At 40.9% G+C, this 72089-nt stretch overlaps 1 long non-coding RNA gene across 1 annotated transcript; it reads right to left on the reverse strand.

Annotated features, from left to right (window-relative positions):
- Positions 1–21622: 21622 nt before the first annotated feature.
- LOC122907897 lies at positions 21623–41161 on the reverse strand. The gene is made up of 4 exons (XR_006384778.1): positions 41003–41161; positions 34962–35127; positions 31220–31271; positions 21623–21850 (listed from the first exon to the last, which is right to left on the reverse strand). It is a non-coding gene; the product is annotated as an uncharacterized LOC122907897 (long non-coding RNA).
- Positions 41162–72089: the final 30928 nt, after the last annotated feature.

Genomic DNA, 72089 nt, shown 5'->3' on the forward strand with positions numbered 1-72089 from the left:
TCAAATACAAAACATTTTACTTATCAATTATTTTTAAGATTTGACTTATTTGAGAGAGAGAGAGAACACAAGCAGGGGAGGGCAGAGGGAGATGCGGACTCTCTGCTGAGCAGGGAACCCAACGTGGAGCTCAGTCCAGGATGTCCTGATCATCAGCTGAGCTGAAGGCAGGTGCTTAACTGACTGAACCACCCAGGTACCCCTAACTTATCACTGTTGCCTCATGGCACTCTCCTACAAAGAAACGTCTTTCCTTCTGCTTCACTTTCGGTACTGTTCATGACTCTAAACCCATAGCCTGGAACAGTAGAAAGGTTGTCCCAAGACTGGTTTTTGGGGTCCCATCTGAACTTCACCTTGTAGACACCTCAGTATTTCTTTACACCTGGGCACGTGTGTATCTGCAGATTTGCTGTAGCACCAAATAATCCTTAAGTCTTAAGGTCTTAAAACAATCCTGTTTTTCTTGGTTAGGGTCCCTCAGGGACTTTGGGGAAAGTTCTATTGGGTTCTGCTAGGTTTTACTGGACTCATTCAGCTCATTGCCCCATATCTTTTTACTCTGAGACCTTGGGTGAAGGAGGACAGTCCAGGAGCAGGGTGAGGGAGAGGGTACTTGCCCTGTCTCTAAAAAGTCCTTCTAAGATGTGACAAATATCCACTCCCATCCCAGTGGCTAAAGCTAGAGGCATAGCAAACCCCATAGAAAAGCGAACTTCAATAAGACCTTCAATAACTTCAATAAGACCTTCAATAAGACCATGTAGCAAGGAGAGGGAGAAGGAAAGAGATGGAAACAACGAATACAACCATATAACCCACCACACTATGGAATCCCTCCAAAAGTGAGGTAATCTTTCTTGGCTTTCAGAAAGTTGCAGTATTTTTGAGGGAGGAGACACAGTACTGGAGAGAACCACCATGTTGTGAATATAGACTGGCTGACAGGTTACACAGGGAAGTAGGAGTTTTTTCTGTAAAGTTATGGGGGCTTTTCCCCTCTGTCAGGTAAGATTACAGGAGAAAAGTAGTACCGTTTCTTTTCATGCAACATATGTCAGATGACAACATCTGTAAGACTTGCTTAACATTGTTGACAAAAGGACATATTTTACTCTTGTAGTGATTATTTTCATTGTGCTGAAATACAGACAGTTCAACACTTTATTGTGGTAGAATACAGATCGTTTACCAATATGCATAAAGTTGACCATTTGAACCATATTCATGGTTCAAATGGTTCAAACTCCTTCACAATACTTTGCAAAAAAAACAAAAACAAAAACAAAAAAAAACCTTCACAATACTTTGCAACTATTACCTCTTCTAGTTTTAGATTTTTCTCATCAATCCAAATGGAAACCTCATCTCCACTGAGCATTCACCCTGCATCCTCTTACCCCAGCTCCTGAAAACTACCCCTCTGCTTCCTGTCTCTGTGGGTTTGCCTCTTCTGGGCATTTCATACAAATGGAATCCTATAATGTATGGCCTCTTGCCTCTGGCTTCTCTCACTTAGCAGAATGTGTCAAAATCCATCCATGTTGTAGCCTGTATCAAGACTACATTCTTTTTAGGGCTGAATAATATTCCATCACATGGATGGACCACCCGTTTATCTGTTTATCTGTTGGTGACGTTTGAGTTATTTCCAGTCGTCGGCTATGGTAAATAGTGCTGCTGAACATTTGTCTGCATATATTTGTTGGAGAACCTGATTTCAAATTTGGGGGTGTCTATACTTAGAAATGGATATAATTTTTTAATCGGAACTGAGGTAAATTAAATGGATCTGGTAGGGCAATATTTTAGATGATGACAAAGTTTTTTTAAACCACATTTTTCTTGTTACCCATATTCCACCCCCCTGCCCCCACACACCAATCTGTTCTTTGCTTTAGGAGGAATACATATATAGCCTAGAATAAAGAGTTACAGAATAGATTTCTTTTTTATTTGAGCCAAACATTTCAAATGCTAGAGTCAGGCACTTAAGATAAAATATCTTTGACATTCAGAAGATACATGTTTCAAATATCAGCACTGAAAACATGATGAAATGGGGCATGGGGTGTATCTGTAAACAAGAGATTGAAAAGAACATATATGAGAAGCCCATCGAGTCTCACCACCAGCCCCCATCCTCTCCCTACCGCCTTCCATCCCGATCCCACTAAGAATGAGACAGGCATCATCAGTTGGTGAGAAAAGGAGTCAGAATTATGGAATGAGCGAGGAGGTCAGTAATGGATGCAAAGCAAAGAAAATGAGGCATTTTTCCCTAACCCCTCCTCCTCCCCCATCCTGGGGGAGGAATGATAAAAATGTGAAAACTTCAGTTAAATTTTGTGAAAATCTCTGAAGATAAAGGACCTATACCTTGGCTCTCTGGAAACCACAGTGTTGTAGAGCCGGATTCCACATGGAGCTGGTGCAATGGACACCAACGGGTTAAAACCTTGTTTAAGGGGGTGGGCCCGAGCACATCCTCTAAGGCACCCTGCCCCAGGGTCAGGGTCACACCCTGAAGTGGCCCTGTCAGGGTTGGAAGAATTCACTACAAAGCTAGTGACTGGAGGCCAAAGTGGAACCTCAGACATCAGATACCATTGGGAAGAAATGCCGACTCACGACCTTAGGAGAATTTCATCATAGAAGTCAGGAATAATGCCTGGGGTTTGAGTGTTCCTTACAGAGTACAAACCAGAGTTTCAAGCACTTAAAGTGTATTAAATAATTTAATATGGTTATCAACACTATGGAAGAGATCCTCTTATTACAATGCTGCTATAGATATAGAAGTTAAGGCATAATTAGGGGACAGAACTTGTCCAAGGTAGCCCAGATAGGAGGAAGACCTGAAATGATGTGTGACAGCTCCCACCTCCCATCCTCATCCCTACAGAAGGAAATGGGTCAGGGGATGTCAGATGAGATGGAGCATCTGAGGCTGGATTTTACCTGGAATTGCAAGATTGAGTATTTTGCCATCTGTGGGTAGTTATTCACAGAATGGCTATCCACCTACCTATCTATTTGTCTGTCTCATTAGTTATCAAGTTCTAGTTTCTTTCACTGCCTAGAGCTGTGCTGGCTTTAGCATAACATTGAAACTGAAAAATGTGCTCGAGGAAATCAACAAATAAAATCAGGGAGTTTGTTTGTTTATTTATTTTTTAATTTACCAAGATGCCTACGTTGATCATTACATTCATGATTTTTAAAACAATTGAAATAGGAACAATATAAATGAACATTCTCTGAACTTTAACATATTTTTGAAATTTATATTGACTCAAAGGTTGAGAAATGTAGTTGAACAACAGTCAGTGTGAGAGCAACAGATTTTACTAGCTCAAAACTTCCAGTTTGGCAGAACACTGAATCAAAGAATGTCATATCTAGAAGGCATCGGTACTGTCCTTAAATAGCTGAAAAACTTCAGATGTGTAATTTTAAGATCGTTCCCATTGTTAAATAATTATAACAAAGGTTTGGCTAGGACACTGGTCATACAAATGTAAGGTCCCTGGTCTATTCTTGGAGAGCTGGCACGTCCTTGAAATTAGTAGAGCCTTCACTTTTTTTTTTTCTTTAAACTTCCTCATAAAAGTAAAGTGTTAAATGGACCAACAGAAAAAAAAAAAAAATTCTTTAGACAACCTGGCACTCCAATAACTTTATTCTAAATCATTAGTCATGTATCCCTCTCTACCTGGCCATTGCAAACTAAGGAATTTTATTAGACCGGGACTATGTATTTCTATTACATTAAACTAGACTAGTTCTTTATAAGGCTAAGTAGGGCATTGTTATGAAAACCTCATGTTGTTCTAGGAATCACAGCTTGGGTTTCTAACTAGAAATCTTAAATTTAGCGTGCATTTACTCTAGCACCTATTTCCATAAGTTCTGTATTCAAGATATTTATATATTGAATAATATCCCAACTTTAAAAGTGGGACAAATTAACCTTTGTACAAAGTAGAATGACTTGCCTATTCTTGCCTTGGCAATTAGTAGTGTATCTAGAAACCACTTTTAATAGCTCAATTACCGGGTTAATATTAGAATCATAAAAAGAACCCACACCAGACATTCTAGTTCATTTTTATTTATAACCTGGGGGGACTGAGCCTGGGGCAGGGGTTTTACTGCATGCATTTCATATACAGCATCCATATCAGTTTTGAAGTACAGAGTTTGAAGGCATATTTGGGGGCGTGGGGGTTTCTGCCCAAATGGGACTGCAGAAGGATAAAGGTGAGGTGGAGAATTCCTTTGTGTACTTCCACTCTATAGAATTGGTCTCTTAAGACATGTTGTTTTCTGTGTTTTCACCTTCACCTTCCCTACATCTTGGTTCTTCCAACAGGATATGCAGGGGGTTCTGTAATATAGAGGACACAGACTTTCCGAGCCTAGCAACACTCTCTAAACAGTGACCATCTCATGAACTTCTTTCTCTGTAATGACAGCAGAGGCAGGCTATACAGAAAAGACTCCAGTAGCCCATTCCAGGAAAAATGCATTCCCTCATAGTTTGGTTTGTTCTGGGAAGAAATGTACTAACTTGATATCTGGGCATAACATATTTTAGAATCAGTGCACCACACTGGCAGCCCATTTCCAAACACTGCAGGCACCTTGATGCTTCCCAAAGCTGCTAAAAACACAAATTGGATTATCCCATAGTTGTCATTTAAACTCACAGTGAAAATAGTCTGATAAATATCCACCTGCCACTGGGCTGCTTAATTGTTCTATTTTGCCAGGAGCCAACATGATAAGGTACAATTTATTCAATATAACATGATGGACAAACAGATATTTAACAGGTCCTGATCAAAATCCATTGCCAAATAATAATATGGCTTTGATATCAGTGGCAGCTGAACACCAACATAAGGATTGCACAGACAGTTGAATTTGAAGAAAAAAACGGTTTGAATTTGAGCTCACAAGAGCTCAATGCTTTAAAATCATCTTACCAAACATTCTGCTAGAAAACTAAGAAGAAAAAAGGTTAGAATGCAATTGACTAGAATTTTTTCATGAGATGGGGAAACTTTGCAGCTTGGTAATTATTTCCATGGATACAGACCATGGGGATTATATGCAGGAGAACAGTCCAGAAGAAATTGAAGAAGGCAGAAATGGACAGAGGGCAAAGTTCCTATGTGTGATATGGTTGCAGTGGAGCCTCCAAGAAGCTGTGGGACTTAGGTAGACCTAAAGAATTGTCCCACAATTTCTCCAAGGAGCTGGAGTCTTACGTCCCTCTGTCAGTTGCTGGCCACGGGCTACCTTCTTGGAAGGAGTGAACCTTGGGAAAGGCCCTCCCTGTGGCCTAAGGGAATTCCCAGAGAAGATGCATCTTCATTCTCTCTGAAGCCAATACCTACAGCATGTGGGAGACAGATATGTGAATCTGAATGGGGTATGTGGGCGGAGTCTCACAGTGGTGCTTCCACTCTACACTTCTACCTTAGAAAGGTGAGAAGTGTAGAGTGAGACTTCACCCCCTTGCCCACAATCCATTAAATCCACTCGGAACACAAATGGTTGCAAGGTAGAGTGTGAAATTTAACACAGGATGGCATGGAGGACCAGGACTCCGTCATAAAGGTGTTCACTACCTGGTAAATGCTGACACTCACTCCCTCTTTTCATAAGCAGATCAAACCTCCATGGTTCATGTAAACTGTCTTCTTGACCTGGGATTCTATATTCTGGTTCATTAGTAAACCGGCAGTGGTGCACCTTTATATATACTAGTACATAATGTGTCTCCTGAAGAACATATCACAAGGTCATGCTTCCTATTCTGAAGTTTGGAGTTCAGGTGACATTCCTCCCAAAACCACTGAAACATTTCCCTTGTGCTCAACTCTGGTGTGACCAGCACCTTTAGTCTATGCTCCGTCGACCATACAATATAGACATCATGTAGAAATCTACGTTCCAGGCTGAACTCTTTAGCTTTTCTCTTGGTTTAAAGAGAAAGGACGTGCATTCCAGATGATCTCTGGAGCAGAAACCTGGGAACACAGACCATTTTAAGCACAGCAGTTGGCTAGATCCTAGCCACGAGAGCGCCGGTACTAAGACTATCTGGCATATGAGGTTTTGAGGTTGAGGTTAGGAGAACAAGTTTGAGAATAATAACACTTGTGACGTCCCTTTGGTTGCAGGCTGCAGTTTGAATTAACTGCATTAGTCATTTTGCATTCTGCTTTCCCACAGGGACATTTTTGCATACTTTGGAATGAAAACAACGTATCTAATCTCATATCAAACTCAGTAAGCTGTTACCATATGTAACATGTATGCCTGAGTACATATCAGTGGCTACAAAACCTGCTAACTTTCCAAGGCACATATAAGTTTCAGATGCGTTAGAGCCCCCCGAGGAGACTGGGCAGCAGTTGTGGCTGGAACTACCTGAGAGTGATGACAAGTGTACATATGAAGTAGGGGAAGGGGAGTGAGTTGCTAGTGGTCATGAACTTCTTGAAGACCAGCCCGTGCTTTATTCATTATTTATTCCTGCCACTGCATACAATGAATGGGGAGTGGCAGGGATGCCCTACTTTGTACTAAATAAACAGAGTATTTCTTCTGAACTTTTGTCGGTTCCCCTTTAAAATGATTCAAGTCCTTGGGAAAACATGATGACTCGAATGGTACCGAGAGCCAGATACTATACAAGGCTATGCACCTGCGAATATGCAATAAATCTTGGTTGACTGGTTGACTAGTGTATACAATACGTCTATGGTTCTCCGAAAGATCAAGCAAAGGACTCAATAATCGTGCAAGGTCTCTTCCAGGCTAATAATTCTGCTTTTGTCTTTCTAGTCACAGATGAAAGATGATACCAACAGCTATAATATTGCCTGTTTCAACATGTGACCTTTAATAAATGAAGCATGGCACATTATGCTCTCTACCTTAAGCACATGTGTAGATGGCCTTTTCATTAGGAACTGAGGCCACGATGCCACTTTGACACCGCGGGTCAGGTGCTTCACCTCACCGGCTTACTAGAACTTTGAACAAAAGTGCAGTCTCCTACCAGATGGCTTCAGGCTAGGTCTGTGTTCCTACTGCTCAGAAATCACAGCCCCTCCCAGGGCTGCATTTTCTTACATTAAACCATAATGAGTGACAACGGGATCATTTAAGAAATGAGAGGTCCTTGGGATTTGGTAGGTTAGGAGGACAGAGTCAAATGCTTCTTTTTCTTATCACTGTGGAATCTGTGCCAGCTCATAGAAGACCAGTAAATTAAAGAAATTCTTGTTTTAATCAGTAATTAATGACCCACAATCTCATCATCCAGAGGCTCTATCTTCCTCTGTTCACATGTTAGCATATGGCCTGGTAATGATTTATGTATATAATATAACATGCAGGTGCTTCCTGGTTGGTATCCTGTGTGTCCAATTTTACATGCTGGTCTTTCACTTTATCATATCCTACACATTTTTGCCAGTGTTTTGGTGTGTTGTGAAAGCTTTTCTCCATCACAACTAGTCTTCTGGAAGACGTGCTTTGCTTGCATTTCTACACTGTCATTCATTCTTCAACTCGTGTCTGAAGTCATTGCTACTCCCGAGGAACTGGCAAGTCCTCTATGCTCAGCAGGACGCATTCAGTCCTTGACTTGAATTTTCTGATTACTCCTATCATCATAGCACATGAGATCCTTCCCTTGAATCCCTGAATAATAGTCTTGTCTTTTCCTCTTTTTGTTTGGTCCTTAATGTTGGTGGGTCTCCAGGATTTCTTCCAGCTAGCTAACCTATTTTCTACATGATGTTACTCATGTCAAGGCCGAGACTTCTTTATCTTCCTCTTATCTCCTTCTCCTGACATAGGGGTTTTCAAATGCCTAGGCTGCAGATTGTTCCCCTGAATCCCAGTCAGACTAATTAATATTTATTGAGTTTTTAATACCTGTCAAACATGGTTGTATTCCTGAGGAACTGGAAGGTGAGTAAAACATTATGCACGTCGGATTTTGTGATCAAAAGATGCAATTTCACCATCCTGCGGACCTATGGCACTTAAAACTGAATTAGACTGCATTATTTCCAAATACAAAACCTTGTCAGCCTCCTGTATTCTTTACCTGGATTAAGGACCTCTTCATGCAACCAGGCACTAAAGACTGAGCCCTCCATAGACCCACTCTCTCCATCCAGAGAGCTCCTAATCTCTCTTAGGTCCATCTTTCTCTTAAAGTTAACTCTCTGTATCTGATTATCTCTCTCCAGGATTGTTGCAATAAAATCCTAAATGTCGGGTGCCTGGGTGGCTCAGTGGGTTAAGCCACTGCCTTCGGCTCGGGTCATGATCCCGGGGTCCTGGGATCGAGTCCCGCATCGGGCTCTCTGCTCAGCGGGGAGCCTGCTTCCTTCTCTCTCTGCCTGCCTCTCCATCTGCTTGTGATTTCTCTCTGTCAAATAAATAAATAAAATCTTTAAAAAAAAAAATCCTAAATGTCCTATCTTTTCCTGCTTTGCTCCCCATAATATTTACTTCAAATTGCTAACTGAGTGAGCCTCACTATAAAAATGGCCACTTACCCATTTTTAAAAACACGAACAAAAATAACAGTGGCAAAATAATGGTAGCTTCCCATCACCCAATAAATGATTCACAACTGCCAACTGAGCTAAGTATGAAATAAAATTAACTGTAAGTGAATGAGTTTTCTAACTATACCTTAGCACTAAGTGGTTTTAATAAATATTTTTATCTTTGAGAATTCAAGTCATATACCTTTATGTGAAAACATCCTATTAAATTATCTTTAATTACAGGTTAACCACCCTAAGGAAGATATTGTTTAAAGAGGCAGGTTTGCATCACAGCTAAGATTTTAGACTGAACTGGAATGACAAGTCTGAATCCCAAGTTTGCCACTACCTAGCTATATAACTTTATTTTATTTTTTTTAAGATTTTATTTATTTAGGAGAGAGTTTTGAGAAAAATAGAGAGAGCATGTACACACCTGTGTGAGGAGTGGGGCACAGGGAGAGGGAGAGAAAAGCAGAGCCCTCTCAGGCTCCACCTCACCAACCTGAGATCAGGACCAGAGCCAACACCGACAGTCAGAGGCTTAAACAAGTGAGTCATCTAGGAGACCCTAATATAAATTTAAACAATTGATTTAACCTCTCTGTCATCAAATTTCCTCATTGGTAAGCTAATGATGGTAGACATAAACTAATGGCCTACAGAATCACATTTTTAGATTAATTAAACAAGTGAGCTCATGAAGACAGCTTAGTTTTGAGTCTCGCACATAGTAGGACACAATATATTGTGATTCCTCTTATCCCTGGTGATCATTATGGAGCTCGTGAGTATGTATCAGGGAGGTTTAAAACTGCAGACAGGATGGAAGAAAATACCAACATCTTCTTAACAGTCATATCTAAAGGTAGGATTCTTCCTGTTAATATTTAATATATGTACGATTGATCTTTGAGAAAGGCTACCTTACCTAACATTGCATCATTAACTAAAACTAAGAAAGGAGGTATGGTGCTTTGTTAGGGGCATTCAGCTCCAAAGGTCTGAGGTCACACCCTTCTTTACCATTTTAGTTTTTCTTTCTTTCTTTCTTTCTTTCTTTCTTTCTTTCTTTCTTTCTTTCTTTCTCTATTTCTTTCTTTCTTTCTCTACATTTTATTCATTTATTTATATATTTATTTCAGAAAGAGAGAGTGAAAAAGGAAGCACATGCCAGGGGAGGGACAGAGGGAGGGAGAGAAGCTCAAGCCGATGCTGAGCTGAGGGCAGAGCCTGCTGCGGGGTTCAATCCCATGACCCTGAGATCATGATCTGAGGTGAAACCAAGTCAAGTGTCCAACACTCAGCCAATGGAGCCACCCAGGCACCCTGTTCTTTATCCTTTTCTACCTCTTGCCTAGTAACTTAGGGTCTCTAGCCTCTGTGTTCTCATCTATAACAGAGAAAGACTGTCTACCTCAAAAAGTCCACACCTAGATTAAAGACAGTGAATTAAAAATCTGTAATGTGAAGTCAGCACTGAATAAATGGTAGTTTCTCTTATCATTTTAGATAGAAAACAGTTTCTCTCATTGAGCTTTGAAATTACAAAAAAAAGACACCAGGCTATACAAATAATGTGGCATCTTTTGGAACGTTTGAGATAATACCTAAACTTAAACGGTTACTCGACTCAGGAAAGAGCAAAAAGACAAGTGGTCACTTAAAGCATACCCTACACTCATTTAACTATGATATTTTCAGGAGCATATGATCTGGAAGCCTGATATTTCCGGACAGAAGGAACTGAATTCTGCTGTTAGGGTTTTCCAATTTGTCATTGTCTTTCAGGGCTGTTAAGTTTGCTTTGTTCACCGTATAGCCTTCGAATAGTGGGATGTCCCAGGCAAAGGTCTGGGTGGTGTAGGGGCACCTGGGTGGCTCAGTTGGTTAAGCATCTGCCTTCAGCTCAGGTGATGATCCTGGGGTCCTGGGATTCAGTCCAGCATCAGGGACTCCATTTCTGTATCTCCCTCTTTTGCTCCTCCTGCTTGTGTACTCTCTCTCTCTCTCTCTCAATCTGTGTCAAATAAATAAATAAAATCTTAAGAAAAAGAAGAAGAAGGATGAGGAGAGGAGGAGAAGAAGAAGAAAAGGAAAAAGAAAACAAAAAACAAAAAACAAACAAAAAACCTCTGGTGGTTCCAAGCCAGACCCCAGCATTTATAGGGGAATAAGGACTATTTTGGACGATATAAAGAATTTGGTTTAATTTAAGGATTTTTCTATCTATTTATTTATTTATTTTACAGAGAGTAAGAGTACAAGCAGAGGGAGCTGTAGAGGGAGAAGCAGGTTTCCCGCTGCACAGGGAGCATGCTGTGGGGTTTGATCCCAGGATTCTGGGATCATGACCTGAGCTGAAGGCTGATGCTTAACCCACTGAGCCACTCAGGTGCCCCAAGAATTTGATTAATCCTGAATTTGGCATGTCAAATTTAAAGGAGGGGTAGGTGAGCATCCTATTAGTGTGTGCAGGTGCTGACCACAGCCCTTTCTCCATTTATTTCTTTTTCTCCCTTCCAAAGAAAAACATTCTGGATGACCATATAGTTCTTGTCAGTAGCCTTCACCTCGCTTTAAGGGTCTGCTTCAAAATAATCATCAGATGGCAACTTCTGATGAAACAAAAATACGTCACTGAAGTCTTCCTTTTCATGACACGGATGCCATCAGGAAGACTTTTGCAAATCCACTGACATCTGAGAAATTTAGTGCAGAATAACTTTAGACTCGGACGTGACCCTGGTCATGAATAAAGGAAACCTTGAGAAAGACTGGGGACGTTTGGTAGCTGAAATTGTCTAAAACCACATGAAGGCATAGGATTTAAGTTTAAATTGCTTTACTACTTGAGAGTGTTAAGATTCTTCCGTGAAATGATTCTTTTTATGATCTTGATTCAAAGTCCAAATACTGAAATATGTAACTGAGCCGTCAGTCAGTGGGAAGTGGAAAACCACACTTGGAAGACTGCGACCCCCCCTGAGACCAGGCGTGAGGTCTTCGGTGGCATCTACCCATAAATCTCCCTTCCCATTGTTCTCTCCCTACCGGCCTGTGGGCTAGTGGCTCTGCACCGCACCTCGCACCTCCCTCGGAAGCTGGGGGTGCAGGTGGGGGTTGGGAGGCATTTCAGCCAATCAAATTCCAGGCCCTGTTGGTTCTCTCCACCTTCCCTAACGCCATCGTGCATTTCCCCCCATCTACTAACCCCTTCTGCAGTATTTACAAATAGCATTATACTTACGATTTTTTTTTTTTTAAGATTTGTTTATTTATTTTAAGGAGGGGCGAAGCAAGAGAATCTCTAGCCAACGCCCCGCTGAGCACGGGGCCCTGTGTGGGTCGGGTCTCAGGACCCAGGTCGAGCCAAGAGTCCAGCCCTTAACTGGCAGTGCCCCTCCCCCCCCCCACCCGCCCAGCGTTACCTTTTCTGACTACGAAGGGGATAAAGCGAAGTAATTCACAGCCTTCTGTGGATTTCTCAAAAACAATTCTGGATAATTCAGACAAAGATGGTTTTGTTTTCACCAGTGCAGACTTGAAAAAATCATGGGTAATGCAGAATTCAGGTAATAGTGACCGCACCGCGTAGAGGGAGCCGATGACCTTGGGTGGTTTGGGGGAGAAGCGGAGGTCGCGGGCTCCCGGTGGAGGGCGCGCTGGGAGCCCGAAGCCCCGTGCGCTCCCCAGGCCTGCTGCACATCTGCGCCAGCGGTTGCCTCTGCCTTCCTCTTCCAGACACTTGCCCTTGACTTAGGGCCTGGGTCCCGCCCTCTGAATATGCTTCTTCCAATGTGGACCGCTCCCGCCGAAGGCCAAGGCCATCTTCATGGACTGTACCCGCAGCAGTGACAGGCACGTTCTGGAATGCAAAGTGGATCTTCCGAGGAAGAGCCCAGGGTCCGCGCCCAGCGTCCGGCCCTACACAAATGAAGTCGGTGAAAGCTGGCGCGCCCCCCGCCCTCGTTATGTCGTGTAAGGTAGCAGGAAGGCCTCCTTTTTTTTTTTTTTTTTTTTTTTTTTTTTTTTTTTTTTTTCCCAATTTATTTATTTTCAGAAAAACAGTATTCATTATTTTTTCACCACACCCAGTGCTCCATGCAAGCTGTGCCCTCTATAATACCCACCACCTGGTACCCCAACCTCCCACCCCCCCGCCACTTCAAACCCCTCAGACTGTTTTTCAGAGTCCATAGTCTCTCATGGTTCACCTCCCCTTCCAATTTACCCAAATTCCCTACTACTCTCTAACGCCCCTTGTCCTCCATGCTATTGGTTATGCTCCACAAATGAGTGAAACCATATGATAATTGACTCTCTCTGCTTGACTGATTTCACTCAGCATAATCTCTTCCAGTCCCGTCCATGTTGCTACAAAAGTTGGATATTCGTCCTTTCTGATGGAGGCATAATACTCCATAGTGTATATGGACCACATCTTCCTTATCCATTCATCCGTTGAAGGGCATCTTGGTTCTTTCCATAGTTTGGCGACTGTGGCCATTGCTGCTATAAACATTGGGGTACAGATGGCCCTTCTTTTCACGACATCTGTATCTTTGGGGTAAATACCCAGGAGTGCAATTGCAGGGTCGTAGGGAAGCTCTATTTTTAATTTCTTGAGGAATCTCCACACTGTTCTCCAAAGAGGCTGCACCAACTTGCATTCCCACCAACAGTGTAAGAGGGTTCCCCTTTCTCCACATCCTCTCCAACACATGTTGTTTCCTGTTTTGTTAATTTTGGCCATTCTAACTGGTGTAAGGTGATATCTCAATGTGGTTTTAATTTGAATCTCCCTGAGGGCTAATGATGATGAGCATTTTTTCATGTGTCTGATAGCCATTTGTATTTCTTGATTGGAGAAGTGTCTGTACACATCAAAAAATGGGCAGGAAGGCCTCCTTTCCGTAGCTTTTACTGCCATTAGAGTCCAAGCTAACGAATGCCACCACTATCTTATTTCCGGTGCAATTACGGCATTTTGATAAAACACACTTGGGGTTCTTTCCCAGAAAAAGGCCGTGTCAGTAATTCAGCCTCATACTAACCAAAAGCAATTCTGGACAGAAAACATTCATTTTAGGAATATAGAAAAGACAGAAAACAAAAAACAAAAAGCTTTTTCCTCTTACATTTGAGACAGTGTGGGTGGGGAGGCATCCAGGGGAACTACAGGGCAAATCTTGGAAGTAATAAAAGAAAGTTTTAATTAGAAAATAAGGTTCATTCAGATAACTTTACTGTGGAGTGTGTGATGATGGCAAATAAGTGGGTTTTACTTTCATGTGCTTCATATTCCTTCCTTTCCTGGAATCGGGATCAACAAAAAAACTTTCCCGTGTATTTTCCAGTGGCTCTTGAAAGAATTATTAGGTACTTTTTATACCACTTAATTTATAACTGTCTTCAAATTGCAAGAATTTACTCATGCATATTTATATTAACACTTATCAGATATAAAAGAGGGAACAAATGCTCCAGAAGCTTTTTATGGAGAAGTATTAAGGGATGTCAGTGCTGGTCTTTGCAATGAATATTTCTGGATGTTTTACCATTTTATTCTGCTATCCCAAAGACAAATTTCAATTACTAAAGTAGGGCCAGGAACATAGCTTCCTTTCATTAGATGGAACATTGCCTTTCTTTTTCTTTTTCTTCCTGTGTAATTTTTGGGAAGAACCAACAGGGAATAATAATTAGTTTGTGTTTGTTTTCAAAATGAGAAAAACATTTTTGTGTTTATATTTCCTGTAAGAAATCCTTACTACTTAATACTGCATTCAATTTGTTCGTTAATGTTATCAATCAGTTTCCAATTAGCAACTCAATTCATGTTCATTCTACTCCTAAAATGAATACTATTGTGATAATTATAATCATGCCCATTTCATAGATGAGAAGACCAAGGCACAGGAAGGCTTACTTTGTCTATGGTCACCCAGCTAATGAGCAGTGGAGCTATGCTGGAACCTATGCCATATAGCAGCAAAGTTCATGTTTTAATCCTTATCCAATGCCGATTTTTGTTTGTTTGTTTGTTTGTTTGGTACTGTCTCATTGTGATATAATAATATGTAACTGCTAAATTCCATATCATTTTCTCCTTTTTAACAATAAAATAAGAGACTAAGAGAGGTTAAATAATATACTACTTGTTATAGAATCAAAGCAGAGCTTGTCTGAATTTGGTAGCTTTTTTCCCCATAACACCATATTAATTACAGCTAGTGCTTGCAGCTTTGGGCAACCACGCATATATCATAATTACTGCATAATTTTTTTGACTATCAGAAAAGCATTACTTACTAGATCTTTATATACACCTCTACACTCCTTTAGTAGTAATAGGTTTTTAGAGGAGTTCCATTCCAAAATATGAATATATATCTATATATATTATAAATGTAATATATATATATATGTATTTATATATAGAATAAGTCATTGGCACACTGGCACATTAAATGAATTTAGTGTTTCTATTATGGGCAAAAAAAGTGTGAACCATGAGAGGAAGATTCTTAAGAGTTAGATTTTTATGTTGAGCCCTGTCACTATCACTTGGTATCAATTGGGGAAAAAAATCTAAAACCAAAAACCAAACCAAAATAAAACAAAGCCCAGAAGGTTCCTTTCAACCATATTGGTTGTCGAGATGGATAACATTCTCACAAAACAAAAACAAAAATAAAACATATATTTATTAATTTTTTAATATGTACAAACACAAGAAATTCATAAGCTTGTTAAATGGGAAAAACAACTTGTCAAATAGTACAATTCCATTGTGGGTGTGCATGTGTGTGTGCGTGTATGTGTGCATGTTCACAGATATGTGTAAAAATAGATCTCCAGAAGACTGACTAATAGCCATTATTTCCATTAATTAAGTTTATATCATATACTTTGGTAATTTTTACAATATTTGACCATTTTATGATGGAGAACACATTATCTTTCTAATAACAAAAGTAACTATATGATAAATAATTACATATACACACTGTGAAGCACAGAAATAACCCTGATCATTTTGTATGGGAGCCAATACAGGCATGTAGTGGCAGGAGAAATTAACATTCAAGATTAACTAAAATTGCTATGTTTTTCCAAATCCATTTCTTTTTCTTTTTTTAAGATTTATTTATTTATTTTAGAGAGACAGAGAAAGATAGGACGTGTGCGAGCAGGCAGGGGACAGAGGGAGAGAGGGAGAGAGGGCAGAGCGGCAGAGGAAGAGGGAGAGGAGAGAATCTCAAGCAGACTGCCTGCTGAGCAGGGAGCCCAATGCAGTGCTCCATCTTATGATGGACCTGAGACCATGACCTGAGCTGAAACTAAGGGTCAGATGCTCAACCCAGTGAACCACCCAAGCACCCCCAAATCCATTTCTTCAGAGCACTACATGGTTTCTTAAGTGTGGATAACTTTGGTTGCTGTTGTTGGGTCAATAACATTCAACAGAACAAAGAAGAAAATCACCACACTAAAGAAGTAGTGAGTAGTATATTACAAAATTAAGATTAGAAGAAAAATAAAATCAAAAGAACTGTATAAAGACTTGCAGGAATTTAATTTTTGTTTGTATAAATACAAAGAAGTCCCATAGTCATTTTATATTACAACATGAAAGGCATTGTGTGACATATAACCTCACCATATTTAGAAATTATAACAGTAAGACTTGAAGATATATTATTCTACCAAGAATTAAAATATTGTAAAAATGAAGTATTTGACTAATTATAATAGCAAGCTTGTATTGATATTTTCCTTTTTAGTTTATGACACAAAGTTAACTTAATATATTGAACATCTACATCTATAATCCAATTGTTTCTCCTTCCTTATGGTTTATGCAAGGAATGTGAGAACACAACAGAATGAGTACTGAGTTCATCACTGAATCAGTCATAGGTCCTTAAAGGCATCAGAGCCCTGAGGAGTGTTGAGGGAAAAGTATAACAGGGATTAGACCCTACACAGTAGTTGGGAGACATGGAACAGTCAGGACCTGGAACGTAGGTAAGATCAGAGCAGAAGTCCTCTGCAGTCATCAGAGAATCCATTTACGCCCCAAACTGGGAACAAGAAGGAAAACTCAAGGGCTACATCCGGGAAGCTAAGGCCTCTGTGTGATCAAGACTCTGGGTCTAGAGCCAAGTATATCATCATGGAGTTGGGAACTGTGTTGCACAACAGGTTCAGTGGACAGGAGGAAGAGCAATACCTAGACCGAGAAGAACAAGAACCCATCAGGTGTCTCTGTGCTCCCCTTCACTATATCTGATTACAGCAATCTCTATGGAGTATCTGCTAATGAATCACACCTTCTAGTCCTGGCTCCTCTTTACCTCCATACCCAATAGTGACTTTAGCATGCTCATGTGATTCTATCCAGACAATGGCCCATTAGCAAGGGTGATGCCAGCAGAGGCTTGATGAGTGTTCACTCCCTGGAAATACATTCTTGGAATCTGGCTGCCAGGTAAGGAGCCCAGGAATCTGTCCTTGAAGGTCAAGAACGACGTGGTAAGAAAGGCCTTGATTCCACAGAGAAAGAGAGGTCCAGTCATCACAGGGTCCCAGTTGAGCTCAGCTCTGAGAAAACTCACCCTGTGGAAACAATAACCACATGTGTGAGTCCAGGCAGGGCTGAGAGAAGACCCACCCAGAAATCCCACAGAATCAAAAGAAAAAGTCCTTTTCCAAGCCACTATGTCATTGTTTGTTGTGAAATAAGAGGCAATTGAATCGATTACCAAACTGAGGTGAATTCTTCTATAGCTGTTAAAAGATGAAATAAATATTAATTTTATCCCTGTCACAACAAGAAACTTTTAAAAAAGCACAGAACTTAATTTATTCCTAAAAAGGACTCTAACTGAGCCTTAGTTGTGCCATTCAAATTACTGAATGGGTGGCACTTCAATGACTTTTACCACACAATGTGCCAAATCTGCTATTGAGACCCAGCATCACCATAATGTGAATGATTGACAGGTTTTGAGTATTTACTGTGTGTCAGCCTCTGCATAAAGTGTTTTACTTACTGAATTCTTACAACTTCACATTTCAAGGATGATAAATATCCCTTAGTAAAAACAGAAGCAGAAATGGGAAGGAACTCACCCTAAGATACACCTGGATTGACAGAGTAGTGGACCATGGCAGAGTCTGCGATCTTCACCCCCGTACGGGAACACTTCCCGCCAGGCCGTGTCCTTGGGTGTAGTGGACATCTAGGCTATGAATTAGTGCAGAAGCACAAGCACTAGTCCTTTTACTTGCCACTGGCACAGCATGTTGACCTGGGCATGAAAAGGCTTATTCTGACCTCACTGGTATCTCTGAAAGTTACATCAATGGACCAGGGGTTAGTATAGGGAGGCCATCATAGGACTCTGTCATCTCTCCTTGGATGATGAGAGGCTGGCTGGGCAGAGAGCTGGGGTTCTGCTCTAGCTCTATCGACCTTGTGATCATGTGAAAGTGCAGAATGATCTGAAATGCTCCCAGGTCCCATCTATTTGATTTGCATCTAAAAGTTTGTTGTTTTTCTCCTGATGAACTTTGCCATCGATACTATCAGCGTTCTAGGAGTTAAGATGTTCTATCTTGGGTTCAAACGTGACAATAAGGAAATATACATTAAGGTACCTGCCTTTGGTCTTCCAGAAAGCTAAGCCCTTTGTTGGAGAAGCTTCAATACAGGAAAGACGTCTCTGGGACTGAGAACTGTATTCTGAGCCTCCCACGGAGGCCTGACAGCTCCTGGGTTAAACAGGAAAGAAATGGATGGAGATGAAGAAAACATAGAAGCTCATTGCTTCAAATAGATGACCCATTCTCTGGTACCAGCTGGAGCTTCGGGTGAGGGGCTGGGAATGTGGAAGAAAGTCTCAAAGTGGAAAAGAGTTCATAAAAAATCCATGTAAAATGTGTCTTAGACCTCCTCAGAGAGCAACATAGCCTGTTGTAATTAACAAAACTGGAGAAAAAACCCTACATATGATATAAAAGCATCTGTTGATTACAAGCAAACTGAGCATGAACAGGTCAGCAGAGCCGAGCGTGGAGTGTTTCGTGAGGAAGTGGTTAACATGAGGAATTCTTCAGCATGTGTCTTCTTAGGCAAACACTCAAGACCAAATGGTCGACCCACCTCATGAGTCTGTTTGAACGAAAACTCAACATGCAAACAGAAGTTATTTAAATAGAAATAAAGAAGTGTTATTTCTCTATTTCCTTAATGGTTTAGCTGTAGACATCATGTTGTTTCTAATCTGTTGTAACCAGTATACAATTATGTTCTCCACTCCACGAGGCAGTGAGTAGCTGAACAGATGGTAGAAGGTTAGCCTGTAAGAACAGAGGGCTAGATTATTTTCCTCAGGAGACATTTAGTGATTAGAGGAGAGACTATCAGAGAGAGAGAGGAAAAAAAAAAAAATGTCTCTCGTCTGTCTATCTATCTATCATCTCAGGAATATATGGCGTCAGGAAGACCAACAAAAGTCAAAAGCTTAGAAAGATTAGAATTTGAAAAAAGGGAAATATCCAATAGTGCTAAATAAAGGAAAGTTTTAAATGGTTTAAGAAGGGACAATGTTTAAAAGGTTGATTAAAAATACTAAAAAGTGATAAGATATGAAAAGGAGTCTAAGCTATCTGGTTATACAGTGTTTCAGTCCCTTTGGGCTGCTTTAACAAAACATCATAGCCTGAGTGGCTTATGAAAAACAACCATATTCCTCACAGTTCTGAAGGCTGGAAATCCTAGAGCAGGACAGCCTTCCCGGATGAGAGTTCTGCCTTGGTTTTTTCTTCTTGTGCCCTCACAGATGGGAAGGTGAGGGAGCCCTGTGGAGGTCTCTTTCATAAAAGTACTAATCCCACTCATGAAAGCTCTACCCTCATGACCTAATCACCCCAAAAGCTCTGCCTCCTAATCTCATCACTGTGGGGGCAAGGATTCTACCACATGGACTTCGGTAGGATACAAACTTAAAGTCTATAGCACTGAGATATCTGAGTTTGTAGTATGCTAAACTGGAAAGACTTTGCAAACCAATGCAAAAAGGAATATGAGCTAAGGGAATGGTCACAACGAATGTAAAAACACATGTTAAAGGGTTTGACTATTAAAGACATAGCAAAATAGGACAGGCATTTGAAAGGGAGCGTATCAATGGATTTTTAAATGGAAGAGTTAGAAGGAAGAATGCATGGGAAGATTGGCACAGAAAATACAAAGAATACATTACGTATGGGAATCATACACTTCAGGAAGCAAAAAGGGATGGGATTACTTGAAAAATGAGAAGAAACATCTCTTCTTCAGAAGGCTTGCAGAGGTATGTAAAAAGGTGTGGAAATTAGTTACATAAAAGGAAAAGGTGGTGGGAAATTGGTAAACCAAATACCAGCTGTTCTTAAATTTGTAATAAAAAGACAGGAGCAAGAATACAGATCAATCTGTAGTGGCAAGTAACCATGAATGCAAGTAAGAAGAATGTACTTAAAATAACTTTCATGCAAAATGGGGAAGAATGTGGGCAGGCTTAATGCCTGCCATAGGGCAAAAAATAAATTAATATTTGATAAATATTAAAAAAAAACCCTACAAATGAAAATGATTTTCAAACATGACTTTTTTTTTTTTTTTTGTCCAAACCTCCTGTGACTTTGGCTCATTGTTTATGGGAAAATCTTCAATATCTGGCTCAATGTTGCTTGATTACAAGTTGCAAGTTCTTCATCCACAAAGTAGAGAGAAGATCCCACACTTCCCAGGGTTGTTATGGGAGTCAATTAATGCTTATAATACCCCTGGGATACAGCATCTAAAGTCTGCTACTTACATATGAACTCAGAATATGAACTTACATATGAAATTACGTAAGAACTCTGAAATACCTACTCAAAGCCCACTTGCCGATAGTAAATGACAGCAAGGATCTGACAGACGGAGGAATGTAAATCCACTTCTCTATACTCTTACCTTATAAGTGTCTATTTCTTAACCATAAAGTTGAAGGATTTGACAAATAATAATATAACCAAATACTATGAAGATGGGTCTCCAGAGCCAATGAAACTGGCAGGTTGGCTCACCCAGGGCAAGTGAGTGCTGGAATGTTTCACAATGCTGAAAACAGACGTGCCATGGGACTATGAAAACAACTAAAATGCTCCTAAATACTTAAAAGGCAACTTATGTTCATGAAGAAAAATAATGTTCACTTAAAACAACTTCCTCTCCTCCTCCTTCTCCTCCTCCTCCTCCTTCTTCTTCTGATTATTATTATTATTATTATTACACTGTGAATCTAAGGGGATTAATCCATAAAGGTTAAAAAAAAAAGCCTCCATACTTGTCATAATATAGCTACCTCTTTAGGCCATGATAGATCTTGTGTTGTTAAATATACCAAGAGCAAAATTCTCCTTCAACCCTGCATCTAGACAGAAGGCATATAAACTTTGGCTGCTTTGAAAATAAAATTCTTCTAAATAAAACCATGACTTACAGTAATTGATTGTGATTCATTTTGTCAGCGCCATGAGACTGGTGTCAACTCTTGCTGAGGCATCCTTTGTCAATGGGGGAAGCGACTTAAAACACCCGCCATATTCCAAGAAGCGTCAAATGTAGAGAAGGGAATGTTCATAGAGCATCGAAGGCCGTGGGGAAGTAGAAGCAACCCCTCCCTTCATAACGGTGTGACCTCAAGGAAGGGAAAGCCATCCAGGTGATATGACAGCTGAATCTTGCACTTAAATGTATGCTATCTCCATCACTATTTCCAAGAGATGAAATATTGGTGGCTCGGTGGGTTGGGCCGCTGCCTTCGGCTCAGGTCGTGGTCTCAGGGTCCTGGGATCGAGTCCCGCATCGGGCTCTCTGCTCAGCGGGGAGCCTGCTTCCTCCTCTCTCTCTCTCTCTGCCTGCCTCTCTGCCTACTTGTGGTCTCTCTTTGTCAAATAAATAAATAAAAAATCTTTAAAAAAAAAAAAAAAGAAATATTGCTTCCACTATTTTCAGATCTTTGTGCAGTTGAAGTCAGAAATCTAAATGAAAATACAGCTTTTGCCTCTTCCCAACCTTTGAGGTTGGATGATCCGTTTCTTGCAGCTTCAGTCTGTTCCTCTAGACGTGCGATGCCAGCGGGGACGAGCACACTCGGTGGGAGGGCGTGTGAAACACGCGCTGTTGTGACAGTGCTCCATGTCTGTTTAGCTGTGACGGTCTGAAGAAAATGGGGACCGGTGGTCAGTTGCAATTCAAAGCATTTTAGAAATCCAGTAGGTAGAAATAAATAAATACCTAAGTTATGTATCCGATACAAAAGTAGGTGTTCAGTCATGGGCCAGTAAGTTTTCACCAACTTATAAAACCATATTGACATCCAACAGTCTGACACACAGAATAAGAAGCAGATGAACACAGTGACAATAAACATCTTTTCTTGTATCCTTGAGAGACCTAAAGTCCCAGGACAAGCCACACTCTCCAATCTGACAGGTGAGGTCAGCTTACCTGAGTAGAAGCTACTAGAAATACAGTCTGAATGAAAGACTTGAATAGCAGCGCTAATAACTACGGAAACCGAGTGAGGCCAGCGTGAGAGTAAGACTCCCCAGTGCCTGATGCTAGGAGGGGGCTATAGGCTTCATGAGTTTGCCTCCAGAATCTTGCCAGGCTCTTTGAGTGAGGAATGGAGAAAAATCCCCTTTTGGCTCTGACGGTGGAGTGGAAAGTAGCGCTTATAAAATATGCTCAAAGAGTTTTCCCAAACTACTGTCCAAGTGCAGAGAAAGACTTCACCTGAGCCTGGGGGGCGGAGGTGGGGGAGTCACTGATGTCACCGTAGGCCCTCCAGCCTTCTGTCTCACCTGCGGGAGGGGTGGGAAAGCTAAGTACAACACTTCGAAGGTCACATGTCAGGAACACGAGCCCACGAACAGATCGAGTTTCAGTAATGAGTTTATAGAACAATTCCCTGTGCACACTTTACCACCACACAAGGAGTGTATTTGCAGTTAAAAGCAGTGCGAGACACTGATGCTCTAAGACCAGGAGGACGTTAGGGAAGACCAAAGTCAATACAGGAGACAGAAGCAAGGACATCAGAGGCATCCAAAGACTGGTACCCACAGCTCCGGCACAGACCCTGTACATGCCTCACAGTATAACAGTTTAAGAAATCAAGCATGGCAGAGATATGTGATCCTGCGTTTGCTACTGGCGAAACAGAGGGCCATCCTCATCACACCATGTTGTTTGAACTCTGTGAGAGCCGTTTCAAAAAATTCTAAGTCTGTGATACAATCACATTCACCTTGTAGAATATTTCTACAGCAGCTCTTTAGGAAATGAATTGGTAGTTGCTAAGACTGAGGTGCTGGGTGAATGATGAGAAAAGACGAAAGTGTCAACCAGGCCCACGGTGAGCAGGGTCAAGTGGTCAGGCAGAGCACAGCGCTGTAGAAGCACCTAGTAAAGAAGTCTGTGTATGAGGTTACGATAGTCGTGGATGCTGGCATCCATTGTAGGGGTCCTGCTTTGGGCTACCATATGCATGATGGCACTGGTATGTGAAGAAGGAAGTTTAAAAAGAAAAACTGATTTGGAAGAATAGATGAATAGTTTCTGGTCGTTTTCAAGATAATCCCATGGAGATGCCCAGGGGCCACCGGAAACATGCTTCCAGAATTCAGAATTTTCAGTGATAGCGATATGGAACATGGGTGATAATAAGACCATGCAAGATGATGAAATTGCTTAAGAAAACTGTGTAGAATTGTATATTGACATGTAATTGTTGGACATAGGAAGTCAAAAGGAGAATTTAGAAATCTTGTCCTATAGGGGCACCTGGGTGGCTCAGTGGGTTAAAGCCTCTGCCTTCGGTTCAGGTCATGATCTCAGGTCCTGGGATCGAGCCCCACGTCGGGCTCTCTGCTCCACGGGGAGCCTGCTTCCTCCTCTCTCTCTCTCTCTCTCTCTCTGCCTACTTGTGATTTCTCTCTCTTTCTATCAAATAAATAAAATCCTAAAAAAAAAAGAAAGAAAGAAAGAAAGAAATCCTGTCCTTCATAGAAAGCAAATAAGCAAATGTTTTGACAGGGATGCTTGGAAAACAGAATTTTATGTAAGGAAAGTCAAGGGCTGTAAAGACTCAAATGATATCAGGGAAAAATAGATTATCTTAGCAAGTTTGAGAGTATTTCACTACCAACTTTCTATTTTTGCTAAAAATATCATGAAAACTAAAATGCCTTCTTCCATCATTTCACTAATACTCTGTCCTTTTAAAATACTTTATAATTTCACAAGCCAGTGAATGCCAAAAATGCAATGCTTCGTTCTTGGATTTGTTCCCTCTTCGGCGACCATACACATTTTTCCATCCAAATGCTTTGATTCCATATTCAGAAGTGCATCTACAAAGATGGAAAAGATCCTTTTAATTGAGAATCTAGGGTAGAGCCTGTCAAAAATACAAACAAATAAGACTTAGAAGAAGGCCAGTTAGACTTTGCTAGTGTTAGCGTGATGACTGGGGAGAGGTTGCACACGGAGACTGACGGTCAAGGATCAGCTCCCATTCCTCGTGCACTTGTACAGTGTGATTTGACCCCCCACGCCCCGCCCACTTCCCTTGAATCCGGGAGGGGCTGCCGACTGCTTGTAGCCAACACAACAGGACAGAAGTGGCTCTATGTGATGCACAGGGCTGGGTTACACAACACGAGGCAGTTTTCGCCTCGTCCCCTGGACCACTGGTTCTTAGAGCTCCGAACAAGACATCTGGATTCCCTGAGGCCGCGTGCTGCCAGGGAGCCAAACTGCCTGAAGATACGACCTGAGAGAGTTTTGTTCAATCATCCCAGGCTTCAGTCTGTCCAGCAGTAACGAAGGACATGTGAGCGAACGAGCTTCTGGGCACCCCAAATTTCCAGCCGTGCGGTGCTGCAGCTGAGCCCCAGGTGTGAAGCAGGGACAAGCCATCCCTGCTGTCACACTTCCTAACTCCTCACCCCCAGGATCCGTGAGGGGGTCTGTCGCTCTCAGGTACAGATAGCCTCTTTCTACCCCCTCTCGTTTATTGATTAGTTGCCCAATTTGGCCTGAGTCCTTGCGTCTGGGCACTAAAATCCCTTCCTCACTGTACCCTCCGGGACCCCTAGTTCTGATATTCCATGAAACTTACACTTAGCTTATACGTAGCTGTATGCTAATACTCACCACCCGGTGTTTTAAGTTTATTTTTCCTTCTGACGGCCTAGATAACCTACCATCTGACACTTAGTTCAATGCATTTTGCTGGAAGATGAATGAAAGAACTTGGGGCATCTGGGTGGCTCAGTGGGTTGGGCCAATACCTTTGGCTCGGGTCATGATCCCAGAGTCTTGGGATCCCATCCCGCATCACGCTCTCTGCTCAGCGGGGAACCTGCTTCTCCCCCTCTCCCTCTCTCTCTGCCTGCCTCTCTGCCTACTTGTGATCTCTGTCTGTCAAATAAATAAGTAAAATCTTTAAAAAAAAAAATTTAAGAACTTTTCTTATGTTACCTTGGGAAGGCTGCACGCCAAAACCAATGAGCCCTAAGGACAAGTGTGGTTAAAGGAGAACATGGGATTACCACTGTGTTACCAGATTGTGATTCAAGTATTTGCTACAATGTGTGCACGCGCGCTCTCATGGAATGTGAAAACAAAGTACTGGCCATCTAAATATGGAGTATGTGTTTTATTTATACGTATCCTATGATGGAGTTAGTATGCAAATTTAATTTCAGATCATATTTTTTAAATGGAAACAGGGAAGTATAACAAACCAGGACAACCTGATATCCACAGTTCTCTAAAAACTATTCAACACATGTTATAGGAGTGACCCTTTCCATGTGAATCATAAATTGAAAAAAATTAGAGCAAAATTTCTTCATTTAATTGATATAAAAACATCTCTTAGGAGAACTTATTGGGAGATACTAAAAATATAAAGTCTCAGTATTTTAGACCAAAAACATTAGAAATGGCATAACTTTCTTTTCTCTTTTCTTACTTTCCTTTTCTTTGTATTCTTGCTCTGTCATATGCAAATGGCCAGGTGTAATAGAAAGGTAATGTGCTAATTTTTAAGTCATAAAAACGAGATTAGACCTCTGATTCTCCAACAGAGCAGTAATGTGGTACCAGAAACCCAATGTAACCATTTTTACTTTTTTGTTGCCTCATGTGACAAGTATCAAAACGCTGCCTGAAGGGGTTTGTTATGACATGGGAGGGGACACCACAGGTCATGTCATCAGTGCCTGCTGTAGAGGGGACACTCCTGAAATTAAAGAATGAGTACTGGACTGAAGGGTAATGAGATGCATAGATTTTTTTTTTTAAGATTTTATCTATTTATTTGACAGAGATCACAAGTAGGCAGAGAGGCAGGCAGAGAGAGAGGAGGAAGCAGGCTCCACGCCGAGCAGAGAGCCCCATGCGAGGCTCAATCCCAGGACCCTGGGACGGTGACCTGAGTCGAAGGCAGAGGCTTTAACCCACTGAACCACCCAGGCGCCTGAGATGCATAGATCTTGAAACGGACTTCTCCCACCCAAGTGCTACCCAGGCCCAACCCTGCTCAGCTTCTGAGATCAGAGAAGATAGGCCACAGACTTGAAGTGGACTTCGAATGCTACTAGGAAAATGAATCACGAGCTATACCCCACTCACGCCATACATTTGATTAAAATAATGATTAAATAATTATTGTATCTTGTGAAGCTTAAGAATAGAAACTGGTCTGCTCTTCTATACACAATATTATTATACACAATAATACTATTTTACAATAAAAGGACACTTAGGCTCAGAGGCTTAAGTTGAATTTTCCCCCCTAAATAAGTACTCTCTCTCTCTCTCTATATATATATATATATCTATATATATATATATGAAGTAGTATTAACGATCATGCCAATAACTCGAGCTTGAAAGGTAGTATGTATTAGGCATCACGTAAATCACTCTGAGGTCTTCATAAAGGTCTTACATCCCTGACTTTGGCTTCTTCTCTGCACTATGTGTGGCTGATAGTGGATTCATCCTCTGCCCAAAAGTCATTTCTTAATTTCAGCATAATTTGCCATCTGGAGAGGCTAGGAATGAGGAGCTGTTTTATTTCCAAACCCAGCAAACTCTGGCAACGCCACATGTACCGGTTCTTTTTCCAGATTACCTCTCTCCTCCAACATTTATCAAAGGCCATGAGATGAAGCCAAGTGGCTCTCATATTACTGTCCTGCCTGAAAATCTCTTTTCTACATTTAAGCTTCACTAATAATTTTTTTTAAGATTTTATTTATTTATTTGACAGAGAGAGAGATCACAAGTAGGCAGAGCAGCAGGCGGTGGTGGGGGGGAAGGGACGGGGAGGCGGGTGGAAGCAAGCTCCCTGCTGAGCAGAGCACCCAATGCGGTGTTCGATCCCAGGACCCTGAGATCATGACCTGAGCTGAAGGCAGAGGCTTAACCCACTGAGCCACATAGGCACCCCCTTTTTAAAAATTCTTATGTTACTCTAGCCAGTGATATCACAAAACTTTCTGCTACTATATAACAAGGATTTCCTTTTTGCTAGCTTTTAATATTATTTTTCTGATTTTCCTTCAGTGGGGTCCCAAAAGCCTCCTTGAGACCCACCAGGCTTTAGCTCATACTCTGTCCAAGCCTCCCTCATGAACAGTGTCCCTAATACCCTCCTTGCTTCTCTCCACCACTGTGTCCCCGAGCTAATGCCACATGCTTGGCTTCTTACAGCAGCTGCTTCCTTCTTGGTTCCAAAGTATGTTTTAATTCACCTTAAACCAGTGGCTTTGAACATCAACAATCATTTTACTGCTGACTAATCTGCTATGTGGGCCGGACTTGGAGAGGCACCTTGTCTCTGTCTCATGAAGAAACGGCAAGAGCAGCTGGAAGGCAGAGATGGCTTGACCTCAGGGACTGAAACCATCAAAGTTCTCATGCATGCCTGACAATTGACGCTGGCTGTGGGCTGGGACTTCAGTGGGGCTATGTGTTCATCAAAAGAGGCTGCTATAACAAAATACCACAGGTTGTTTAACTCAAACAATACACGCTTATTTCTCACAGTTCTGCATGCTGGGAAGTTCAAGATCAACGTGCCCAGCAGATTTGGCTCTTAGTATGAGTCCTCTTCCTACCTTGCAGATCGCTGCCATCTCACTGAGCCTCTCATGGTAAAGAGGGGAAGCTCTGGTGTCTCTTTTTCTTCCTACAAGGGCACTAATCTTACCATGGGGGTCTCCCTTCAGGACCTCAGCAAAATCTAATTAACATCCAAAGTCCCACCGCCAAATACCATCATATTGAAGATTAGGGCTTCAACATATGGATTTGGGAAGACACAATCATTCAGTCCACAATAGACTGTCAGCCAGAACACTCATGTATAGTGTCTCTCCAAGCTGCTGTTGGGTTTTATCCCAACATGATGACAAGATTCTAAAAATGAACATCTTGAGGAAACAGAGCAGAAGGGCATGACCGAGCTCTGCTCTGAATGCCTATGCATCACATTCACTAAGCTCTCTCCTCTGGGGTACCCTAGATCCCACTCAGGTTCAGAGGGATGAAATTCACTCACTCAAAGACAGCAGAGGTACACCACATGGTAAGAAGGACATGTGGAATGGGGCTACTGTGGCACCCACTTTGGGAAGTACAGTCACCACAGTGGGCGAGGTTCCCTTTATCTACAGTGAAAAATGGTAAACCCCAATACAGCCCAAGAATTTATAAGGAAAAACTCTCCTACAAATATAAAAACACCATCTCCTTAATTGGAGAGCCTTAATTTATTTTGAAAAAGAAGGAAAGAAAGAAAGAAAGAAAGAAAGAAAGAAAGAAAGAAAATGAATCAAGGAAGTGGCAATACGTGTCTTACAAGATTTCAGAATTGTTATGGACTAGAGGCCACTGTGTGCCTACCATTCTCCCCCTTCTGGAACAGTGCTGAAAGTCCTTATTCTGTTTCTGGGTCACAATTAACTACTGGGTGTGTGGTAACTTCTCTCTTTACTTCACAGGTCTTCAGACTGGAAGGATATCCTCGAATAGCAGTACAGAGGAACTATACTCAAGAAGCATCCTCCACACACGGACAGGACCTAGATGGGGCAATGGGACAGTTCTCAGTGGTATCAGGAGGGCATGAGCCTGTGGGTTCCTGGGGGAGGGTTCACATGTATTTTGCACATGAGAAGGAAATGCATAGTTGTGGACAGGTTATGACAGGTTGTATTTTTCAAGAGGTCCTCTACAAGGTATATCACCCTACATGCTTTTCTTAACACGTTCATTAGCATTCCTCCCACCAGGTGGTGGGTTCTCTGTCCCTTCTCCTTGAACCTGGGTGAAATGCTGTGAATAGACCAAAAGGAATACTAGTGACTACCAAGGCTGGGTCATAAGCCAGTCATACTTCTTCCCTTTATCTCTTTGGGATACTCACTTGGGAAGCTGGCAAATGTGCTGTCAGAAAGCCAAGTAGTCACATGATAAGAACATGTGCACGTGAAAGAAAGCCCCAGCTGAAATCCCAGCTGATATCCAGCCCCCGCTGTCAGGCCAAGCGATCCGTATGCTGATTCTAGTCCCAGCTGTCAAATAACTCCAGCCCTTGGGCTGGCCCGGCTGATGCTGAGCTGTCTACACGGAGCTCTGACCACACTGCAGAACTGCAGGCAAACTAATCATTGCTGCTTTCACACTCTTGAGCTCTGGGGTCCTCTCCTGCCGCACTACACAGCTAGAACAGGACACTTCAGCTAATATGAATCCACTGCTGCTTTTAACAAAGGGGCTTCCTTGCATCCTCCTATCAAGACCTGAAAATCTTGAATTCATATTGATATTATTATCCCATATATTTAGATTAAATAAACCATTGTTTCACAATCTCCAGTAGCAGGACTGCCAACTTCAAACCAAAAACAAGTAATTTAAGTCGGGGAAAAAAAAAAAAAAAGGCATGCTGGGGGGAGGGCATGTATGAGCTCATTGGTTCATTCCACCTTATCTCACTCAATACCTCATTTTATCAAGACAGACTCCAAAACACACACACATGCACAACATGATCTTCAAGCAGAGACTGTCAACTCAGATTTGTCCTATGGGCCTTATTACACAATCATATGATGAGTGTCATTTGGAAATGGTTATGCTAGAGGTAAGGCCCTCCTTTGCCAAGTATAATCTTTACTTCCCTACAAAATCTAGCCTAGAAGACTTTGCGAGGTTAGTTTCACATCACATTTCCCCACGGGAATTAATGTCAAAACATATATTTAAAAATAAATGGTAGAAACCCAAAGTATAAGTAGTACGATCTACTCTAAAAGAATTACACTCATATATGTATATCTACACATGTATATATGCACGCACACTGTAACATTATTTCACATAGATATCAGGTTCTTATTCTGAGTGTCAAATTTTGTTTCCTTGTTTTCCCCTTTCTCTTCATCCATTCTTTCAGCTCCCAAGCATTTCCAAAAATTGTTGCATTTCAGATCACACTGCCAGCTGCATATTTTCTGTCTTACTAATCTGCAGACATCACTCACTTGATAACACTTCACCCAGCTGTCTACCCCAGGCTTAAATGACTTTCTGATTTCTGAACAAGAAGTAGCTACACAAATAATGGCTCCAGGCCAAGGTCTTTGGCAGTGTGGTTTTATCCACCAGGCCTGGCCCAGAGCAACCTTAAGAAAAATGGCTTTTTAATTTCTATTAAGAGTCTACATTTTTATCCTATCAAGTGACAAAGAATACAATTAGCGACTTGCTATATGGCTTGTCACACACATATCTTAGTGTTTTTTTATCTCATTTCACTTCCCTTGGGGTTTATCAGAGAGGCAAGATTTTCTTCCCTTTTTTTTTCTCTTTTTTCTTCTTTTTTTTCTTTTTCCTTTTTCTTTCCCTTTCCCCCTCCGTACAATGTTACTATGACTCTGGCAGCATTTTCTCCTCCTTTTTGTTATAATCAAAATACACCTCGTCCTTCAGGAGGCTCTTAATTGTTATCAGCTGGAAAAAGCTATCGGAAACTTGGAGTTAATGCTCCCTCATAGGTGAAGTCTCAACTGTGTCAACCCTTTGAGCACAGCCCAGGCCTCCTTTCTAATACATGTTGCAAGGGAAGTTTGGTAACTGAAAGAAATAATGGGCCGAACAATTAAAATGTCATTAATTAAAATGTGCATTCAAAAAGCCAATAATAATCATAAATAATAAAATAATAGCAGCAATGCACACACACACACAAATTGATAAGACGCAAAGAACCTAATGGAGCTGGATGGAACCACAGAAGACGTGAAAAGTCACGATTTTGTTCACTCTTAAGGAAAAACTCAAGAAATAGAAATTGCAGCCATTCTATCAAACATGCTGACAAACAGCCAATAAATGTTTTAGGAAAAAAAAAAACCCTTATTAGTTAAAAAAGATAGAACGAGAACAAAAATATCTGTTACAGACATTTTTCTGACTTAGAGAGAGAAAAGGTGGTACTTACTCAGAATCTGTTACCCTTTAGTCAGCTTGGGCTGTTTTGGCATCATTTGACTCTGAAAATGCAAAATGGATTTCATGTGAATGATACAAGATGCCTCCAGGCTAGGTCAGAGACAAACAACGGACCCTCAGAAGTGGATAGTTAATTCTTAGCCTGCTCCATTAAATTTTGCCAAATCTTCCCACTGCAATAATAGTCGGGTCCTTAATTCTCTTTTTACCAGGTTCATTATAAACTGTACTAGTAAATATGCTGGAAAGTGCATTTAAAGCTAAAAGGAATAATGGCAAACAGCACTGATAACCTCTTATACCGCAAACCCCCTTTTTATTAACTTTTTTTAAACTTAAATAAAACCTAGAAAAAGAATTCATTGGAACTTTGCAAATGAACTTGAAAAAAGTATTATTTTTCTCCAGAATGAGTAGGCTGAATCTCAAAGTGCAGTTTAAATCAGTCCATTGCATTCTCAATAATATCTTAAATATGGGGCAATTATAGTTCTCTCCTAAATCTCCTGACTTCTCGCAACGGGAATATTAAGCAAAATTGTAGATAGGTCTCAAAATTGGATTGCACTTTATCCTGCTCTCTAGACCAAAACCAAGATGAGCTGAGCTTGCCAATCACAGTCCCTTCTGCATATGAGATTATTTTATCAAAATAAGGGAAGAAAAGGAAACAATATGTCTTTTCAAGGACTAGAAAGTATGCAAATAGCTTTCAACTGCCCCTTTATGATGGAAATGCAAAGGAAGGGGGCCGTGTAGGAGGAGGGCTGGCGGCCCTGTATTATTCCCATTCAGGGGTGCTCCTTCCAACCGGACTCTGTCCATCTGCGTGAGACAGTGACATTGCTGTCTGACAGTCTTTTCCTTTCACAAAGGCTTGGTGACTATCACTTCTCTCTGTTGGCATTCTTCTTTGAAATTTCAAGCAACTTTAGTGTAAAGGATACCCAAATCTGGTCCTTTTTTTTTTTTTTTTCTTGTCATTTTTTATGAATAAATGAAAGAAATACTCCTGAACACCTGCGTGGCTTATGTGGTAAAGCCTCTGCCTTGGCTCCGGCCCTGCGCTGGGCTTCCTGCTCAGCAGGAAATCTGGTTCTTCCTCTCCCTCTGTCCCTCCCTTCGCTTGTGCACGCCCCCCCCACCATGTCCCCTCAAATAAATAAATAAAATCTTGAAAGAAAGAAAGAAAGAAACCCTCAGTCCATACTTCATGCCTTAAACCAGACTGGTAAACAGATAATCCTGCCCTAATCTCATCTTGACAATGTTTTTTTTCTAAGACAATATTACTGCGTTTGCCTACTCCTCAGAAATTACCCATCCCCTGTACTCTGGCTGTGGAATAAATAAGCACCGAGCATATCCAGGACAGTGAATCTCTGTTTTTCACTTTTGGGCATTTTGCTTTATAGCTGGTCACAAGCTACTACTTTATTGATGTGTTTCTTTTTCATCGACTTGTATGTAAGCTGTATGAGGCCAGGGAGCTTTTTCTAATTCATAGCTGCGACCCCGTAAATTAGATCAATGTTTGACTGTCAATAGTCAATGAACATTTGCAGAATTAGTGGGACAATATATTTTGAATGAATAGACGTACTAAACTCATAATTCATATTAGATGACTAGGATATGATGTAATACCTCAGATTCCAGGTCTCAAATATCTTAGAACACTTATTTTAAGAATATTGCCAATAAACAAAGGAATTGGCATGTTTTACTATATCACCTCTAAAGAAAAACCCGGATAATATAAATATTATTCTTAATGCTCACATTGATGAGACACTAGGATTGGATGGATTTGGTAGAAAAATATACACCATGTTCTTCAGTCTTGGATCTCGCCAGCCATTGTTCAAGGGAATCCTGTAAATTTGTCTGTGCCTAGGAGGTTCAATTTAAATTTATTTACCAAGTATTAGAATATGAATTATAATAATAAAAATGTTAAGATTATCCTTGATGAAAAAGCTGACTTTCACAGCAGGCAGTAAGCTGTTATTATGAGAAGTTGGAGAAGATGAAACTTTATAAACTACGCTCAAGAAGAGTTTTGACCAATTCACACCGCTCAGAGCTGTTCCTGAAAATTGTAAACTCAGTTTTATTGTGATGGAAATCTCTTCAGAATGTTCCCTGAACCACTGGATTGGTTACAGTAGTATTTGTCATTCATTTGGTTTTTATTTTATTTTATTCTTTTAAATTTTTTATTTATTTGAGAGAGAGAGAGAGAGAAGGAGAGCATGAGTTGGAGGAGAGGCAGAGGGAACCAGAAAAGCAGATTAACTGCTAAGCATGGAGGCCCACCTGGACTTGACCCCAGGACCCTGAGATGACGACATGACCTGAGGGCAGATGCTTAACTGACTGAGCCACCCAGGTGCCCCTCATTCAGTTTTTAAAAACTTTTTTGATGGCCATATTAAAAATATTCACTTTTCTAAAAACCATGTTACTTCGCATGCATTTAGAATGATAAGCTGTGTATCATCAGGACGGAGGGAAAACAAACAAACGAACTGTCTTTTAAATATATTCAAAATTTGGGATGCCTGGGTGGCTCAGTCTGTTAAGCCTCTACCTTCAGCTCAGGTCAAGATCCCAGGGTCCCAAAATCAAGTCCTGCATCAGGCTCCTTGTTCAGTGGGGAGCTTGCTTTTCCTTCAACCTGCCGCTCTTCCTGCTTTCTCTCTCTCTCTCTCTGTGACAAATAAATAAATCTCTCTCTCTCAATCTTTCTCTCTCTCTCTCTCTCTATATATATATATATATATATATATATATTCTGAATTTTAAGAAATGCATTTGGGGAAAAACTAAGGTATATTTTGAACTGAAAGGAAAATAATTTAAAACTCCAATCTTGATTAATTTAAAAGACAAAAAATAAGATTTACTGTGCATGAATTTAAAAAGTCTAAATAGATCCATGAATAATGGGATTTATATTGAAAACATCAGCAAATTGAGCTTCCTACTTTACAGTAAATAAACACAGAGCATACAAGTAAAATCAGGATAGGCTCTAGGGACCAGGACTTACAAATGAGCATTTACACAAACCATTTCCAAGATTATTGGGGGGGGGTGGCAGAATAAAAGGATCAACTTTAAAGTTTTCTTTTACCCTAATAATCCATGTTATTCAAGTTCTGACAATGTTACTGTGAGGTCCGATCAGGCAGCTAACTGTGATGGAAAGACAGGGCTCCCTAATTAGCCATGAAGAAGGTCCTTGTGGAGGGAAGCAGATAACTTTTTCCTTCCATAGCATGAAATTGTAGACCTCGGGTCATTCGAATGACATCTTTTATTACTGCTGAATACAGAAATATGCTGTAATACAGAAGCCGCCCCTGGAGAGCTGAGTTATGGATTATTCTACCTAGGAAGAAGACAGACACTCACTTTAAAGCATTGTTCCATCCTAATACCAACAAGACTACATTACTTCTCCTGCTGGTAGCAGCAAACACTGCGACTGTGGGCTTTATATGGGTTCCTTTGTTATCGACCCCATTTCCCAGGGTTGACTTGTCTTTATGGTTATTTTAAGTCACACATGGAAACTACACTCACTGTATATGACTTGTCAGCTCAACTAAACTATTTTACAAAATTGTACAGTGCTTGTTAAGAGCGCAGTATGGTCTTAAAAATGAAGCAACACATTTATTTTTTTTTTTTAAGTCCATTAAAAATAACATGAAGCAACTCACCAAACAGTCCTGGAGGAGAGCGAGTTACATTCTTCATATGGTACCAGCTTCATTTATCAAGTCTGAGCAGTTCTGATATATGCCATAAATGGTAGCCAAAACAAGCGCTGGAGGTACTCACGAGGGGCACACGATGGAGGAGATGCAATGTCATGAGAAGCATCGCCTTTGGAGGGGAAATTCCCATGACTCGGTTTTGGTAGTATATGAAATTCAATCAGCAGCATTTATCAAAAACTTTGATAATTTGAGATAAGGAAAATAGTTATTTACAGCTATTTTTTTTTTAAAGATTTTATTTATTTATTTGACAGAGAGAAATTACAAGTAGACGGAGAGGCAGGCAGAGAGAGAGAGAGAGAGGGAAGCAGGCTCCCTGCTGAGCAGAGAGCCCGATGCGGGACTCGATCCCAGGACCCTGAGATCATGACCTGAGCCGAAGGCAGCGACTTAACCCACTGAGCCACCCAGGCATCCCACAGCTATTGTTTTTTACTGATGTCTAAGTATTACCATTAATTCTCATAGTGATGGACTTGTTTATAAAAATACGAAATCTTCATTTTAGTTAACATAAACAGGCGACAACAGTCGCATCTGTTTTGATAAAATTAAAACAGTAAAAAAAATTTTAAAGATATTATTTATTTATTTTAGAGAGAGAGCAAATGGGGGTAGGAGGAGAGGGAGAGAGAGAGAAGCCGAGTCCCCACTGAGTACCAAGCCCCAAGTTCCTGAGATCATGACCTTAGTTGAAACCAAGAGTCAGATGCTTACCAGACTGAGCCACCCAGGTATCCCAAACAGAAAAAAAAAAAAAAAAACGTAGTTTAACTTTCCCTAATGACAGATAAATCAGATGTAGTGGGAAAGAGCATAATTCAGAAACAAATTCTAAAGGAGGTTCTAAACTGGACTTGGAAAAAAAGAAACCTCAAAACTATGCATTTCTTGGACATGGGTGACAATGGACATGCTAGAAATCATTGTAGGGAACTTAGAATTTACGTTGTTGACTTGACTATCATTCTGGCAATAATTTTTCTTTTGGTTTAATGAACTTAGACACGCATGTTGGTAAGCAATGTCCTAGTCAATTTATGTAGGGATGTAATATAAGTAAGTCCCTAATTGGAGCCACCCTTTGGTAATGAGATCATGGTAATAAAATATCATCAATATGGACCAATGATAATTAACTATCTCAATCAAAGAAGAATGGATTTATTTTCATTAGACATATTTTTTCCAAGACCGAAGCAGGCTGGGAACAGAGAAGATTCTGTTCTAATTTCCCAGTATTCTTTCCCATCATCCCCTGACCCATCCCCATGTATATTTTATTTTTTTCCAGCATTGTATGCTTGGGTAAGAGTACAAAATATGAATGGCTTTTCTTCCTTCTATACACAGAATGCCAACACATTCTGAACATTGGGTGCATGAATTAAAATGTAGTAAGTTAGTTTTAGATGAGAAACTTGAGATTTGAGAGATTTGAGAAAGAGAGATTAAGAAAACTTCCTAACTTCTAAAAGCTAAAAAACAATGAAATTGGACTCAGGGAGGTCTAATCTAGACACTTCCTTTCCCTGCTATTCATATCAAATCCCATATACAGGATGGCAAGTGAGTGGTAATGTAATATGGATAAAAAGTCTGACATTTGTTGCACCAGCAAAATAATGCTCTCTCTTCTTAGCCCCTTAGCATCTTTCCTGATGTGCATCATCTCGATTTCACCAGTCACAGGTGCTCTGCAAGACTGTCCTATTTATAGAGAACTAGAGGCTCAGAAAGGCAAAGCCAAGGGGCCACGTTCCCAGTGGAAAAAAAAGCTCATGTTTCTACCATTATGAAGTAACTCGTCAAAAAAATGATTTTATAGCATCGCCGATTAAACTGGTTCAGCATTTCGCAACATTTTTTGTTTTTGTTTTTTCCCCCTCATTATCATTTATTTATTTATTTTACCTGAGGGAAATTAAATCTTTTTGTTTCTTAGGAATTTAACATTCTGGATTCATTTATTAGTTACTAAAGTCTGTTTTTGTTTTTTAAATTTAATTAATTAATTTTTTTTCAGTGATCCAAGATTCAGTGTTTATGCACACACAAGTGCTCTGTGCCCTCCTTAATACCCACCACTAGGCTCACCCAAACCCCCATCCCCCTTCCCCATCCCCTCCAAAACCTTCAGTCATTTTTATGGTGAATTGCTGAATGATCTCTAGGTAAGTGGACAAAAGGTTTAATACATTGTTTTTATTGACACCCACAACCCCACTCAGCCATTCTGGCTAATTGAGTTTTTGGAGCAAATCTGAAGAGTTTTTTTGTCATTCAGTAGGTGTCTTGGGTATTGATTAATAAAAATTACATCATAGACTGCTTATGGAATCACATGTGAAGTAAGCTGCATTGTTCACATTTGGGACCAGGTAATTTTTTGCTGTGGCGGACTGTCTTGTGCATGGCAGAACACTGACCAGCATCCCTAGTCTGTACCAACAGGATGGTATATGTTCCCCAGTTGCCTCCCACTGGGAACCCCTGGGTCGCATGCCTATCAATCTTGTGATGCAAATGGAGACTCCAGAACCTAGACTATTTCGAACTCAATTCTTCTGTTTCCAAGTTAGGACTGGGTTTTCTTGGGATTGTGTCACACTGACAATATATCCAGCATTGCCATGAAGTTGTGGTGACTCAAAAATTTGCCTCTCTTTGACCGCTGGTCAAAATCAGTTAACCTTTTAGAGAGTCAGAAACCATAGGCTAATACCATATTTCATTTATCTTTTTTTTTTTTTTTTAATCTACCTGGGCTTTACCCTAAAATTGACACAAAGTGGATGTTTTATATATATTTTATTCCTGGTGGTAAAGTTAACTGCATATTATTGATATGAGATAATATGATAGAGAACACTTTAGAAATAGGATATCAGTCTTAAGCAATGGATGAAAATCAAGATGCCAATGAAGTCATGAGGTGCTTTTGAAGGAATATTACCTCTAAATGTGTCTGTTTAAAGGAACAGGTGCACTGGTCATTCACATTGTTAAGTGGAAATCCTTTGCTCTGGAAAATAATAATAAAATGAAGGGGGGAAGAAAAGAAAAGAAAGAAAGAGGATAGGAAAACATATACTAGCATATACAGTTGAATACAAGATGTGTAAGATAGGGACTATGTCACCATTTTTTAAATTCATGGTTTTCTACTTCAATCAGTAGTTTTCGACTTGCACTCTAATATATTCAGTATCATGTGGCCAAAATGGACCTTATCTGAATTGCTTGCAAAAAGGAAACTTACCTAAAATGTAAATAAAATAGTCATTAAACATCCCATTATGGACATTGTTATTAGGTCCCTATTTTTTTTTTTTTTAATCATTTGAGGGGTGTCTGGGTAGCTCAATAGTTTAAGCATCTGCCTTCAGCCCAGGTCATGATCTTAGGGTCCTGGGATCCAGTTCTGCATTGGGTTCCCTGCTCCTGGGGAGTCTGCTTCTTCCTATGACTCTGCTTCTCCCCCTGCTTGTGCTCTCTTCCTCTCTCTCTCTCTGTCAAATAAATAAATAGATTCTTTTAAAAAAAATAAAGATCATTTGAGTGTTAAGTGTCAGCAGGTATACAGCTGTACACTCCTTGCCACTTCTTTCTCATGGATGATGCAACGCTTAGTGGTTTCAATAATCACAAAGCAGTTTGGAGTAGCTACCTCTGAAATACCTCTCTTTCTGCCACGTCAGCTTCAGAAGAGGCTGTGGCTGCTACCTCTAACAACCACATTCCTGTTTCTTCACTCCCTAGTTTGCTTCAAGAGCTCCAAATGCCTCTCTGGGCCCTTGTGAAAATTAAGTTGCTTGAGAACAAGAAGAAGCAAGCATAGCTGACTCTCCTTGTATTTACAAAAAAAAAAAAAAAAAGGAAAGAAGACAGTAAAAAGAAAAAGAAAAAAAAAAGTATTTACAAAGGTGCAAAACACCAGTGGGAATTAAACTTGAAATGTTATCTGTACAATGATGGAAAATAAGCAGGCTTAGAACTTTAGTATAATTATGCAACTATAGAATCACCCTGTGCACTAAAGACCGATCTCTTGGTCCCACTTTTTGTTTTAGATTACTATCCAGCCCCTTTACATTTTAGAGCCTAATAATAAAGTGGAAATGGCTAAAGAAAACACATTGTATCTTATCTGGAAACAAAGGAGACTGTTTTTACTTCTCAGCAAGGAGACGTTTGTGGCCTAAGGAAACTATGTATGTGCTAAACACACGTGGAGATAGATATCCGAATTTAATTTAAATACTTGGCAAGTACCAGCAATCAGTGCCTGGCTGATACACACTTCAGATGTCTCCCGGTCTGCTGCATGTCATTCTTCTATATGTTCAGACTGAGTCCAGCAAAAATGGTTTGCAACGAGCACACACACTGCGTCCACAATATTCCTTCACTTATTAAAAATAGCAATGAACCTCTGGGAGCTGTCTCATGGTAGCAGAATCTTGCTGATTTTAAGGGAAAAAAGACCTTTTTGGTATGATGGTTTGCAAAAAGAAAAAAAAAGACATAATTTGATTTAAGGGAAAAAAGACATTTTTGGTATGATGGTTTGTAAAAAGAAAAAAAAAAAGACATAATTTGATTTGGCATATCCAATCTAGCTGTGCCCTTAATAGTGTTTCGTCCCCCATCACTGCATGCATTTTTTTTATATAGTTTCCCTTTTTCACATAAATAAAACTAAATTGGCATCAGTAAGCATTTTTAAATTACTGAAAAGACCATAGTGTAGGTAGTGGTTATAAGAATGTTTTATAGGCTTTCCAAATAGTGTACTTAAACATGATACTTGGGTCAGATTTTATCTGTTTTAAAACTAAAATTACAAGATAGCACCTATCCTTAAATGTTTAAGACCACCAACGTGGCCATACTTGATGCTTCCAGATTAATTAGTTTTTACGTGCATCTCAAACACAGTTCCTCCTGTCATCTCTATGCAAATCTCTGAACCGCGAGCAAATGTGTCATTTATTAACAAAGTTGTAACTCTGTAGTGGTCTTTCTTTACAGTTTAGCTCTACACATGTTTGTGCATGTAAAATTGGTACAGGTGAGTACACTAATACATTACATGTGGGCCAGGGTCCATTAAACATCAAGCGAGGGTGACGTCCATCTGCCTGGCATATGATCTTCCCGAGCACACATGTCGGAGGGAGCACCAAATGGGTCTCGCCGTGATGGCCAAGTATGGAAGACAGCTTCTGCTTTCAGTTTGGAGTGATTCTTTTCTCCCTTTTACATTTATGACAAATACTTGGAGCAGTTTTTAGATCGCTTAGCCATAACATTTTGACACAAAATATTCTATTGCTCCTCTTTTACTCTTTTGATTATTTACATTTGAAACGCCTCTGAGAATGTGAAGCCAGTCGATAGCAAACAGTTATCATTAGTGACTACAGACGTGTGGAAATCAAAATCTTTTCCATCTCATACAACCAAAACCAAAGAAGGAAAGATTTAAAGGCTTGCCAAAAATATTTAAAACGGAGACAGACACTGCTAAGGGAAACAGTGTGAGAATTATCACAGGGGGAGAGTCTGGGGAGGTTCTGAAGGGCGGAAAAGGTACAATGGGCAGATAATGTCAAGAATTATTTCAAAATATCAGCTGTGGTTAAGGCAATGGAATATTCTTACATGTTGTCTCTCACATTTGGGGAGCATTTATCATGCTCCGGAAAGATAGGTGAAAGAAAGAATGTGTCAAGATTTTAACTCTGTAGAAAATGATATTTTGTTTCAGTTTTGCACCCTGTATTTCGTTAGATAAAAATTAGTAAACGCTGGAAATTTCACACTTGAAAAGCTTGGAAAATAGAGCAAAATCAGAATCATATTTTTAATTCCAAATTCATTGAACTATATGCCTGCTAGTTTAAATTAAACAGAATTAGCAGTTCTGAAGTACAATCAGCTCAGAAGCTGAGCTTCAAATCAGGAGTAATTGTTACCTGAATAAGGTGATGGAGAAGAGTCTTAGTAGGTAGGAACCTTCCAAAGCCGCCTCCATCTAAAAGTGAGTGCTTGTTAATACAGGAGTAACTTTATCCAAGACTGGATTTAACAATCCAGTTTTAGAGGTTATCAAAATGTACGAAGCTTGCAGTTTAAAAATTAACAAACCAAATACTTTTCGAAAATGAAAATCCTTTAGGAAGCAGTCGTCCGGTCTTGGTTGGTGAGGAAGTCTGTGAAGAGTTTCCCCAGTGCCTCCGTAGCATCAAGAAAATGCAGAGGTTTGCAGGTCAGCTACGCTACCTGTCCTGGCCACGCACCTTCCTCTTCCCGAGAGCACTTCTCCCTGCCCTGGCCCAGCCCCCACCCTTTAAGAACACAAGACCTGGAGTGTTTAATCCTGCTCTTAAGGATTTTAAAACTTCAATATTCTAAGAACAGAGCCTTCAATATCACCTGACGGGGCTTATCAGTTTAGACCGAAGCTATTTAGCTGTGGCTGGTCTTTTGACTTAACAATGGCAGCAACAAAAAGCGGTTTAAGAATGTCTGAGCTCCTGGGGCGCCTGGGTGGCTCAGTGGGCTAAGCCTCTGCCTTCAGCTCAGGTCATGATCTCAGAGTCCTGGGATCGAGTCCCACATCGGGCTTTCTGCTCGGCGGGGAGCCTGCTTCCTCCTCTCTCTCTCTCTCTCTCTCTCTGCCTACTTGTGATTTCCGTCTGATAAATAAATAAATAAAATCTTAAAAAAAAAAAAAGAAAAAAAAGTCTGAGTTCCTGCTTATACTAAACAAATATCAAAACATTTAGCATAAAATCTATACCAAATCAGTACCTTGATAAACTTCTTAGGAAATTGTATAAATGGAATAGAACGTACTTATCTAGGAATTAAACTTAAAAATCTCATTAATTTCTCAAAATGAAAAATAAAGACTCTTTCTGTCACTTTGTGTATTATATAATGACCAGAGACTCTGGAAAAGGCAAAACGAGGAAGACAATTAAGACCAGTGGTTTCAGGAGAGTAGGGAGCAATGGCTAGGCAAAACCGAGAGTTTTAGGGCAGTGACAGGACTCTGAGCGATACATATTACCATGAGGGATACCCAAACCCACAGAAGGTACAACACTGAGTCTGCTTCCCAAGGTGAGCTCTCAGCTTTGCGTAGCTGTGAAGCATCAGTGTAGGTTCCTCTGAGTAAAAGATGTTCCACCTTGGTGAATAATTCTGATAATGGAGGAGTCCACATTTTTGGAGGAGTCCACAATTTTGTTGGAAACTTAAAATTGCTCTTAAAAGGTAGAGTCTTCAGAAAGAAGGAATAAGTGCCATGGAAAACTATGGTATACTAAAGGACACATGATCAAAGAACAGGAGTGCACCACCTTTAAAAAAGAGAAGCGAGTGTCTCAGTTAGTGAAGTGTCTGCTTTAGGCTCATGTCATGATCATAGGGTCCTGGAATCGAGTCCTGAGTCTGGCTCCCTGATCAGCGGGGAGCCTGCTTCTCCCTCTGCCCTCTGCCTCTCTCCTGCTTGTGTGTTCCCCACACCCGTCTTTTCTGACAAATAAATAAGTAACATCTTTAAAAAAGAGAGGGGGGGCGCCTGGGTGGCTCAGTGGGTTAAAGCTTCTGCCTTCAGCTGGGGTCGTGATCCCAGAGTCCTGGGATCGAGCCGCACGTCGGGGTCTCTGCTTGGCGGGGTCTCTACTTGGCTTTTTCCTCTCTCTCTGCCTGCCTCTCTACCTACTTGTGGTCTCTGTCAAATAAATAAATAAAATCTTTATCAAAAAAAAAAAAAAAAGAGAGAGAGAGAGAGAAAAGACAGGGGGAAGGATAACACAGTGGGCGAGTAATCTGACCTCGCTGAAAGATGGCCATAACAATATTATCATAAAGGAACTGAATCTGAAGGAAACACAATACAATTTTAATAATTAGCAAACCAAGTGCACAACTAAAATGGTGTTATCAGTTTTCATTGTATGAAAACACTAAGACCAAGAGGAAAAGAGTCACATAAACTATTAATAAAACACTTAACTGGACCGGCATGGGCAGTATAAACAAGGGTATTTATGGCAGCTCATTCTAGAGTGCTGGCTGATCTCTCTCCGAGGGCCGCTCAGATCAATTCTAGAAAGAGCCACTTAGTTCCCTACCACGGATCATGTACATAACCACGTGATACTTTTTAAATAAAGAGGGCGCTTCTGTGTCATTAGTCGCATCATGTAGCAGCAATCTAAAATCAAGAGGACAAAAGAAAGAACAGGGAAGAAACATCCCCATAAAAAGAAGACCACATCGTGATGTCACACGTGTTGTTTTCCCCAAAATGCACGTGTGTAACACTGGAGGCAGAGGTCATGGGCAGAAAGAAGGGGGCTTCAGGCGGGTCCACAGTCAGCTCACCGACGGTCATGTTCTTAGGTTCCACGTTACGGGAATGAATACCAAACCCTGAAATCAATTAAAGTGGCAGTCGGTAAGTTCAGGGGACAATAACCTGAGAGAAAGCTGTAAAGTGTAGCTGCTGGAGAAAAGGAAAGTTAAAAGATGTTACTATGAGGCATAAGAAGAAAATAAGCTTTGCTCATTGCTGTTAATTTTTCCCGTCACTGTGTCAACAATGACTGTACATCTACGTTAAGAAGGCATTCTTAGGGGCACCTGGGTGACTCAGTGGGTTAAAGCTTCTGCCTTTGGCTCAGGTCATGATCTCAGGGTCCTGGGATTGAGCCCCACATAGGGCTCTCTGCTCAGCAGGGAGCATGCTTCCCTCTCTCTCTGCCTCTCTGCCTACTTGTGATCTCTGTCAAATAAATAAATAAAATCTTAAAAAAAAAAAAAAAGATTTTATTTATTTATTTGAGAGAGAAAGAGAGCAGGAATGATGGGAAGAGACAGAAGAAGAAGGAAACTCCCGCCCCCTTCCCCCGCCACTGCCGAACAGGGAACCCGATGCAGGACTGGATCCTAGGACCCTAGGAACATGCCCTGAGTCTAAGGCAGACGCTCCACCTACTGAGTCACCCAGTCGCCCTAACAATGTGTTCTTAATCACGCCAGGTATTCTACTCGACTGGAAAATTTAAATTATAATGTGGGTTCGTGATTCTTAGAATTTCTAGGGGTCCACAGCAGAGAACTTTATGTTCTTGGGGTCTACATCAAGCAGAAAAATATATACAGATACATACATATTCATATGCTATGTGCCAAGTAAAAATGCATACATCCATATTACCACTCTCAGATTTACCTGAAATATATAGACATACACATTCTTGAGTTTTAATAGTCTCTTTTGCCTTATTACTTCAAACACTAATGGCTTTAATTTTTTCTCTACCTCATTATTTTAAAATCCAGCTTATTCATCCCTATCCCGATTTATTTTTTCCTGTATTTTCTCATTAGGAAAATCAGAGGAAAGAGAAAAATGGAAGAGAAATAAAAAGAGGAGCGAGAAATTGAACACTGGAACACGTTTAACTATGTTTTCGGGCTGTTTACCAGGAATCCCACGAAGTACTGCAGCATATAGCTTGCAGAGGTATTTTGTCCGAATTCAGTAAGATTTTGTTTAATCTTTATGAGGGGTACTTTAAATTTTATAATTGGGACTTTTTAGAAACCACAGTGCTTAAGAAAGCCTGAACTGAATTTATAGCTTTGTAAATAACCTCGACGGTACATATGCAAACAAGCTTTCCTATATGGAGGAAAATAATAAAGCAGACAGTATTTCCTAACAGATGACAGAAAAATGTGTTATTAGACACCTATTTTAATGAGTTCAATTACTCACCTGCCCTGGATCTCTCTACTCTGATGGATCAAAATAGTCTAGATCTTAAAGGGTATTACTTCGCTTTCCTAATTCATAGCTCTTTCCTCTCCGATTGCCAGATTTTTTAAATAAAGGGATTGTGAGAATTTCCACACTGTTTTGGAAGCAGATGTAATCACGCCTCTCCCCCAGCATCTAAAAGGTGGCCTATAGCCTAATTGGAAACTCTTGCATAGAGGAATTTCCTTTAAATAGTAACGAGAGCAGTATCTTTTTTTTTTTTCTTTCCCCTTGAACAGCTGTAGAGTGTTAGCAAGAATAGTTTTACTTTATTTTCCCAAAATTTGTGCTAAGTGCTAATCAGATTACAAATTCAAATGATAAAATCAAGCTAAAGGGGAAACTTGAAAAATAAAAAAAAATACAAGGGCAGCCCAAGCAGTTAACAAATAGCCTTAACCTTAAAATTATTATTTTTATAATGTGTACATAAAGAATATTCACTTTTTCCATGAATCATAGTTGCCAGAGTCATACCTCTCAAAGGGAGATTAGACAACACAGTCTAATTAATTCCATAGCTGTTGGAGGCAAAAACCATCAGACTATAGGTAACACATTCATTTGACTTTACTTTTAAAGACAGCAGCTCAACATTAAGACTAAAAGGAAGCTTCTGTTCTTGTGTTGTAGTTGATTACTTGGGGAATTTACCAACAGAATAATTTTGCTATTTTCAGCTTGTTGTTAAGTGCTTCTTCCCTGAATGCCTAGGTAGGCCCAGAAAATACCTTTTAAAGCTTGGGATATTGCCATTTCCTGTAAATGTAGCCACATAACGGTGTGAGGTCTAAAGGTCTGTTTCTTTTACATTTTGACAGCTTACATTACGCTAGTCATACTAAAACCAACAGAAAGCAAAGGAAGGAGAGGAACTTCTGGTCACCCTCTTTCCTCCCCTGGAGCCCATTAGAGGCTGCCTGAGTTCCCATCCAAGGCATCTGAGCCTTAGGCATCATCTTCTGTAAGGGATTGTCTGTCTTGTTAGATGGAGAAAGGGCACAAGCGATGCCCCGATGTGCTTGCTTTCTCACCAACTTCTTTCCACAGACCCCGTGTCCTTGTTACGGCTGTCACTTCCCTCTTTTCTCAGAAGGTACAAGGGAGGCTGGGTTCTGCTGTTTGCCATTATTGATGCTACGGCATCAGAACTTCCCAATTCCCGTTAAGAACACTACTAATTTAATGAAATTATACTCAGTTTTACTCTATGACTATAGATCATGTATCAGCAAATTATAGCCTATAGGCCAAACCTGCCTGGCCCCACATCTGTTTTTTAAAAATAAAGTTTTACTGAAACACGGTCAAAAAAAACCCAAAAAACAAAAAAACAAAACAAAACAAAAAGAACACCTGTGCATCCTCGGAGGCTCTCTCAGCACGCAGACCCGGGCCCGGAAACCAGGCATCCTCAGGAAACCCCACGCCTGCGCCTCGGTCATCCAGCAAACTCTGTTCTCTGTGGTTCCCAGTAACCACTACACTTTCTCTCTCCCTTTCGGTTCTTGGAATATTCACTTGGGAATTTCTTATTTTTAGAGCTTCTCTTCTCGAAACTAAGCAAACTACCCTAACCCAGTCTGAGTCAGTTACAGTTAGGCTCCCTTTCTGCTCTCCTTTCACATTCAGCATCGGTTTTGCTACAGACACTGTCACAGGCTACACTTACACTAGTTGAATATGTTGTACATACTTATTCTACTCAAACACGTGGTGTTGCTAAATAGACTGACATTATTTATTTATCAAGTGCCTATAGGATGCTAATCATTGTTTGAAGACCTCTGGCTTGATATCCTGCCTTTCAATGTTGAAATCTCCAAGATCTAGCATAGAGTAAAGCACCTAGAAGATGATCAGGAAATATTTGCAGAATGAGCTAAGACAGATTTGGTTGCCAGGACCCCTGTGTGGCTTCCAGCAATGGTTTCTTCTTCTTTAGGAAAGATCTCAGACCCTTTTTCCCTTTTCTGCAGGTCCTTGAGAGTTGGGATTTTTAAGATTGAAGAGATGATCATTCAATGACATTGTTGTTTCCTTTGTCTTTTATTTTGGGAGTTTTACTACGTCTTACTTTTTGCTTAATCTGTTTTATTTTGGAGTTGCTTTATGTTTTAATACTGATTCTGAAGTGGCTATAATAGAGACCAGAGGAAAAGCATTTCTCTACCGGTTTGTTTCTCATATTAGCACGGCTATCATCTCAGAGATGCCTCCTGAGAGAATGAAAAAACATTTTCTCAATAGGACTCGAGTCATCAAAGTCAAGAATCTATAACCAACACACGATTAATGAGAAGGGAAGCAATTAATTCACATGCATTGACACTTATATTTGAATATATCATGGAATTATATGTAGTGCTCCTAACTGCTAAATACCATTTATTTTAATGCTAAACTGCCTCAGACCTTTTAGGGAGATCAGAATCAGTGGTAGGTTATGCAACTACTCTAAAATTAAAGGCTTGCTTCAGATAATCCAAACGCTGGTAAATGATAGCTAAATTGCTCCCATTCATCACCTCTAAAGACCTAGTATATTAAAATAGCATGTGGAGGCTGTGAATCTCAGTCCAAATCATAGACATATAAGAATATTCCATTTTTCTGTTTTCTATTGAATCAATTTAATTTTGAGGTCCATCAAGTACTATTCTTAATTTCAGTCTTATAAAGTGCAAAAGTGTGTGTACGTGTGTGTGTGTGTGTGTGTGTGTGTGTGTTAGCCCACAGACAGGGGAGGACTGTGATCATAGGTGTCCTGTTCAGAATAACATCATAATAATATTCACTTTCCCTTATCTTATGTTTCCCTGATATTGTACAGCTTTTGTCTCTTTCTGTGACATAGGGGGGACCAAAAGCTTTTGTGAGGTCCTCTGCTCCAGTTACCTAGTCACAGTCCTCCTTGGCCACCAACAATAAGCCACATGAGGCTCTCCACTTCTCAGTGCTCTTTCTTTTCCCCTTGTCTCACTCGAATCTGCTGATTCCAAGTCAACCTGTTTTTCCCAGCAGACTGTTTTTTCTGTTCTAGCTCTTTAAAGGCTAGAAGTGAACCTATAGGCTGAGGTTTCAGAAATAACACAAGGAAAAAATGTGGGCAATTTCGGTCCATATGATGAAAGAACAGACAGAAATGCTAAATGAAGCAGTTAATGCCTTGAAGCACCATTCAGACACAATTCAAATGGAAATTGGACATTTACCGATTTGGTCAAAGTGCTCCCTTCAGTCGTGCTGGTCAGGGCTCTGAGTTTCACATGCAACCAGATTAGTGTATTTCAATTACTAGAACATAAAGTGTGGCGAAGATTAGTTCCAGAAACAGAGGGGAAAACAGCAAAGCAAAAATGTGCTCCAACTCTGCCCTGTTAACTAAAACATAGCAATCTTTATGACTGATGTCTAATATAAGTATTTGTAGTATAATGTAATTTGACCCAAGATCAAGTACTAATTTCCTAATAAGAGGAAGTTTGTATGGTGCCTGGGTGGCTCAGTGGGTTAAGCCTCTGCCTTCAGCTCAGATCATGATCTCAAGGTCCTGGGATCAAGCACAGCATCAGGCTCTCTTCCTCCCCTCTCTTTGCCTGCCTTTTGCCTACTTGTGATCTCTCTCTCTCTCTGTGTCAAATAAATTTAAAAGAAAAAATATTTTTTTAAAAAAGAGAAAGTTTGTCCCCAAATCAGAATCCCAAATAGAATGGATAGAATGGGAAGAATGGATAGTATAGAATAGAATAGAATGGATCCCAAAGAGGATCTCAAGAACACCCGGTAAGATATGAATGGGTTAGTGAAAGAAAAATCATCGTCAGAAAAATAATTAAAAGTATATTCTATACAACAACGGGCAATAGGCCAATAGCAACATTTTACTAAAATAATGACACATTTACTTATATAGATGTAAATGAAGAACTCGAATGACTTAGAACTTTTTTTTTTTTAAGATTTTATTTATTTATTTGACAGAGACAGAGAGAGGGCACAAGCAGGCAGAGGGAGAGAGAGAAGCAGGCTCCCCACCAAGCAAGGAGCCCGATGTGGGACTCCATCCCAGGACCCTGGGATCATGACCTGAGCTGAAGGCAGTTGCTTAATCAACTGAGCCACCCAGACATCCCGACTTAGAACGTCTTCAAGTATGTATTAGACTAATGAAAACTCTATAAATTAATATTTGTTAAAACTATCTCCAATCCTGGTTAGGTCACTTATTGTGATGTTATTTTATGCGTCGGTTTTCTGATCTATAGAAGGGCTACTACTATTTATAGGTTAAATATAGTAAGGTTAAATTAGCTAATACAAGTACTGTGCTTAAGAACAGTAAGTTCTATACAAAAGCTGGCTATTAGCTGAACCATTTTACAGTCTGCAGAAAAAACAATGGAGATTTCAGAGCCTTTGTATAAATAAAAAAGGAGATATCACTCATTGGAAACCATCCTCAGCCCGAGAAGGTATCTGGAGCAGCAATCAAGCCCTTTAAAGGAAGCATGGTGCCATTGTTCTGTGGCTAGAATTGCACGAGCTGAGAATTCTCTACACGTGTGTCTAACCGTGGCTGTTTTCCCCCAGCCCAAATGTTGAGCTCCCATTGAAAAGAAATACAATCTGCAGTTCACCATTTCGGAATTTTCTATTTGGAGGAGGGAGTTAATGGGAAATGACGGTCTAATATACCTAGTTGTGGGACCAGAAATCCTTCCCTACTCAAACATCTTCCCCTTCACCCTGAGAATGGAAACATTCATGAATTGTATGTAAGGCCCTACCTTCTCCTTGAAGATGGGGAAGAGGAGGAGACGCACATTCCCGACCTAAGAAGGTGAGACACGCTTCACCGGCACCTGGACAGCTGATTTTCAGTCTTCTTTCTTTCCTTTCTCTTCTTTGACCTTGTTGGTTGTAAAACTGTGTGCAGTTGGATCCCTGGTGGTTTTTCCATCACCCCTTCCTCAAATAAAAATAGTGCCTTGTTTAATTTGTGAGGAGCCCTCCCAGACTCTCCTGCTCTGCCTGAGCCCCAGAATTCAGACTGGATGGAAGAGCCATGAGATAGAAGCAGGATTGGTGTGGTGCCTGGTATTGGGCTAGACGGAGAATTTGCATCTCAAACTCTGGATGCCAATAATTAAACCCTCGAATAATACAGGCCATTGCTGTTTGTGGTGGGTATAGCTTCTGTTAAACTGAGTCCTTGGAAATATTTTCCCCTATCCTAATGAGTTTAAAAAGGAATTTGTTATTTGCTATCAAAGCTGGTTATGATCAGATCATGCTACTAGCCTTATAAAACCTTTTGCCAAATGGGAAAAACTGTAAGAGGTAAATAATTGTATGGGTCATAAATAAACACATCTTACAAAACACATCTAAGGTATTAAGCAGGCTGTTAGTTATGAGAGCCCAATAATGTTAATGGAAAACATACCAGCACATTCCCTCTGTTTGGGAGAATGTCCTTTGCCATGTTTGGAATTCTTTCAAAAATGTGGAGGCAAACATTTAAAGAGTTTAGGGGCTGTTTTTATTTTTGCCAAAGTGTGACTTTTAATTCCCCCAAAATGCAAGACGGTTGCTCCAAAAACAACATGGAGTTTTAGAACACTCGTCTGTTTCTATTAAAAACATGCAAAATTTTGATCAAATGAAGATCAACTTGAATTAATTAAATTTACCATTTACATCATCTTAACATGTACATATTGCACTTTAGAAAAAGTTCTACGGAAATTGCACTAAACCAAGTGAAATAAACGTTTGCTGTTAAGAATAAATTTCACATTTTACCCACATCATAATACGATTTGGGGCCGTGGATACACAGCTCACATAAAGGTTTCTAGGCCCTACTTTGGTCCTGGACTCTCTTTTGTGGAAGGAAAATAGAAAAAAAAATAAAAAATAAAATATAAAATAAAATAAAATGTACAGATGGAAGAAGATTTCAGGTATCAAGTATCAAACAAGAACATATGATCTTATACAATAATACACCCTGAGTAAAGCATTTTTTTTCTCTGTTTTAGTTTTTAGGGAATTTTTACTTATACAATGTTGGATTCTCATACTATATGCCTCATCTGTCTTCTTCATGTATCTATAAATAATAACAGGTGCTGTCCCATTTTCTCACTGAAACGCACCTAAACTACCGGTCGCCACAAACATGCTCGTCTTCCTTGGTACCTTCATATGTGTCTTTCCCGCTGAATGCCCACAGCAGACCCTAGACCTGCTCCCGGAAGCGAGGTTCAAGGCTCATCAGCAGGTTTTCCTCTTTGAAGCCATGGTCTCCTCTGGATGCTCAAGGTTTTCAAGCTGTTTCCATCCCCATTTGCCCTGTGATTAGTTTCATGTCACTATTGTCTTGTCCCTGAGTGACAGAGTGATTCCCATGAAGCAGGTGCTGCTTCACCCTCACCTTAATAGCCCTGATGCCAAATATAGCCTCTGTTTAGGATCTGGAATGTAGTAGATGCCCAGTAAATTTTATTACAATATTGAACGAGCAGGGCATGAGCTAAAGCATTACCAAACTAAGGAAGGATGAATTAGAAGCAAATCTATACCTAATTATCTTCCAAGAGAAAATTTACCTTTCAAACGTGAACTATTTCATCCGTGCTCTAGGAAGCTCACTCTTAAGTCATTCTCAAATGTAAAAATGACTTTTGGGTTTTCCTTCTGCTCTAAATCATTAAGCAGCAAGTAAATGCAGGCACTCAAGTATTATTAAATTATTTTATTTTTTAGGGGCGCCTGGGTGGCTCAGTGGGTTAAGCCACTGCCTTCGGCTCAGGTCATGATCTCAGGGTCCTGGGATCGAGTCCCGCATCGGGCTCTCTGCTCAGCAGGGAGCCTGCTTCCTCCTCTCTCTCTCTCTGCCTGCCTCTCAGCCTACTTGTGATCTCTCTCTGTCAAATAAATAAATAAAATCTTTTAAAAAAATTTTTATTTTTTAAAGAGTTCATTATTTATTTATTCACTTACTTAGAGAACGAGCATGAGCAGGGGGAGGGGCAGAGGGAAAGGGACAGAGACTCTCAAGCAGACTTGAGGTTCCATCTCATGACCTGAGCTGAAATCAAGAGTTGGGCACTGAACCACGCGATCCCCCGGGCGACGCTCAAGTATCATTCTTGTTTCTAAGAGCTAGTCTTAGACTGACTAAACTGGAACTTTTGCTCGAATAGCATTTTTTAGGTATTGAGACTTACATAAATGCCATCCATTTATTTTTTTTTTAAATTAGTGAGCACTCTGTACATATTCAATGAGCAGAACTTAAGGGTAACTTAGTCTTTTAGTACAGAAGACGCCGAACATTTGTCTTCCACATAGCTCGACACAACTGTGACAATAAATGACTTGGAGTCTTGTCCTGCTGTGAACCCTGTGCCATTCCCCGGTCCCTCCTTCAAGCAGTTACACACGGATTTCATGGACTTAATGAAATTTTTAAAGAGGAGCTTGGCTTGCTTTTCATCACAAGACGTTAGATTTTTTTGATGTTGTGTGTCTGTACAAAGATTGGCTTTTCATGGGCATAGTAGGAAATTAAACCAGACATTCACCACCTTTGAGTTTCTTAGAGCCACAGTTTGGTGCCACAAGTTGCTCATATTCTTAAATGAATTACATTCCCAACTGTTGAAGAGTAAAGGGTCCCCTGGAGACAAGAGGGGGAAATTGCGAGTTTCTCCATGGGCTCCCCAGGGACACTTCCCTTCACTGCAGTCAGCAGAGAATAGACTGATCACAGAAAATAAGGTATTTCATCTATTTTTGGGGTCTTTTTACCTGTTTCCCTGCGGGCCTTAAGCAATCTGAATGAGTCTCCTCACTGTCTGGGTAAGACCACCACCCTTTCTCAACTCGAGACTCACTTTTTCCTTTGGACGGCCCAGGGGGGTCCCCAACTTCCCATGTGCAAGTACAATCAGAAGAGATGCCTGCAAAATGGTGACGAGCTCTAGCATTCCCCACTATACCTAAAACACAACACTTCGAGTAAGCTCGAATGGGCGAATATTAGCAACTTCAAGTCCCACAGATCCCCGGTCTGTGACTCTCTCTTGCTGTCGCTGAGAGCGCAGAAGTCATGCTATTTCATTTGGACTGGTCCTTCTCTCCCGAGTCACAGAGCCCGCTGCGCCTCCCTGGTGGTTCTGGGCACTTGGCATACAATAGGCCATCCCCATTCTCTTGCAATGTGTTCCCCAGTCACTCTTCTCCTATTATTCATGGCGTCCGTACTTCCCATGATTTGTATGTTCACTGAGAAATCTCAAAATCAAAACTCCCCCGAACCGATCATCGGATCTGATCCTGAAATGGGATGGGGGACGGGGAGGTGAGTTGGGGTGGGGTGGGCCCCGGAACCAAACCCGCAGAGCTGAGGACTCTCCTTCCCTTCTCTCCGGCGGCCACACACTGCGAGGAGAGCTGGGTCTGGGCCCATTTCTGTTCACCTCCTGCCCCCTGCTGCTTCAGAGGTCAACCCTCTGGACTGGGCGATGGGGGCCGACAGGCAAGCTCTAGGTCAGCCTTCCTTCGTGCGGAGTTTAGTACCTCCCTTCTGTCCTGCAGACATTGGAGAAGGTGTTCTTAAAACGGCAGTGCCTCGTGGCCACTGCTAACCAGCCGAGAAAGTTCCCCAGAGGACTCCTACCCGGGGATCCCTTAAGAACAGCAGCACAGTGAGGACGAGGTCCCTGGTCCTGCTCCCCACTCTGGCCGAGCCACACACACTCATAATATCGTTCTGAGCTCAGAGCGTTTGCCAGTCCCCACCTTGCAAAGAACATTATCTTGTAGAGGAATAACTCTGATCTTGTTTTTTTCACTCGCTATTTTTAAAAATTTTTTTTTTCAAATGTTCCTTCCCTTTCACAAAGTTTTTATCTATCGCTGTGTTACACCAATTTTGGCGAAGTCGTTGAAGAGCGAGGCCTCACCCTTCACATGGCTGGTGTGGCATCCAACCCTCTCCGGGCAGTGAGGATCCTGACTGAGGCCAACGGCACCTGCTCATGTGAAATCGAGATGGTTTTCAGGGTTAGTTTCCTAACAGCATTGTTTTGTTCCAAAAAACAAACAAACAAACAAACAAACAAAAAACAACCAACCAACCAAACAAACAAACATCATTTTTTTTTTTAAAGATTTTATTTGTTTATTTGACAGACAGAGATCACAAGTAGACAGAGAGGCAGGCAGAGAGAGAGAAGGAAGCAGGCTCCCCGCTGAGCAGAGAGCCCGACGTGGGACTCGCTCCCAGGACCCTGAGATCATGACCTGAGCCGAAGGCAGCGGCTTAACCCACTGAGCCACCCAGGCGCCCACAAACATCATTTTTAAGTATCAAAATAAACATTCTCAGGTCAACAGAGATCATCACAGTTTCTCTGGCTGATTCCCATACAACATGTGTGCATGTGCGTTGCTTGTGTATTTTTCTAGAGAATAATTTTGGGAGGCACTACAGAGAGATTGTATGTCGTCAAATTCAATGCCCATCATTTATATGTGGTGATATTTTGAAACTTTGCTGAGTGTTCCCCTTATTAGGCTCAAATTTAGTTCTAGGATAACTTTCAGTTCACAACAGAAATAATAAATGTATTTTCTCCTTTCCGACTTGGTACCGAAGTTTCTCAGAGGTCCCTCCTTGCCCCAGTACGTATTCTCCCCAGTTCCCACCCCCATCCGTGCTTTTCCCTAGCTGATGGGGCTTCTGTTAGCTTCTTGTGGCTGCTGTGACAGTCCCTGCAAACCCAGAGCCTTAAAACAACAGAAATTTACTCTTCCAGAGTCTGGAGGTGAGAAGTCCAAAATCAGCACCTCTGGGCCGAAATCATGATTTCACAAAGCCAACACTCCTTCTGGAGGCTCCAGGGAGAATCTGCACCTTGCCTCTTCCCGCTTCTGGGGGCTGCTGACCGTCTGTACCTCAGTGTCCACATCAGCTTCCCCTCTACCTCTCCTAGGTGAAAGCATGGAGGACCTCCGTGGGTAATCGAGGATCGTCTTCCTATCTCAAGACGCCTGATCACATCTGCGAGGATCCTTTTCCAGAGAAGATGCCATTTGCAGGTTCAAAGGATGAGGATTTGATCTCTTCGGGGAATGCTATTCAGCTTATGATGGGGGTGTGAAGAAAGAGAGTAGAAACTACACAGGCGATTTACATACACCTCCTTGGGACACTGAACGCGTTGGCTGTATTATTGCCAGATGTGTGTGTAACGCAGGAGACAGTGCCTGTGATGCTGGCAGCCCCCGTTTTGGCCTTGGCAGGAGGGATTTCAGATCCGCACATCAAACACGAGAAGCCTCAGAACAGCTCTGAGCTGGCATTAACAAGTCTCATATGGACAGTGGCAGCCATAATTAGGCCGGGCATTGGCAATGGCTCCTCTTTTGTCGGACCGCACAGTGGCAAAGGCATAATTGATAGATATTAGTGGCACAGTTTCCAATTCAGGCTTCAGAATGAAGAGCACACATTATGACAGTGATTCAGAGGAAGCGAGGAAAAATAGGAAATGCAAAACAGAAAACAAGGGAAAACGAGCTAGCAGAGCCCTGAAGAGACCTCCCAAACACACATTTTCTAGGGAGGAGGCTTCCAAAACTATCGGAAAGGATTTTGAAGGAACCCAGAATTTCAGCAGCAGAGATCACAGAGCTGGAAAAATGCTGTTTGATAACTTATGTTTGCCCCACAGTCCAGGCCAGTTTAGGAAACACACATGATGTAACTGTCCTTTGTTTCTATATGGTTCCCTATCCGCCGTGTCACATCATACTAGGGATTTCTCTGTGGACCATCCCTGTTCATGTCTTTAACACAAATCATTTAGATTATTCACCGTGTTGTCATGCTCTAAATCGAGAAAGTTTCCCCATGGGCGACCCATTGGCTTGACACCAACAAACCCACATGAAAAGAGGTTCAGGTATATTTGATTTTCTCGGGAGGCATTTTGAGGATGCTCTGAGCCATCATTGTGCCTCTCCACTCAGCTAGAGCTATCCCTGGAGTGCGCTGGGGACCAGTCACCTTTCCTCACTGACGGATGAAACCCAGTGGGGTGCTGCCTTGCCTTGTTGGTCCTGGGCACTCGGACTCTTTGGACCTACACAGAGTCATGAGTTCTACATCCATGGAGGGCTCCCAGATAAGGACTTAAGGTTCTATGATAAAAAATGGTCTTGTCCTTGCAAGGTCTTTCATGAAGTATGATACTCTCTACACAGTACAAAATCCAACCCAAGCATGAGATCATGACGTTTGAATTTTTATCCCCAGGGTCTTGTCTATAATAGGGGCTCAGTATGCACCTTTACCAGGGAAGAACTGGGTATATATGGTTACGTGCGTTGCTGATTAGTAGGTAAGACTCTGGAACTGGAAAATCCTAAACCCGATTTTCTGTTCCCCAAAGACAGAAATACACAACGCTTCGGGTAAAACTTTCTAGGTGTTTTCTCTCGTCTCTCATCACAACTAAATCGTATATAATAACATAAAGTTCCCCACACAAACTGCTAAAGTGCTCTTTGAGATCTCTTTGACTTAATGGGGAAGGCCCCTCTCTCTTTGCTTTCTCTTCTCTCCCTGGAGCCGTTGTCAAGAGAAACAGATCCAAAGTGGCCGGTCAGCAGTGAAGGTGCGTCGCCAAGGGTGCCATAGGAGAACCAAACAGGGAACTCCCTGGGAGACGCATGGCCAGTGGCCAGCTCCCCAAAGAAGACAAGTAAGAAGACATGGGAGCTACCACGAAAAGCTGAACGAGGGTCAGGATGAGTAGGAAAGCACAATGCAGTTGCATCTCAGCAGACTGAGACTTGGAGCTGAGGAATTCCGGGGACACCGTCTTAGGACGCGCGTGTTGCATCTTCACCGAGAAGGCGGGCCTATCCGGTTGGGCGTAGTATCTCTGCTTTTGAGCTCAGGAACCCAGCCAGCTTGGGATACTACCCACCTCCTGCTTATTTATGACTAAATGATCTGAGCACAGGAAAAGTGAGCTTTGCCACCCCCACTTAGCAAAGGGTAACATCTTCCCTAGAAGATGCTGGACCCACGTAAAATCAGGTTTCATCATTCCATTTGCATCCCAAAATAACAACAAAAGAACTTAACTGAACAAAACCAAAGGTTTTGCTTTCCTTTTTCCCTCTTAGAGACAAGTAAGAGGCTTTGGATTCCTGTGCTTAAGTGAGAAGAATCTGGGTTAACGATACAGCATTGAGTTGTGTCATCTCTGTCCCTGCATCACGCGCCCCTCGAAACAGCCGCTGCCCATTGCGGAGAAGGCTCCGAGAGGCTTTATTATATCAAGATAACATATCATGTTCCAGAAGCACATGCCCTGTGTGTCCTGGTGTGGCCGGTGAGAAGAGCGCTTCTGCTTCCCCAGCTTGTCGGGGGATGTGGACTGAATGTTGCTGAAGGAATAGGCCAGTAACAGAGAAAACACTACAGGATTGAATGGTCCTTTTCACTCTGTTGTGTAGACACACGATGCATTAAGAATCCCTCAACTGTTTGCCTAAAAATTATACACAATCAATTTAACCGAAATTATGCCTGTTACCTTAAGGAACACTTTCTTTCAAAAGGCTTGCCTTTGACCACTGTCTCATAATGATCGTGATACTGACATGTCCAATTAAAATCACAGTTGTCTGTTGTAAAAATAACAGTCAGGGTTGGGTCTGAAGCCGATCACTGGGAGCGTAAATCACACGGCTCTCCACGATGCGAGTGTTTTGTCTCCTTAGGGAGCCCCGCGGACTGACAGAACTGGCGGCATGTGACACGCCCAGACAGAGCGGCCTCACAGCCCTGCAGAGGGGCTGGCAGGGTGGTAAGTGGAGTGTCCAGGGACACAAGTTCATCAGGCAGCAAGCTAGGAACGTCCTGGTAGTCTACCTACGGTACCCACATCTCCCTCATGCATTGAAAGTTGGTGTCTTTTTAATTCCAATATTCTTTAACCTCTTTAGCTATCATTTTGCCCAATTTGGAAATCTAGGAAATCTTAGAGGAAAAAAAAAAAAAAAACAATTAGCAAATTAGCATCTGACTGTTGGCTTTTGGAATTATACATACTGCCTTGGTAGAAAGTAATAATTAGAGACTTGACACCATACATTTTTCCTGTATTCCATCCTGGAGTTAAAACTTATTTTGCATATTTTATTTCTGGGGTTTTCCGATGGCTAAGTGTGACACGACTGAATTTTGTTGACTTCTTTGCACTAACGAGACTCGATTACACTAGGCTTGGCATTCAAGACTTTCCTCCAAACTGCTCTGCTCTCTCTATTCTTGCCTCCCACTCCAACCCCAAATGTGCTTGAACTTGCAGGACACACAACCGTTGTCTCTGTACAGTGCTGGACCCATACTCATAATGCATCCATCAGCCTCTGATGCCTTTCTGTATCTCACTAACCATTCGGTTCCATTGGGCACACATGTATTGATCCCTAGACCCATTACGGTGTGTGACTCCCAGATAGTGCACATTTGTGTTTGTAAATAAATGATGACATGACCATGTACAAATGTTTTCTTAAGTGCTGTAGGGCATAGAACTATATAAATGATATGATCTTTAACCTTAAAGAAATCACAAGCTAGACAGTAAAATAATACCGTAAACAACTATTAATAATGCACGAAACAGGTTCCATAATCATGAAGATGACACACGAGGCTACTCTGCGCGGGGGCGGGGGGTAAGTGCTGGGAGTTCAGGGAAGGCTTTCTAAGACCTGGCTTTTTATTTTGGGACACTGGTATGTAAATATAGGGAAAGACATAGCTGGCTTCAGCAAAGCTCTGAGCGGTGTTTTCTGTATGAAAGCGTGAGACGGGTCTTAAGAACACTCAAGAGCTGCTTGATTGCAACTCCATCCTCAAAGTTCATGGCAAACCTCATCTCATCATAAAGCTTTTCCTAAGTCCACATGCATTGCTTGTACTTCCCTGTACTCCCCACACTCGTGTGTTTGTTTGGAAGTGAGATGTACCCATCAGGTCAGACAAACTGCGGTACAGGAATTTGCCCATCTGAATTCCCAGTGGCTTCACCCAGTGAAGGTCATTGCCCGTTAAGGCTCCAGCACCGTCTTAGGAGATCTGCTGGACATCATTTTTGCTGACTCCGAGGGCATCCCTGGAGGCCTCCAGTGGACCCTCTGCATTGTCCACCTCCAAAGAGGGAGAATGCAGGGGGCAGCCCTTATAGAGATGCCCATGACTTCTACCACATTCTATGGCTGTGACTGTCACAAAGCCCCCGGAAATGGATGGGGCCTGGGAAAAGCAACGTTCCTGGGCACAAAGGAAGAATCTGGAGAAGATTTGTGGATACACAATATTGTGTGTGCCACAGTGAATTCATAATCAATTCATGCGGCCCCAGTGTATCTGCTACTGAGCACGTCTAGTCAAATATCACCTTTCACAGTGTGATATCTGGAAAGATGATGAACTATAGATCAATATTTCTTGTTCTATTTAATATCTCTTTTTGTTTGCACATTCTTATCCATGAGGAATTCTCTAACTTTAAAAAATATTAATATGGTTATATTGACAAAAATTCCTATGTATGTATGTATTTATTTATTTATTATTTTTTTGTCTTCATTTTTTTATTGGGCTATGTTAGTCACCATAAAATACATCATTAGATTTTTTTTTTAAAGATTTTATTTATTTATTTGACAGAGAGAGATCACAAGTAAGCAGAGAGAGAGAGGGAGAAGCAGGCTCCCCACCAAGTGGAGAGCCCAATGCGGGCCTTGATCCCAGGACCCTGAGATCAGGACCTGAGCTGAAGGCAGAGGCTTAACCCACTGAGCCACCCAGGCGCCCCATCATTAGATTTTTGATGCAGTATTCCAAGATTCATTGCTTATGTATAACACCCAAGTTATACAAGATGACCATAAAGAAATTCTGGTAACAGAAGTAAATTATCTTGACAAAGAGTCACTGATGTCATCATGTTACATTACATGGTACATTCAATGTTAACTCCTTAGAAAATACACTTTGATGTTGAATGCAAAATTTTAATGAACATGGTCCATGAATATAGCATTTCTATCAGTATATAAAAATGCATCTGACGTGTGGCTTCAATAAATATTCTTTCCGATTTTTAGTGAATGAGCTTGTGCTTCTGGCATATTCCACTAGAAGTAAGCAAAGAGATTTTAATCTGTAAAATCAATCTATCAATCAATACAAAAAGACTTAAACATTCACGTGTTTTCAGATTCTATCACCAGGCTGTATATATTTTTATCACTGCCACAAAATATTTTGAAGTTATTTTAAGATTTTAAGCTGGAAGTTATTATCAATTAGTAAGATTAATTTTGCAACACCCAAATGTTTAGGTCAGTTTTCAGAAACCCTGGCAGGGAGATAAGCAAAGCTCTAGGGGCACACAAACACGGTGGAACTGGCAGATCCGTCCCATACTCTTCGCTGCCATGTTGCTCTTCGCAGCGGCGGTCGGTCTGAGAACACATGAGACATGCGCACCATTCTGGCTTCCCCTCCTCAATTCTTTCACAATTGTTCTTCTCTCTATCATACTTTCCCCTTTACTGGGGATTTATGCTCCTTTGTGCTCCCACCCATCAGCACAAGAGGATGACTCGGCTAGTCCACCCATCCAGGAGGTAGATAAAACAAGTGGAGCATACGTCCTCCGCCCCCGCCCCGAGGTCCTAGCCTTTGAAGGGGTAAGAAAATGATCTGTAAAACACCAGGGACTTAGGACCCAGATCCAATACACATCAACATAGAATGCCTGTTAGCAACTTACTCGAGGCTCTACCTTTGCTAACGGTAGCGGGCATTGGCCCCAAGCGTGTGGCGACGAGAAAAAACATTCCTATTAAATGTTAAGCGTATGAAAAGTATTGGGAAAAAAAAGAAGAGTCCACGCTATTTTTAGCTGTTAGATACACATAAACGTAATGAAGAATAAGCTGCCGGAGGAATAAAAACATACAGGCCCTGGGATTATTAAAAAATGGAGAAATAACCATTTGGGTAAGATCAGTTTAGTTTAATTGTCTGACCCTCTTTGAAGCCCCACCACTGAGAGAAGACAGTGATGTGACTGAGAGGCACCTATTCCTGTTCTGGAGGCAGAAAAATTGTCAAGAATCACCACAAAAAAATCATAGGTTAGGTAAGGCTCACAGCCAAGTCTTGAGTGGACAACCCACAGTAATTGGGAGCATTTAAGTAGCTGCACAAAATGCCCATTGAGGCAGCTCACCCATGCCTTCCCCACCCCCTGAAGCTTTCAGATAACCTAATAAATGATCTCCGAGTGCATCTGTAATATATTAAACCAAAGGTCGGAAAGCTGGAAGCCATGGGCCAACCTGCTCACAGCCTGTGTCTGCAAATGCTTTATTAGAAGCATATAACCTCAAAATATTTTGTGGCAGTGATAAAAATACATACAGCATCATGATAGAATCTTAAAACATGTGAATGTTTAAGTCTTTTTTATTGATTGATAGATTGATTTTACAGATTAAAATCTGGAAGCAAATATCACAAAGTTGGGTAGCTGCCACAGACACAGTACGACCCACAAAACCTAAAGTATTTTTTATCTTCCCCTTTTCATAACACCTTTGCTAACCACTATTGAACTATAATCAGTCCACTTTAATATACATGCTTAAAGGCTTTGCAAAAACCTAAACCTTGGTCAATTTCCCCCTATATATGTAATTAAGTATATTTAGGAAACCAGTGGCTCCCTCCTCCATGCACTTCCAGTCTCAAAGCAGATGAACAAGCAAAACTTAAACCCCACATCAAAGTACCAGCTTACGGGAAATCAGCTGGGCATTTCCTAGTGCCATCTCTAAAATAAGGTGCGCTCTGCCGTGCTTGCAATGAATCGTGTCACACAGAGATCCTACAGCTTTCTCTCCAGACAGAGAGAAAATCATGGATGTGCCGTGAATCACTCTTCCATTCCATCACCAGGCATGTAGCAAATGAGATGTGCTAGACCCATGAAATCCATGCAGAAATAAAGTGGTTTGTTTTTGTTTGTTTGTTTTGTTTTGTGTTTTTGTTGTTGTTGTTGTTGTTTCTTTGTTTTTTCCTGTTCTCATGAAGAATAAACCCTGCAATTTACCCAGGAAATCTGAAATACAGCCGTGCTCAGTGATGCCACATGAGAAGTCCATGAGGCTTTCGGCACAATGGTGACAGGCAGCCTTGACATAGCGGGTGGAACCTGAGGAAAGGGAGGGACATAGGACGTGAGAGAAGAGTTCAAGCCCGCAGCCAACAGGGAGCAGGGGAGGGGAGAATGCACAGGAGCACAAAAAAGAGGGACGATCAGGAGTCCACAGAATAAAGAAGTTAGCAAGGTCAGGCACCAAACCCAAAGGCTCAAGGTCTTGTCTTTATTTCTGAAGAAATCTTCTAGGACAGTCTCTTCAAAATTAATAGTTAACAAACCTCAATGCCTCTCTTGACAGGCAATGGATACTACAGGACACTAAGGATAGGCAATGGGTTGTTGGCAGCATTATTTCAATTAAAAAAATTTTTTTTGAAGTCAAATACTTTAAAAAGAAACCAAACATGAAAATTAAAACATGAAATAGAATATAAACATAACTAAAACATGAATATAAACAAAATAAAACATGAAATAGAATATAAACATCTAAAACATACTTTTTTGAAATGTTCCATAGTAACAATATTCTAGGAGCCACAGGTAGCATCATCGAAGATAAAGAACAAAAAGAAAAACACCTTAAGGGGGCGCCTGGGTGGCTCAGTGGGTTAAGCCGCTGCCTTCGGCTCAGGTCACGATCTCAGGGTCCTGGGATCGAGTCCCGCATCGGGCTCTCTGCTCAGCAGGGAGCCTGCTTCCCTCTCTCTCTCTCTGCCTGCCTCTCCATCTACTTGTAATTTCTCTCTGTCAAATAAATAAATAAAATCTTTAAAAAAAAAAAAAAGAAAAACACCTTAAATTAAAGAAAAACAAATTACATACAAAGAAAAGAAAATTCCATAAAAACCAGTGATTAGATTTGTTTTACCAGATACAGAATTAAGAACCTGTATAGAATGGAATTATGTTCTTAGCTTTTACTGTCATCAGCTTTTGTGAATGATATTGATGGAGTCAACATTCTGCATTATGTGATTACACAGTACGACATCTATAAAATATAACTGTGTAGATTTTCCTAGGTTCTTTGGAAAATAAATATATTATCATCATCACATTACCTATAGGTCTCCTTTACACTTTGAGTCTGATAGACTATGTTTTCAAAGGCGAACTGGTCTCCACACACATGTGGTTCCAGGAGCTCAGGGACCATATCTGAATCTCGGACACGGCCCAGTGCTCAGCAAAGAGCTAGCCACATGGTAAGTGCTTGGGAAAATTTTTCAACGGTTCACTGGACAAGCTCTTTACACCATTTCCTAATTGGCAGTAAATTCCAGAGCCAGTATTCAAACTCAGTGAAACAACTACCCCAGCTTTCTCTGTGATGGAAAATAGAATTGAATTATGTGTGGCTGGCTCAGTTCATGGGGCTGTATTAGGACTGAAGAAGATGTCATTATATTAGAATGCATTTTGTGAACTATGAGCCACTGCAGAAACACAAGTACTGGAGAGATGGGGATGTAATAAATTTGTATCACTTCTTTCAAGTTAGAGTCACTATTCTCTAGCAATAGAGAACTACAAAGGAGAACCATCTTTTTTTTTTTTTTAAAGATTTTATTTATTTATTTGACAGAGAGAGATCACAAGTAGGCAGAGAGGCAGGCAGAGACAGAGAGGGGGAAAGCAGGCTCCCCGCCGAGCAGAGAGCCTGATATGGGGCTTGATCCCAGGACCCTGAGATCATGACCTGAGCCGAAGGCAGAGGCTTAACCCACTGAGCCACCCAGGTGCCCCAAGGAGAACCATCTTAAGACAGATTTTTTTCCCCACCTTTTTATTTAGGGATGTTCTGAAACCTCTAGCATATTATTTCTTAAGAGTTCACCACTGTATATTATAGGTTCGTGGTTACTGACTTTTTAATTTTAATTTAAACCCAGGAGAGAATTTTCTTTTATTCAGCCAGATCCCAGCAAACTTCTCAAAAATTATCCCCAGCCTGCCAACCTATTCAAGTGCACACGCACACAGACACACACACACTCACACACACACACACACACACACAGGAAGAGCATTTGCATTTTGGGAACCTGAAAATAATTGTGTGTGTGTGTGTGTGTCCCTGCCACAAGATAAAAACCCACCAGCTTCCTGGAGTCCATCATTATCAATAAACGTCCGATATCTGCGAGCACCACAAGTATTGGAAGGGATCTTTATGTTGTCCTCTAGATTTCACTAAGAGTTGCTCTGCGTGAGGTTCTCCTCAATGTACAGAGACTAATGTTGATGCTTTGGAAGAAATGTTTGATCGACTGTGGAGGAAGTGTCTTCCGCATTGGAAACCTCATAATACTTCCATTTCTTATCTTTTCTAGGTCTACAGTTCTTAATTAGCCAACGATGCAGAATTTGAATATTAAGGAATTTAAAGTACTCTTAGGTAGCCAGAAACACACACCCACATACACATACTTGATAAACTAGAGAGGTAACTGTTCATTTTAGAGGTGTTTTCAGAACCCATTACAAGATGTCTGCACCTGCTGGGTTTGGGCTACAGTTTCTCCTGGGCATTGCCACCATCACATGGTAGAGGCTACATCAAACATGCACTATGTGAACACGACCTCCTTTCAGACTTTAACGTCTACACAACTGGGCATCCTATTAAAGTACAGCTATGGGTTCAACAGGTCTGGAGTAGGACCCAAGAGTCTGCATTTCTAACAAGTCCCAGGCAAGGTTGGCTGATGCTGTGGGACCCACAGATCACACTTCTAGAGGGAAAGACCCACATTGGTTCCCACATCAGACCCACATCTGTTCACTTTCGACTCTTAGACCTGAGTGGAGTTCCCCTTGGGAGCTCTGGTTTGGCCCCTCTCTGCTCTGTTTTCCATTCTATTTGCCGCATCATATGAAGGGATTTAAGGATTATGCTGTTGTCCAAATTTACCTAGGAGACACTTGAGGGCGTTATCTTTAACTGCTTTTCTATATTTTATTATGCTCCACTTTATTAATATGTATCATAAATAATACTTTCAAAACACAATCATAAAACAACTAGCTAATGAAGAGAAAATCTACTAAAACAGCCCAGTTTTCTATTCCTACCAAAGTATATCACTTGTGGAGTTGTTGTTTTATCATAATAAAAATCAAAGATTGGGGCGCTGGGTGGCTCAAGTGGGTTAAAGCCTCTGCCTTCAGCTCAGGTCATGGTCTCAGGGTCCTGGGATGGAGCCCCAAATTGGGCTCTCTGCTTGGCAGGGAGCCTGCCTCCCTACCTCTCTGCTTGCCTCTCTGCCTACTTGTGATCTCTGTCTGTCAAATAAATTAATAAAATCTTTAAAAAAATTAAAAAAAATCAAAGATTGAACCTCGCTATCTCAGCTAAGTGAATTAGTTTGCTGGAAAGACGCTGGGAAAGGAAAGAATTGGTGTGATTTGGGACCAGATGGCAGGAAGTGCAGGTGAGGTCTCGGGCTGACCCGAGCGGCTGCTTCTCCCTCTGCAGGGTCCCTCTAAGCTCTATAGTATTTTTCAATCTTTGTGGCACTACCTCCAGACACAGTCCTAGTACTAAGCTTCTGATCATCAGGGTTTAACTCAAGAGCCTATCTCCCTCCCTGGCCAAGATCAGAGGAAATGTGGCCCCAGTGGGGGCAGCAGATCTAGGAAGTTGATTCCCTGCTGAGACCACACAAAACAGGAGAAACCCCCCCAAAAAAGGGAGGGCTGTCAGATGAAGCGAGGGACTGTGGCTATTCATCAGTGCCAAAAAGTAACAAATGTTGCCATACGCAGGTAATCAGATATGTATTAAAGTATGCAAGGTTGTCACACAATTGTCATTAAATATCCCAGAAAACATACAATGTTAAAAAAAAAAGTCAGTTGTAGACATCTGCCTAAATATTACAGAAAGCAGGTTTTCATGGCTAAAGAAAACAACTAATGTAAGATCTCTAATTCTTTTTTTTTTATTTTGTTAAAATTATAAAACATACAAATGATCCATTTTCTTCTGAGACTTTTTCTCCTTCACAATTATTCTGTTGGATGAGATGTGGGTGCTGAGTATATCTACCTCCTCTTATAGCAAATTCTACTCATTTCAAATCTGTTAAATGAACATTGTTTTTTTTTTCCCCCCTTTCTAGTGAATATTAGAGAAAAGAACAAGGGAAAGGTGGTTAATTCAGAAAAATCCTATTATCTCCATGACACGGAGATTCCATTTGTACATGAATGGCAAACAGTGGCATTGTTTCTGTTTAGAAGAAATAAAATTGAATATACGTATTTGTATTGTCGGTAGTTTCCTCCTTAAACAGAAACACTTCAGTTGTCTTTACCATGTCTAGTTATTTAAATTATTTTTTAATGTGGCAAAGGCCTTGGAATTAATCAGCCCCATCTGCATACACAAAAGACATGACATAGGGAACAAAAACGTCGGAGGACAAAACTAGGCTTCCTTTCACAGGCAATGGGGGAAATTAGTGTCATCACTAGGTTGAAGACATAAAGAGATTCAAAATTAAAAATCCTTTGAATGCTTCCAACAAGATTCCTATAATCAGCTGAAAGATAAGTAATGATCAAAGCCCTTTAAAACAGTATTGTTCACTCCATTAGAACTGTTTAAATGTACCCTACTATTCACCAGAAATTATACAAGATTACTGCAGAAGCTACGCCATTGTTTCAGCAAGGCTCCCAGATGTTTTAAGGATGGCTTCCCCCACCATCAAAAGGTTAGAAGCCAAGATACAAAAACAGCTGCAGTTATAAACCTTAATTACCGGGAACATCCCCCCACAAAGGTGCCCAATTGCTCTGACAAATTGATTTACCCTGGAGAGTGGGGGCTAGAGGTGGTGTCCGGGGACTAGGGAGCCGGATGGGAGAATGGCAACTTCTTTCCTACATGGAACCAAATTTTGGCCACTTCTTCAAACCCTCGCAAAGCGTTCAGTAGCTTTGTATCTGGGATATGTGAACTTCTTACAAATCGCTTTTTCACTTAGTCCATGTTATCCCAGCTCCAGGATGATGGGTGAAAAGAGATAAGCATGTTTCTACACACCTCATTACCACTGTTATTTTGTGCACTCGCCCGGGAATATTACACACAGCAGTGCCACGTTGGGATCTGAGAACATTCCTAAGCAGGAGTCCAGAATAATGAACATTTGACAGATTTACTAACTCTTTACTCTCACTCCCTGATGCACTGTGAGCTTTTAATAACAATATTGTTATTGCTTTCATTGATAGCGATTTGGAAGGGACGTGTTCCGTCTCCATCCTTAAACATCTTGAAGGTTTCATGTGACATGGTTTATCAACACAGGTTGAAAACGTGAGAAAATTAGCAAGGTTCTAGAAACCGATTTCTACCAACCATTTTGGAAGAACACACAGCAACTTCAATGTCATGTTCTAGACAATGTCAGCTTAAATGCTGCAGACTCCACCAAGTCCAGGAATGCACAGAGAGAGGGAGATGCTATGAGCTATGCATGACCTCTGAAGGTGTGGAAGCTCAGGCCAGGTTAAGTAGGCAAGGGTCAAAATATGGTGCTTTTAGTGTCAGACTGTAAATGTCTAGTCCAGTTTTGACTGGTTGAGTTCTAGGTTTTGTTCACCCTCTTACTTTATTCTCAACTCCCAAATAGCACATCATAGGTGAGGCAGGGTTGAAATGGACATCACTGCTATCCTTAGAAGATACTGAACTCTGAGAATGCAAGTAATCTTGGGGAAAATGGCAACATGCAACATCACTGGGTTTGCCTTGGAGTCCCAGAAATAGCCTTCTGAGATTCTCATATACATATATTTAAGAATCACACAACCCAACTGGGACACACAAATCATCTTCAGGAGTTGTTAACCCTAATAGCCACAATAATTATAATACTCAAAACTTGCTTTTACAGAGCACCCAGTAAGTATTCTGCTAACTACTCCTCAAGGACACCCTCCTCCAAGTACACAAACCTTTTAGAAAATCAGAATCACCAGAGGTGGGGAACTGGCACCACCCAGATGATTTTAATTTATATCAAGCTTTGAAAACAACTGTGAAAAAGGGACATTACTCTCCAACTGAGTTCCCAGACCCTGGGGATGAGTATTTACTGGTGAACAGAGGGTTTAAGATGCCTCGAGGAAAACCTAGCCCACCCCCCTAAAACCCACAGGAGCTTTTAAGTAAGTCACCGAGGAGATTCCAAAAATTTTTGGAAGGCCTTATTTATTTATTTATTTATTTCCTGCTATGACTCTGGACTCTCCCACTTCTCTATGCTGTATTCCCAAGTTCTTTGGTAATTAGATACACTGGCCCAGGTCCACATCCAGCCTTGTGGTTAGCATGCTTGTTACGCTCGAAGATTCCAGGGTGTTCGCTGTCAATTGTGGAGTTCTCCGCACTGAGTAAGGAGGAAGCTTTGGATGACGATCTGTAGACTCTGAGTTCCTGGCAAAGTACTTCTTAAAATAATTTTAAGGAACCACGATCTTAAAGGCCTTCACATATTCTGGTCCTTCCACTTGGAATAGTTTTTCACCAGTGGTACCGGCGAGCTGGTGAAATCTAAATCACGGTTCCCGGGTCTTGAATCCTCTTATTACATTTTACAAATGAAATGTTAAATAACCAGGGGAGCCAGATTAGAGTATGACTTCCTCAAGGGAAGGCGATGAATTTATAGATTTTTTTATCGCTTAAATATAGCATGTGCAGTTTCATTACAGTAGAAAAATAAGATATGCAATTAAAAAAATAGTCAATGATGGGGTGCCTGGGTGGTTCAGTGGGTTAAGCCTCTGCCTTCCGCTCATGTCATGATCTCAGGGTCCTGGGATCGAGCCCCACATCGGGCTCTCTGCTCAGCAGGGAGCCTGCTTCCCCCTCTCTGTCTCTGCCTGCCTTTCTGCCTACTTGTGATCTCTATCTGGCAAATAAATGAATAAAATATTTAAAAATAAATAAATAAATAGTTAATGAGTTAACTCGGGCAGTGGCTTCTGCCCACACTCAGACCGTGGTAAGCTGCATATAACACAGGGTGGGGAAGATGCTTTCTCCATGAATGCCTTAACAACTGGACTTGAAAAGAGCCATGGAATGAGCAGATTTACTCAGTGGCGTTGCTTTTCCTGTGAGAATCGAAGATAATTTCTAATCTGTTATTTCAGGGAAATAGATCAACAACTTTGAACAATAATTAAATGATTGACTTTGATGTGCATCCTAAGTAATGTAAAGATAGCTAATCAAAGAGCTTTTACCTAACATACCAAATAATCTGGCAAAACCACGATAGTGAAAGCTAAAATTCTTTGAAGTAGAAAGCCCCTACCTGAAATTGATGCAAAGTGTAAAGGGTTAAGCTGGACTGACTTTAAAACCACTTTTCCATGGGTAACACTGCCAAAGGGAAAGGAACTGCTATTTTGCATGAAGGAGGTAAAGCATTTCATTGAAAGTGAGTTAAAGTATTTTCGATATTTACTCTACAAGACAAGCTATAGGCAACATGGAGGGAGCTGGGTTTTATTATATGCTTTTCATATTAGGCCTTACAATTTTGATTCTGAATCTTTAAATACACACTTAAGATATCTTTATGATAGAGAAAGGCATATTAAAATCTGTTTAAAGCATGCCGTATCAGAATGAGTGCTGCTGGTCGGGCATTTTCCCCATTATTCCATTTTAACTTAACCATGTCAGACCCATGCCTCCTAGCCATATTAGCAGGGGTAGCTTAATGAGATAAAAAGGAAAAGAAAAAAAAAAGAAAGAAAGAAAGAAAGAAAGAAAGTAAGAAAGAAAGAAAGAAAGAAAAAAGAAAAGAAAAGAAGAAAAGAAAGAAAGAAAAAAGAAAGGAACAGGCTAATGAGCTAGATGGCTTTGGTAGCTCTGACCTGAAAATGCTTTTTTCTGTATAGATTTGTTTTAATGAATACCATGTCAACCTGCCCTTATTCACCTTTCTGTGACTTTTGTGTTTGAATGTATCAGATATCAGCATTGGCGGGGCAATTTGCCTGTCCAATTTTGAAAGGCAAACTTTCTGTTCGTGACATCACTCAAACTGCCACACAAGCATTGTGTTCAGAGTAACAGGCAATATAGCTTGAATTTTTTCCTCTGTATTGCGTTTTGGAAAGAAAGACAGAAAAAACAAAAACAAAACAAAACAAAGCAACAACAACAACAAAAAAAAGCCAACAAAAAAACACAAGGAAGAGCATAAAGAGAAATTCATCCCAGGCAGGGGGAGGTCACCATTTGATGACTTGGATCCAACGCCAACCACACCTCGGTACGGTGAACTCCAACCCTTCCCTTACGCTTGTGTGCATTTTTTTTTTTTTTAACTCCGTTTTCTAAGGAACAAGAAACATCTGTCTTTTTGAGCCTCTTCCAAGCACCAATCCCATGGACAGATGTTTTCCAAACACGTTGTCTGCGAACATTTAAAGGAATAGTATATTTGCATAAACTCTGGGAATTCCAAGCTTCGTGCTTTCCATACTGTTTTAGTTTTTTAAATCAATATTTTTTTGTTCTGTACCCATCATTTTGTTTTACTCCTCATAAAGCAGACATTGTGTGCACACATCTGTTAAATCTGGGCTGCATTTATTACAGTTCTGTTCTTCCAGAAACAGGAAGGATTAATTACCACAGACCGGCTCTAGAAGCACCCCCGTGTTTCTTAACACACAAAATTAATTCAGAGTTGACAAAACTCTTCCAGACACAGCCTGCTTCCTGCTGATGACGCTTTATTAGCATATTCTTCCCAGAAAAAAAAATGCCTCATAGACCCTTTTTACCTCTCCTCGGAGTTCAATTTGTACAGCACTGAGTGACAGGCAGCAAAATGGCTTGAATATATCGAAGGCAAGTTGCCAAAATTCTCCTGATAGCAGCACTTTGGAGCCTTTGTTCTGAGCACATTAAAGTCACAGAAGGTCCATGTACTGGAGACAGTGCGGGGCAGGCAGGATGTTCTCAGTAAGACAAAACAGCAGGTGATAAATGACATTAAATAACAGTGAGAATTTACCACAGACTAAATTAACTACTGGAGTGAAATGTTCTCAGCTCTGAGGCTATATTAACAGGGAATTTATAATTAGGCGATTATCATTCTTTTTAGTGTTTGAGGAAGTCTATATGTAAAAATGATGAAGACAGCTCTATTTCACTCTGGAGACACACTGCTGGAAGTGGTTCTAAAAACGCGAGAGAATAATTCTTCTTTCAGGCCTTATAAAGTCATTTGTAAAAATAAGTACTTGGAAGTGAATTAGATTGCTGGATATCTGCATGTGCTCACACACACACACACACACACACACACACACACACGCACATACACACACACACACACACACACACTGAAAAAGTGCAGCGTCAGAGAACAGACTGCCAGGAAATCAAACTCTCCAAAATAGAGTCTTGTTGGTGATCTCAAAATCCATAAATCCATGTGAGGCTGATTACTGGCGTGAGAATTTTTAAGGTGGCCGTGAGTTTTGTTTTCTCTTTCTCTTTGTTTTTGTGAGTTTCTCTTGCCATCAAAGATAGTATCCGTAAAAATATCCTACTCCTTTTCTAAACCTTAAGGAATTCCTTTATGACCCTTGTCCTGTTTGTGGAGAGAGCATTTCACCCTGGATTTTACCCTAAAACCTCTGAGAATCTGGAAGTTTGCAATAAAATTCTTCAAAAAAAAAAAAAAAAAAAGTCAGGGAAGGAAAATGAACTGATAAATTCGCCATTGACTGGGTCCTCCTAAAATCACCGCACAGCAATCGCTTCATCAAATACCCTTAAACAAAGGAACAAAACCAGAAAACTATAATAATCTTCAAACTTTTTAAAGCCGTTTTTCTTTACACAGTATTTTTCTCTCCCAGATCTATGCTTATGTCCGAGGAATAGTGTTC

This window comes from Neovison vison, chromosome 5 (genome assembly GCF_020171115.1).
Source record: "Neovison vison isolate M4711 chromosome 5, ASM_NN_V1, whole genome shotgun sequence".
Classification (NCBI taxonomy): Eukaryota; Metazoa; Chordata; class Mammalia; order Carnivora; family Mustelidae; genus Neogale; species Neogale vison.